Source organism: Tribolium madens, unplaced genomic scaffold, assembly GCF_015345945.1.
Source record: "Tribolium madens isolate multiple individuals breed KSU strain unplaced genomic scaffold, Tmad_KSU_1.1 Scaffold_97;HRSCAF=244;Tcas5.2_LG3a, whole genome shotgun sequence".
NCBI lineage: Eukaryota > Metazoa > Arthropoda > Insecta > Coleoptera > Tenebrionidae > Tribolium > Tribolium madens.
Window position 1 is genome coordinate 9,494,310 of NW_025401069.1, and position 67,579 is coordinate 9,561,888.

The window sequence follows — 67,579 nt, forward strand, 5'->3', positions numbered from 1 at the left end:
CAGTTTTTGCAAAAAATTGTCTTGAGTGCGAAAACTGAACTTGAATTGTTCTACCCAGAATGCACCTCTTCCGGCTGACCGTCAAATTTCCGGACTGTTGGAGATTAACCATCCTCTCCAATATCCCGAGGCCACTCAGGCCATAAGTGGTAACACATGGAGACTTTAATAAAAGGGACGTCCGTCAATTTATTACAAGCTTTAAATTTTTCGAGCGATAAAAAACGCTGTTTCAGCTTCGGTCCAAAACACCTAATGAAATATTTCACGCACGTGTTTTGAAATAGTCCTGTTTAAAACAAAGGATGCATTAGTGGTTTTGCATGATTTTTGCTCAAAAATACACATTCGAGAAACTATCCTTGGGCAATTTCAGCCAACCTTGGGCCGGGTTTCCTGTAACTTGCGTGTTTTTGGGGATGGTGGTAGCGTGTGACCGATTATATCAGAATTAAAGGCGTTATCGGATTTTCCGTAGAACATTTAGACACATAATTGCGACGGTTTCTTGAAAAAAAAAGTACACAAAAATAGATAAGACAATAAAAGAACGATTTTAGATTGGGCTTTGAAAATTTTGGACTTGCACAACACGCAACCATATTCCATATATTCCATTTATACCCAGATTCTTTATATTACTTTACCCTTGAACGAAAATATCGACGATCTGATCAATTTTTATCTAAAACTGGAATTAGTGTCAGTAGGCGACACTTGTGGAAACGTGTACTTGGCATTTGGGAGAGAGTTTAAAAACTTTAAGAGATTGATCATTCGGTTGTCATTCCCACAATCTGGAAACCTTAGTAAAGACATTAAACTTTTAGGACTTATTCAATTTATCGAAAAAAATTAACTTTTTAACACTGGAGGCTTGGAGTGTACCAAACGTAAAGAATCTTTCATTTATTTTTGTTTTACACATGGAGAAAATTAATTGTTCTTTGTGTTTTAAAAAGCTCAGAAAACTTGTATTTGCATTTCAATGACTAAACAGTTTCTATTTTCTAAGTCAACTGAAAATTACACCCTTTTTTATTTTTTTGATGAAATTAAAGTGTTAAGTGTCAGCTTTTTATTTTATTTATTTTTTTTTAATTTGTTTCTAAAAGAAACATACAGGAAAGAAAAAAGAATGGAATTAAGCGTTTTTTGCTTTGAAAAAATTATTTAGTGAAAAATAATGTGCTAAAACGATATTTTTATGAAAATGTAAAAAAAAATTTTGACTACTAGTTGTAAAAGATACCATTATTTACTTTGTCAAGAGGTTGTGAACTTGTTTTTCTCTCCTAGTAGTCAATAATTATTATCATTATGGACCAAAGGCTATATTGTATTAGAGGTGGGTAAATGCCAATGTTGAAGGGTTGTTACAAAATTAACTAAAATATATATTATTATTGAAAACTATTACCATCACAAGTACTAAGGGAAATATTTCGAGATGAAATTAATGCAAAATCAAGACTTAAACTTCCTCATTAAAAAACCATAATCCCAACTCTAATATTTCTGTCTATGTCAAAACTGTCAAAACAACAAATGGGTTTATTTCATGTTAAAATACTAGCAGTAGTAGAGCTACTTCTAACTCTTCCTTTTCTTTCTTTTCTTTAACAAATATATTATATAATAAAGTTAGAAAATTTCTTTAATTGCTACAGAAGTATAACCTCATTTACGATAAAAATAAAATAATACATCCAACTTAAGTTAATAATTCACAAAAATAATAGTTGTAAATTACAACATGTTACGTCTGAGGCAGCATGTTTATTAAATAAGGTTATATTTTTTACCGTTGTATTTCTGAGTAATAAATATGCCACAAGTGAAAAAAATATTATATAAAACTCGGTAGAGAAGATTTTTATAGCCTCGCATTTATTATTTCTTTTGACGCTGCGCATCTCGGGAAATAAACAGCTCGCCTCTTTTCTACATTGTGATATAATATCGTATTTTTGAATTATGAAGTTTTTTTTCAATGGTATTTTACTGTAATTTTTTGTCAAGAATTGAATTATATTTAGCTAAATGTGTTTTTCAGTAATAGTTTTTGTTGAAAAAGAATTATAGTAGTACCTATGTATATAAAATTCAAAAATTTACAAACATAAAAAATAAACAAAAAAATTATTTTTAAAGAACGATCACATTTCTATACTACTTTATTATTTATCAATAAGATTTAAAATAAATAAATAAATATATAGTTCAAAGAATTTAAATCTTTTGTTTGCCTTACAAATTAAGAGTGCCTCTGTATTGTTTGAAATATTTTATAGTGAATAGTGTACAAGTAACTTCACAGTAGTTGTAACCGTTTGTGTAATCCTCTTACACCTCCTGGTTCCTACCATGCTAAAATCCAACTTTCATCAATTCATTGCGGTAAAACAAAATCGATATCCTAATTATAAGCCCTCCAAACTCAGTATGGAGTGTACCTATTTTACATACACAACTAGAATTCAGATAGTTCATTGAGTAGCAATTCTATCCTCTCACACATGAAACCGAGACGCAACTTAATTGATGATACTAATTCAAGTGGAAACCGAAGTTGCGGTTCTCTTAAGCACACTCGTGTCAATTGCACACGAAATTAGCTTTGCTACTGACGCCAGACGCAAAGATAACTGCTAATTATTGCCAAAAACATTTCTATCTAATCCAGAGTGTGGCAAACAATCCGACGGTAAAAAGAAAGCACAGATGCGTTTCATGTGAATTTCCAACTTTTTGCCCGTCTCATTTTAAGAGAAAATCGGAAACGTTAACACACTTTTTTAACCAAAAGGCGAATTGTGTCAATAAGTTTAGTGTCTCACGGGACTTCGAAATCGATCAGCTGTTAGCAAAATTGGTTTTGGATGTTCAAGTTCATGGATATCTTAGGCGAAATAAGACGCACAAAATATTGGAAATCGTTTACGTAACATATTGTAGGGAATGAAGGTAAAACCATGTGGGGGAACATTTTTATTTCAAGTTGTAAAAAAATTTAGCTACACGGTTGATATAAAAGGAAACATTTCGGAAGGAATAAAGTGCTGGGGGATTGCTGGCAAATTGCTTGTAAGGTTGGCTCGAGTTTGATGCCCAAATCGTGTACACATATTGACACATGAAAGTGAAACTTTGATTTTGAAGCAACTTATAGTGTTTTGATTGGATTCTCATTGTAAAAACTCTGTAAAACTCACAAATGTTCAAGTATTTAAAGACCATGTTCACGTCTCGTAAAGCTTCGAATAAAGAATTATTGAGTCAGAACCTGATTTTAAATGGAACTTCGTAATTAGAAGCGAGCTCTTGAAACGAAAATATTATTTCTGAACCTCAAACAAAGCCCTTCTTAATATCCATCAACAATAAGTCTCCCGGCGGCATAATGGCAAAGTTTGCAACAAATAGTCTGGATTATTATCACCGTAATATAAGGCGGCGACCTTCTCTGGATCACTCAAGAGTTAGCAGCGTTTCTGAGAAAGTAAATCCACTGGTGAAAGGTCAAACGTCACCTGCATATTCATCCCAAACAGCGTTCGTTGTACCAGTAAATAAATCACTAAGCCCCGGCTGCATCCGAAGGCGCCCCCAAGTAATTGGGGTTGAGTTAATCCTCAATTTCGGGGGAATCAGCACGACAAAGCTGTCAGGATTAACTTTCTTAAGTTGAAATTGGGTCAGTACAAGATCTGCATAGAATTTGGCACATTTTCGACCAAACCCATCCAATATATGATTAGTTCAGTCTAGCACATAATGAACAAACTTTGGTATCTGACACGGTTAATAATAGAACAGATTAACTTTTTAACCCGATTTTGGATTGTAATTGGCTAGGAAAGGGTCGAATTGATGGTTGCGGCTGGAAAACTCGCCGTTATCGATGGACCGCCGAATCTTTTTTGACCGTGCATAAATTTTACTGCCGAAGGGAGAATGTTGGGAAAAATTTTGAAAGTTTGGGAGTAATTTGAATTTATCGATGTGTCGCTGTTTGACTTGGTCTTTCGGATGGTGGAGAGCAAAGCCTGGCTGGAGGGTGCGGTCTGTTTAATTTGTCTGAGAATGGAGTCGGGAGATGGGGATCATAAAGTTTCATTAATTTGGCACAGGATGAATAATGGAGTCATTATCTGGAAAAAATGACTGTCTTTGCGCGAGCTAAGCGCAGCTGAAACAGGTTTCAGACGGATTTCGATAACAAATGATAGCTAGTGTTATAAGTTCACCAATACCCTATTACTTGAGACGAGATAGTATAAAAGCCAAATTTCCAAACTAATTTATAAACTAATGACATCGCTCTATTCCCTCTCTTCGCATTTAATATCGCTTAAAACAAAAGTAAAATATTACATTCATTTTAACCAATTATTTTTTTTAAGATCTCAGTAGTTGTCGTGTTAAAGTCATGCAATTTTTTTAAACTTTAATTTGCGTTAGTCCAATCAATGTAGAGAATGAAGTTGAAAAGAGACTTTTTGACTTTAGCTTAAAATGTAACTAGACACATTTTTGTGTAAGTTCAAGAACGTGATGCTAAAATAAGAATAACTTAATTTGGCAGAGTTCTTGTAGTAAAGAGCTAAAACAATCGGAAAGTTTGTAAAAGCATTCAAAGACGTTTCATTTCAAATACAACATGAGATTCTTTGAATATTACAGACGGAGTAAGCGGCTCTTTAAGTAAATAACACCTGCTATTTATACACAAATATTTTCTTTCAAAACGTCTTCTTTTATCTTTTTTAAGACGTGAAAAAAGTTCATGTTTTGTTCGGGTCAATTTTAGTAATTCCACTGAAACATTTCGAAGCGAAATTGAAAAATCCAACATCGGATTTAGTGGATTTTATTTTAACATAAAAATATGAAATATGATATTATCTGTAATCCTGCAGGTATGTCATAAACTTATAAAATACTGACAGGAACAGAAATTGAATGTTGCAAACGAAAGTTCAGTTTTCTGATTCAATTCAGTAGTTGCAAATTAGTTTTAAATATTAAATTAGATAGCATAAAACTTTATTTGGGCTAAAATAATTACTTCTTTTAAAAATGTAATCTATAAAACAATTTTGATCTGTGCGTAAGCGATCGGTTATGGAGCCATTAAAGTTGTCTAAAAGTTTTTCTAAAATTTAATCAAGTTTTTCAAGTCACTCCAAGGTGTCGGAGTAGTGAATTGCTTAATTTTAATAAATTGTACAAAGTTGTACAAATTTTTTGTCGCGCAACTTTTTTTAAACACAATGAGAACTAAAGCTACAACCTACAACAAGTAGGTTTAATGTCATCATAAATATAAGAAATGGCCAATTTGGTAATTTTTATGTGGCCATCAGTGATTATTCCTTGATAAGGGAAAATTATTATTTTAAAGGAAAATTAATTATTTTTTAATATTTGTACAATAACTGGTTTTAATTAATTTTTAAATTTTTGCAATAAATTGATTTTTTTTAATTTTAATTGTTTTATATATTTAACAAATAGTTTAACATAGTCAATAAATTCTTAAAGAAATTTTTGAAGATTTAGTATGTATTATTGAACTAAGTAAAAGAGGTACAAATAGACATTATTAATATTTGCATTATTACTGTGCATTATTAGTACATATTTGTATTTTTGGCATAACTGGTTTTCCCGGCGCATCCACCAAATTTATACTAAACCTTGATAAATCTTAGACAAATATAAATTTTAATAAATTTTAACACCGTTACTTTTAATTATAAAAAAAAGGTTTAAAATTATTAGTAGTTACAATCTCAACAATAGACTAGGTATAAAATTAAGCTACTCGTATAGCATTAACTTTTATTAATGTTAAGTTTATTTCTACCACCAAGATTGCTTAAAAAACAGATCATTCACATTACAAGTATTTATTTTACTCAATTTTTATTTTTTTTTGTATTTGTTCTGTTTCAATTTTATTTGAATTTTTTACTGCTTTTAAACTTTATGCATTTATTTTGGCACCCACAATAATTTCATTTCATCTACTATAGTTGTTATGTATTACAACACTTATCTATGGCGAAAGACAAAACAAAACTGTCATCATTTCATTAGGTTTCACTTCATTTTTATTAAAATTAACATTAAAATATCTTTAGTTTGATCTCTTTCAGTAAATCGTTTTGAGTATAAGGTTAGATTATTGTATATTATGAACATTTTTCATGAACGTGGTTCACAAATATTAAAATAATAAATTGATTGCCTTGCTTGTAATTTACAGACAAGTAAAAACTAATGTAGGATTTTAATTATATTTTTATGCAAAATTGAAATTACTCTCTTTGAAACAAGTTTTGGATGTCGAAAACAAAGTGAAATGTATGAATTTGTAAAATAAGCTTTTATATAAACGAGAGACACATTTCAGCCATGAAATGTTTGATAAAACATTAAAAATATTTCAGCATTGTTGGTTTTGTTAGAGTACAGTAGTTGACGTTTACATACATTTAAATTTGATATTATAAGTAAATTGTAAAAAAGTTTGTAGGATCCAGATGATAACGTCTGCAGTATAAAATAAGATAATGGAAAAAGTTTTGATGGCGTATAAGCCAGTGGCAAGCTACATTATTAATAGAAACTCGGTGTAACGACTTTTTGGTAAAGAAAGGACAGTTTACAACTTATGGTGACGAAATTATTGTACTTTTTTATTGACAAAAGTTAAAATATATTTAATTACTTATTAGGTGAAAACATTTACTTATTAGGTGAAAACATAATCATTGCTTCAAGATATGTAAACTTAAATAAAATCTTTGTAATTATTTTTGAATCATATAATCAAATAAATGGTATCGAAGTGAGTATTTATTGGATTCACAAAAATTAAATGTCTAACTAAATATACGAATTAAAGACAGCTTGAAGCACATTTCTCTTTTGAACAATTAGTCTTTTGGTACTCGAGGACTTAACTTGTCTTTAATGACAAATTTTCTTTTAATTTTAGAGACCCAAATTTGATTTAACAATTTCAACAAGTTCAAACTTTTGTGAACAAAGCAAAGACACAAATTTTGATTTTCAGATTTGATTTCAAATCAATTATGTAATGTTTTTGTACACAGTAAGCGGTAGTACCTACATAAACTCGGATTTCTTTGTTAAAAGTAGATAGAAGAACCTTGCATAATTTATGTAAAAATAAGAATTAATTGACTGTTTACTTAAATACAATTTACAAGATGATAAATACCTTAAAGTCGTCTTCAATCATTTAAAAACAGCAATGTCGAACCTTCAAACATCACAGCTCCTGAAAATGTTGCAGATATTAGTCGTACATCTCATAATACAGGATAAGGTGTCCTTTTTTGAAAATAATTTAAACCTAAATGTCTTTTTGCTTAAAATACACACCTAGAAGCGCAAGATGAGCCTCGAGGCCGCGCAATATTCCGGAAGTTGAGTACCGCTACTGAACATGACAGCTTCGACCGAAAAGCTCACACTTTCAGATCTGACCGAGAACTGATGTTCCAGGCTTAGCTAAGCGTCGAGTCGATCGAGTCGGCCGTGAATAGTCGACGCAGGCGTCGGATTTACCATCGTTACGTCACCGACGGCTGAAACGTCACCGTCACCCTCCCGGAAAGGGGCCAGAGACAATGCCCAATATAAAGCTGCCGCACCGGAGCGAGGCTCGGACTCTGATATATTGGAGTTAGCACCGTTTCAAAATCAATGAGTGCCCTTTCAGCATAGAGATGCTCATAAACAAGAACTCCAGGACTCCAGGACGTCTGAAAAAGCATTATCGATAGATGAGCGATGGCGTCGGGGGTGCCCTTGATGGCGGGAGGGATTTTTCAACGGTAATGCGCCATAAAGTCGGAATCGCCGACATGGGATGTTGCAGAACGGTAACTTTAACACCCATAAAAGCGCAATTACGCTTTAATGAAAACTTGGCCACACTAATAATTTCGAGTTTTTAACTATATATTTCTAACAGTTAGAATAGTAGATTGGTGCGTTTTATTAAAACTCAAAAACAGCAGGGATCTAATTAAATATCTAAATGCGTTAGTTTTATTACAGTTTTATTGTTTTGTTTCAGAAACTTCAGTAACAATGAGTGCCAATAGGAGGAGTCTTCGAGGGAGTGGACAAGACAATTGGCTACAAAAATCAGGATTAAAGGGTTAGTCAGAAAAACCTTTTAAGGATTCTGTCCTGTTTTTAAGATACCTTTTTGAAAAAACTCAAAATATTAAGGATTCTGCCCTCTTTCTAAGGCATATAAAATTTGGTTTCGGCTAAAAGATTCAAACATCTTTCAAAAACTTTATTTTCTTATTGCATTAAATCGTCATTCGTTATTTAACTTTAATTATAAAGGTACGAATTTGCATGGGATCTAACGTAATCTGCAGATCGGCCAATGGTGAAATTGAATCTTTTTCATTAGTCGCAGAACCACCATCTTTGAGCGCCCAAATGTACTTATCCTCAGCTGCATATTCATCATACCACTGATTAGCACCCAACGTAGTTTCTCTAATTTCAGTTATTTCAAAAAGAGTAAATAGACCTTCTAGATTCACTGTTGCTGTAGTCGATAAAGTTGCGTCTTCATTATTTTCCAAAATATGTTCCAGTCTTAAAATATAGCTATTTTCCTTCCAGGGTTCGAAAGTCAAAATGTGGACATTGTCAGGAAGATTAGTTTTCAAACCTTCAAACTAAAATGATTAACCATTAATAAGTAATTACAAACATAAGTCGTAAATTATTAAGTTTTACATTAAAGTTGAGAGCACTTTGAACTTTATCTAAAGATAGACCGTCTGAAGAAGCATCACCAACAAGTACTAGAGGAGTAAGCAGTTTCTTCAAAGCCAATTCTCGTTCTTGGGCTGCTGTTGATTTACTTCCATCTACATTATTGTCAGTAGAACCTATAACCAAGTAAAGCTGACCACGCGCAACTACTCCTTGTCCAAATTCTTCGTCGTCGAGACTTTCGCCAACACCTTTGTTGTCGTCTGCCAGAAGTCGTCTATGAAGCTAATTTTAAATTTCAAAATTAATGTTATTTATTGTCATAAAAAGAAAATTTACCATAAGTTCAATGTCTCCGTTGTTTAAGCTCGAACCTCCTTGAGCTCGATCGTTAAGAACCGCCACTTCCAGTTTCTTGGTTTCGTCTCTAATTACAATTTTTGAAGTAACGGGATAGTAGTTACTGCCAATCGGTTCAAGGGTTGAGTCATATTCGTAATCATATCGTTTATTCAGCTGTCTTTTAATCAGTTCACGACCGTTAGAATCGGTAAAGAAGGATTCGTCATTGTTAAAGTCATTATTAACAGTAAATCTGCTAATAATTTCTCGTCCAATTCCAGATTCATTATCTCTGTTTACAAATAAGTTTAAATATTATCTTTATGGTAGGTACACTTACGTTTCTATTGGACCAACAAGCCAATCAAATTCAATATAATTATCATTTTCGCCTTTGTAAACTCTAATAATTTGGATAACCCAGTCGTTCACTTCTTGGCGGACTTCATCTACTAGAGATCCGATAGTTGAAGTAACACTGATTGAATTGCTTATAACTGTAGCTTCATTTTGTTTGGGGCGGAATATATAAGCTCCAGACGCTTGGTTTTCATCACCGTTGTTGTCTCCATTAAAACCGTGATAATAAAAGAATTGTTGAGTAATGTTTACAGTTTGTCCATTCATAGTAACAGATTTCAAAAGACCAGTTTTTTCATCAATTTCAAATCCAGTTGTCTAAAATTGTTAAATTCGATTCTTCAACATTTTTTAACTAAAATATTCTTACATCAGTTCCGAATTTAAGGTCAGGTGATTGTTTAACTGGAAGCGATTTTGAAGAAACTTTTTCTACGTAATACAGTTTGATTGCAAAACCAGGAATATCGTTTGCGGCAAAAACTAACTCTTTGGGACTTGGCGATCCAAAATTTGTATCTACGTAACTAAAGCTAGAGATACTGTCAACCAAATCAGCAGTTTCTTCTCCTGTTAATTAAATAAGTCAAACAAAGTACACAATCGTTGAACAATTACCATCTGGTCCTGTGATTTTGTAACTACCATCTGGTACAGGCACGCGCACGTAATGTGTAACTGGCCGTTCAAGAGGATTGTACACTGATACAACAAAACGATCAGATTTGGTAATTTCACAAATACTAACATTTGACAACAAGCAAGTTTCTAAGTTTAAGTTAATGTCAGAAGAAGCATCTTTTTTGAGAAGGTCACTAAAATGTTTTTTGATAGGTATAAAGTTTTGTTAACAATTATTTTACTTACGTTACTATAACGTTTAATGATGGTTCAGCTTTTTTAATACCTTTGTTTAAAAGTCTGGAATAGTCATTAGCTACAGCTTCTTTTGCGGTACCAGTAATGGCATCGTGATGTTGCAAAATGCCTACTGCTTGTTTTAGAAGTGTTAAATCATCATCATAGTCAGCGCCTTTGACTTTTGAGAATGATGCCAGTTGTTTGCCAGCCTAATGTTTAATTTATTTAATTTTTGAATTAGATTAAGTAATCTAACAAACCTGCAAAATGTTATTAGCTGTTCTTTCAAACCGTTTGGCATTAGGACGTGAAGTAAAGTAACCAGTCCAATAGCAATGTGAAGCAGAACCGTATGGGAAGAAATCGTCAGTCTTTAGAGTAAATTTGATATTTTTGCTAGTGGCCTCATCATTCACTGCTTTGATGTAGCAAGACGGAGTTGAGTAAATTATATTAATTTTGTCATTGCCTTTAAAACCACTAAAATTATAAACTAATGTTTTGCTATTTATATGTTGGAAATAAACGTACGCTATAAGTTTGTCCATGTTAACAAAATTTTTTTCTGCCGATTGATACTGGAAGTCTCCTCCCATGGGGATAAGAAGATTGCTAGTTTGATAAAATGCAGCCCATGATTCTACTTTTTTTTGGAAATCTTCAACTTTTTTTGGAACGTTGTAGTCGGGGCTTCTAGTATCATCATTAATGACTTCATCTCCACACTCAATGTCAAAGCAATAGCCGGCTGGAGAAAAATAAAAATCGGGAAAAATGTTTGTGAAAATATTGATATTCTCAGAGTTGGCACTGCCTCTCCAAATAACTTCCATATTCTTGTCGGAGATTCTTTGGTCGCGATCATTGTAATCAATTCTGGCAAGGAACACGCCGTCGTAGCCCAACTGTGCAAAAATGGAAGCTTGTTCCCGACTATGACCGAAAGGATCAATTTGCCAACCGATTCTTGGAATTCCGCATTTTCCAATTGTTTCATTAATTAATCTAAAAACATTTCGTGAAGGTATAACAAAATGAAAAAAATTTAGTGTACCGAAGACCGTAGGTGAATTGATCAATTGTCGATTGATAATTAACAGCTGCTTCATCATTCATGGACCAAGCCGCATTGATAATTTCAATTTGTCCGTTGTTGACCAAATTAACAAAATCTTCTCTTATGTTATCGGGTTGATGTTGCCACCACTTCCAGAAAAACGCTGTTTCCACCTGAACAAATCTGATTTGTTTATTAGTTTATATCAGTGATAAGAATTCGATTGTAATCAAATTGCAACGACCTTGAATCAAAATATTTACCTCCTATCCGGGTCCGCTTTGAGTGCCTCTACTGTTGATGAAATAATGTATTGTACTCCGGCCTTTTGTATGTCATTGTGACCTAAAAATATGACGAATTGATTTTCACAAGTTGACAATATCTTATCGAAGACATACTTCCGTAGTAGTATTGATCAACAGTTTTCAACCATCCAACGTCATCGTGTGAATGAGGGATGAGATGAACATTAATTTTGTTGGGATCTACGGCATGGCAGACCTAAAATAAATTGTTCGATTTTGATAGCTAATAGTGGCATGCAGACGTGCACTGAATTCGGATATTTGTTTATTTTATTAATGTGAGTGAATGACAGAACAATAAATGTAGTTGGATTCACTTACTTGGCAGCTTGACACCTCTTCACGTTTTATTGGGGATGAGTATCCCCCAATGAACAGCACCGTCAACGCGAGTAAATATTTGATCATTTTTTTTATTTAATAGAATCAAAACGGTAACTAAAAGTTTAATATTGTTGATGTTGCTTTTAAATATAATTGTCTCAAGTGTTTCAAGATAAAGATTTTTCATTATGATTAAGGAGTTGTGAATTGAACTAGCAACACGTCTATTTTTACCATACAAGCAAATGTTTTTTTTAAGAAAATATAAACAATTAATTAAAAATGAAGCGACAAGTAACAATTTTTTTTTAATAAGAGCATCATAGAACCTTTATAGTCAGGAACCACAAGTGATTACAGCTTTTTACATACAAATAAATATTTAGTACACAAGCCCTAGGTAGTGCACTATGTAGGGATATTGTGCATGTGGATAATTTAACTACTAATTAATTGATAATTTGTAAATTTGTAAATACAGCTTGTAAACAAATATTAAAGCTCATTAAAATCCACAAAAAAGTATTATTTTTCAAAAAATTCGTCGGTCAAAGCCATTCATGGTATGATAAAAAATAACGCTGATTGACAAATTGTGTGCTTGAAATTTGTTAAAACTCAACTTAATAAATTTTATTTTCATATTTGCATTAAAAATATGCGCAAATTTTGAAGGTACTCTGAATTGTAAAAATATTCTGGAATCATCGTTTAAGAATCGTCGTAAGTGCAACAGTAAGTTTTTATTAAATTAATGAATAAATAAGATCATGTGATTTTTGAGTAAATGCATTTATTCAAATTATTATTATTAACAATTATTTCTCAGTTTTTCTTTAGAGATTATCGTATCACAAAAAAAATTCTAAAACATCATGCACTTCTGTCACTTTATTTCGTTCCTCACTGTAATTTTTTATTTTTATTTTTATTGTATTTAAAGACTCAATCAAATAGTTTTTGGAACAATTAGTGCAAAAATTTGTTTCTAAATTGAGTCTTTGGTTGTGAAATTTAATCGGTATTTGTTTTGAGCTTTTATTGTGAATGAAAGTAAAATTTTTAGCAAGGTTGTTTTCATAATAAAAAACTTTTGATTAGAAACACGAAATGAACTCAACGAAAACGATATGGGGTTTTATTGTTTTAAATTTGATACTAGTTATTTCTAACACATTTTATAAATTTTTATTTTAGGGGTTATTTATACATATTTATCTTATTTTAGAAGCTTTTATAATAAATGTACGTATCTGCATTGGTTTCAATGTAATTTCAAGCTCTCCGGCTTTTAGTGGAACATATATACTTTTATTTATTGTAGATGTATTACTTTTAGTTTTCCACACGTATTTTGTTCTAGCGTCAAAGTCTTCCATCCATTCATTAGCCCCTAATGTTGTCTCTTTGATTTCGGAAATATCAAAAAAGGCAAATAAGTCCTAAAAAATGGTTTTCAAAATCTTACTAAAATTAATTAAAATGTAGTTTACCTCTAGATTTACGCTAACACTCTGTGATAAATTTGTATCTTCATTATTTTCCAAAATATGTTCTAATCTTAAAACAAAACTGTCCTCTTTCCAAGGCTCAAATGTCAAAATGTGGACGTTATCAGGAAGGACTTTTCTAAGTCCTTCAAACTATTGAAAAAAAAAATCTTAAATTAAAAAAAACAATTATTCAGTTCTATTAATCTTACAGAGAAATGTAGTACACTTTGTACTTTATCAAATGACAAATCGTCAGATGTTGCATCACCAACTAGTACCAACGGACTCAATAATTTTTTCAGAGCCAATTCACGTTCCTGTGCTGCTGTTGATTTGTTTTCTACATTTGAATCGGTTGAACCAATGACTAAATAAAGTTGTCCTCTTGCAACTACTCCTTGTCCAAATTCTTCGTCATCAAGCGGTTCCTCAACTCCTTTAGCGTCATCTTTTAAAAGCCTTCTGTGAAGCTGATTTTACATTTATAAAACATTAATCAAACAAAAAATTAAGTACCTACCATTAGTTCAATAGCTCCATTTTGTAAACTTGAACCTCCTTGAGCCCTATCGTTAAGTATCGCTACTTCTAATTTTTTCTTCTCGTCCCTAATTACAATTTTGGAAGTCACAGGGTAGTAGTTACTTGCAACAGGTTCAAGTGTTGGATCATATTCGTAGTCACTACGTTTATTTAACTGTCTTTTTATCATTTCGCGTCCGTTGGAGTCCGTAAAAAATGTTTCATCATTATCAAAATCTTTAACGGTGAATCTGCTTATAATTTCACGGCCAATTTTGTTATCTTTGTCTCTGCATAGAATAATCATACAACAAATTTAAATTGTTAGAAACTTACACTTCAATTGGACCAACAAGCCAGTCAAATTCAATGTATTTATCATTTACTCCTTTATAAACTCTGATAATTTGAGTAACCCAATCGTTGACTTTTTGATGGACTTCGTCGACCAGAATTCCCGTAGTTGAAGTAACAGAGACTGAGTCACTTACAACTGTAGCTTCATTTTCTTTAGGACGGAAAATATACGCTCCAGAAGCTCGGTTTTCATCACCGTTGTTGTCTCCATTAAAACCGTTATAATAGAAGAATTGTTGAGTAATTTCTACAGTTTGTCCATTCATAGTAACAGATTTCAAAAGACCAGTTTTTTCGTCAATTTCAAAACCGGTTGTCTAAAATTTTACAATAATAAGATTTGTTTTCTTTTTGTTGAAAACTCACATCAGTTCCAAATTTGAATTTGTGCGTTTGCTTTATCAGAATTGACTCTGAAGTGATTTTTTGAACATAATATAATTTCACGCCAAAACCAGGTACCTCAGTGGCAGCAAAAACTAATTCTTTTGTGCTTGGCACCCCGGTGTTCTCATCTATGTAATCGAAGCTAGAAATACTGTCAAACAAGTCGGAAGAAACTTCACCTATTGGCAACTGAAGTTAGATAAACAAAGTAAAAAATTTTGATATAGTTTACCATCGGGACCAGTTATTTTGAAATTACCATTTGGTACTGGTAATCGTACGTAATGTGTAACTGGACGTTCAAGAGGATTGTAAACAGTTACCACAAAGCGATCAGATTTGGTCGCTTCACAAATACTAACATTGGTTAACAAACAATGTTTTAGATTTAAATTGATGCCAGAGGAAGGGTCTTTTTTGAGCTGATTTCTAAAATATTTATAAGAGTACGATTGCAGATCATTGTAATTTTCCAACATACGTTATAATAACTCCTAATGAAGTTTCGGCATTTTGAATACCTTTAGCTATTAACCTAACGTAATCATTAGCAACAGCTTCTTTTGCTGTGCCAGTAATAGCGTCATGGTGTTGAATAATACCAAGTGCTTGTTTAAGAAGAGTTAAGTCTTCTTCATGATCATTACCATTAATTTTTGAAAATGAAGTCAATTGCTTACTGGCCTGATAAATAAAACTACAATTGTTCTAACTCTAAAGAACTGATTATTATTATACTAACTTGTAAAATATTGTTAGCTATTCTTTCAAGGCGTTTGGAGTTTGGACGTGACGTGAAATATCCAGTCCAGTAGCAATGAGAATCTGAACCGTATGGGAAAAAGTCATCTGTTTTTAGTGTAAACTCTAAATTTTTAGCAGTAGCCTCATCATTAACTGCTTTAATATAACACGACGGAGTGGAATATAATAAATTAATTTTTTCGTTGTTTTTAAAAGCTCTAGAAAATGAAAAAATAAAAATAAATTTTGTTTTTATGATATTAGCAAACATACGTAATAAGTTTATCCATATTGATAAAGTTTTTCTCGGCTGATTGATACTGGAAATCTCCCCCCATGGTAATTAGGATATGGTTTGTCTGGTAGTACTGGGCCGTCGATTCCATTTTCTTTTGAAAATCTTCAATCTTTTTGGGGATGTTATAATCAGGACTTCTGACGTCGTCGTTTAACACTTCATCGCCACATTCAATATCAAAGCAGTAACCAGACGGGGCGTGATAATGATCGACAAAGATACTTGTAAAAATGTCAGTGTTGTCCAAATTTGCACTCCCCTGCCAAATCACTTCCAGATTTTTATCGGATTTTCTCTGGTTGCGATCATTGTAATCAATTCGAGCAAAAAATACGCCGTCAAAGCCCAATTGAGCAAAAATCGAAGCTTGCTCTCGACTGTGGCCAAAGGGATCAATTTGCCAACCAATTCTAGGAGTCCCACATTTGCCCACAGTGTCATTAATTGTTCTTAAATATTAAATTTAATTATTTTACATCACAACACATAAATGAGACTACCTCAGACCATACGTGAATTGGTCGATTGTGGATTGATAATTTGTGGCCGCTTCATCATTCATAGACCACGCTGCGTTAATTATTTCAATTTGTCCGTTATTGACTAAATTAATAAAATCTTGTTTTATACTGTCAGTCTGCTGCTGCCACCATTTCCAGAAAAATGCCGTTTCGACTTGAACAAATCTAAATGAAACACGAGAAAATGTAATCTCTATAATTTTCAAAACCTACCTCCTATCCGGATCACTTTTAAGTGCTTCCACTGTTGAGGAAATGATATACCGAACTCCAGCCTTTTGAATATCAGATCGGCCTTAAAATATATTTTTTTTTTAATTCTAAAAAGTATCCAACTTACTTCCGTAAAAATATTGATCAACAGTTTTTTTCCAACCAACATCATCATGTGAATGTGGGATTAAGTGTACGTTGATTTTATTAGGATCTGTTTTATGGCAAACCTAAAATTTCACAATTTTTTACCAAAATATACTGAAAGATCAGCTTACCTGGCATGGGGGAACTTCCCCACGCTTGATGGGGGATGAAAATCCTCCCACAAAAAGTATAACCAAAAAATATTTAATCATCTTTGAACAACAATTTGTGTGTACAGGAGATTTAAAATAAGTTTGCTTGAAGTGTTTAGGTGATAACGGCGCTAAATTTTACAGATATAGATAGAATCAAATTTCAAACGATGTAATTTGATGATACTGTGAAGCACCTCTTTAGATATTTCAACAAGTAAATAAACTTGTATTGTTTATATTTGGTAGACTTATAACTCAAATATTTACCCTTGTCTCCGTAGTAACAAAATCAGTAACGTGTCAAGATTGATATCATTTTTAATTGATGTAAAATAAAATTTTTATCGACTTTACGTCTATCAAGATTTGCCCGAAGCCTTATAACTGTTTCCGAAGTATCGAAGCTCATGTGCATACTATGTTAAATTTTAATCTGATATACGAGTCTGCTTATCTAAACTTTCTTATTTCTCTTTCTTTAAATTTTCCAAAACAATTTCAACTTTTAGGCTTGTCTAAAATTCAGATTAATTTTCCGACCGACCTCCTAGCCGGAATGCTTCACCAGAAAACCGCCAGCGAGACAAATTTGCTTTGCACAGGCTGATATTTTTCTGCACTGTTAGTCAAGTTTATAACTCTAGATTAAACTTAAATTACTGGAAAAATCGAGACCATCGCATTATCAGGACTGAAAACCGGCACCCGAAAGTTGTGAAATCGCAAGAAAATATTGATTCATAATTTAGACGTTTGAAAGAGAGAACAAAATTTAACGGCAAAACCGCAGGTGCTCCACTTTTGAAGCAAAACAATCACGGAAATTCGTGTGCTTCAACTTTGCCAACTTTTGCTGTGTTGGTGAAATATTGGAGTGTAGTCGAAAGGGAGTTATAAATAAATTTATGGAAAGGGAAACGCGAGGAAATTAACAATTTATGGATCTATCCAGGAACTTATTTTGTGCCATTTGCGTAAATGCCGCGTTTGTTCGCGAATTGCTCGGCAGATACGTGCTTGTGTTACTTTGCTGTTCGATCAGAGGGAAGTCAAAAGACATGAGCACTACTTTAAAATAATTTAAAAGTTTTGAAAGATGTTATTTAATTTATGATTCTAGAAAATTAGGAATTACAGATCGTGGTAACCCTACTAGTAGCTATCTTTAGATACTAGTTTCATTATCTAATTTGATTTGTTTCATTTACTCTTCAACTTCTATAGTGTACCAACAGCAACTTCTAATTTTAGAATTCTTACAATTAATTATAAAATTTTTAATTGTGGTTTTGAACAATTTATGCAATTAGAATAGGTAGGTATTTCGAGTATAATAAAAATCGGTAAAAATATTTCCAGAAAGTACATTTATTATTAGACGACTTTTATGCCAGAATATTTAAACTTGCTTAGAAAAGCATATAAATAGTCGACATAAAGACAACTAGCATTGAGGTAGAGCTCAAAGCTTGACTATTGTTGCTATCGTCCTTGCCATCAGTGGTTCCGTTATCCTCACCGCCGTCATTATTTTTATCAGTTTTAAAAATAAAAGTTTTAATTTCCATTGGTTTAAGGGTAATTTTAAGATCTGTACTATCGTCAGTTAACTTTAAGGCCCTTGCAAAACGTTTAATGACACTACTGTCCCCAGTTTCGAGTTTTTGGTTAGCGCCTAAAGTTACTGGTATAAGCTCCGTAATATTAAATAAACTGAAAAGATCCTAAAATAAAATAAGTAAGTGTCATAAGAAGATTTTTGTGCATTTTTTTTTACAGTAAGATCAATGGTGACCTCTTTTGACATTTCAGTGTCTTCATTGTTTTCGAAAATATGTTCTAATCGTAAAATGTAACTGTTATTCCATGGCTCTAAAGTTAACATTTGGACATTATCCGGAAGTGATGTTTTAAGACCTTCAAACTGAAAAAAAATATCAAAACTGTAAAAGTGACAAATGATAAATGAAACACACTTTAAAATTAATTTCTTCTTTCAGTTGATCTAATGTAAGATTTTCAGCATTTCCGACCAAAACAAGAGGTGCAAGAAGTTTTTTGTGAGCTAAATCTCGTTCCAAAACGGCTCCTGAGCCTGAAATAATGTTTATTACATCTCTACATAGATTTTGGCGGTCTTTGCTTAGTCCTTACCATCAGTTTTTCCTAACGTTAAGTAGTGCTGTCCACGAACATAAAGACCTTTTCCGTACTGTTGTTCATTTAGTACTTCGTTAACACCAAAACTGTCGTCAGCTTTTTCTCTTCGGTGAATCATCAATTCAATTTCTCCATCTTTCAAACTACTTCCACCTTGGGCGCGATCATTTAAAACAGCGACTTCCAGTTTTTGAGTTTCGTCTTTGATCACAATTTTAGAAGTAATAGGGTAATAGTTGCTGGTAACAGGTTCTTCACTGGAGTCATAATCGTAATCGCTTCTTTTGTTTCTTTGTCTTTTGATTTGCTGACGTCCGTTGGCATCAGTGTAGAAGATCTCGTTGTTTTTAATAGAACTTGCCGTAAATTTTGTAAACACCTCCTTCCCTTTGTCACCACTGTGACCGAAATTATTAACAAAAGTAAAAAAAAGCAAAATTTGACTTACAGTTTAAGATCCCCTACAAGCCAGTCAAATTCAATATAACTATCGTCTTTTCCCTTATATACTCTTATAACTTGAGTGATTTCGTCGTTGTATACTTGTAAAATTTCATCAACAAGATCACCTTTTGCAAATTGTAGTTTTGGTAAGGCTGTTGCTACCTGTATAGCTTCTCCGTCTGGTCGAAAAATGTAAGCACCAGATGCTCTATTAACAGCACTGCTGGAACTACCACTATAGCCATTATAAAAGAAAAAGTCTTGCACAATATTTAGATGTTGTCCATTAATTGTTATTGTCGCTAATTTTCCTTTTGTATCGATCGTAAAACCGTTAGATTTCTACAATTTTACTTCAATTGTTGTTTGTATTTTAACTCCAGATAGTATAATATATACCTGGTCCCCGAATGCACGATCAGTTGTAACGTCTTCAAATTTATGGTATGATTTTGAGATTCCATCAATTTTCTCGACGTAGAACAATTTTATACCCAGTGGTGGCAAATCTGCAGCTTGGAACACCAACTCTTTTTTGGCCGGTGTAGCACCTTTAATAAAACCGAAATCGTGCATAGCATCGAACATGTCGTATTTAATTTCCTCGTCATCAGGTCCTGTTACTTTGTAATTATCTCCATCAACTGGAAGACGTACGTAATGTGATACAGTTTTCGAAAGTGGATTTTGAATAGCAACCAGAAAACGGTCATTTTGTGTGGTGTCACATATACTAACATTTGACAACAGACAAGTAGATAATTTAAGATCAACACTGACATTGTCGTTCTTTTTGAGAAGATCTCTAATAATATTACTAAGAGGTTTTTGAGCTTCTTTGATTGCTTCATCAAGCTGAAGACTATAATCATCAGTAACCGCTTGTTTCTCGGTACCAGTAATGGCGTCGTGATGTTGCATGACACCCATTGCCATTCTTAGTTTGAGAATATTCTTGTCGTCGTCATTCCCATTAATTCGAGAGAAAGTTGTGAGTTGTTTAGCGCTTTGAAGAATGTTGTTACCAATTCGTTCAAATCTTTTTGAAGCTGGTCGTGAAGTAAAGTAGCCGGTCCAAAAAGAGTGGGAATCGGATGCGTAGGGGAAGAAATCGTCTGACTTTACTTTCAATATAATATTATTCTTTTTAACTTCATCTTTAACTGCTTTTATGTAACAAGAAGGTGTTGAGTATATGACGTTGTACTTTTCATGGTTTTTAAAACCTCTGAAATAAAAAAATGTTTTTGTAAAAATCTAGTTATTATCGTATGTGTACTCACTCAATTAGTTTATCTATGCTTGCGAAATTAATTTCAGCCTTTTGAAAAGTGAAATCACCGCCCATAGGTAATAAAATATTTTTTGTTTGGTAATATTCTTTATATGTATCTAATCTCCCAGTGAATTCTTTAACCTTTAAATATACAATTCAGAATCACTTAAAAAGATAAAATGTTTTAACTCACTTTATCGTCAATGTTATCATCGGTAATATTAGTAGTATCATAGCAAGTAACATCAAAGCAGAATCCACTTTCACTAACGTAAAAATCTGGAAACATCGTAGTAAATATTTGGGCATCGTCAAAATTATCGTTCGTATTCCACATAAAATCTAAATTTTTTTCTTGTTTCCTTTTGTCTTTATCTCTGTAATCCAGACGGCCAATGACTAACCCTTCGAAACCCAACTGCTTCATGATTGAAGCATGTTCACGACTGTGACCGAAAGGATCAATTTGCCACCCAATTTTAGGTTTTCCACATTCCCCAACAGTATCGTCCAAAATCCTGAAACCCCAAGTAAACTGATCGATAATGGATTGATAATGAGCTGCTGCTTCATCATTCATAGACCAAGCTCCGTTAATCATTTCTAGTTGACCAGTATTAACTAAACTTATGACTTGTTTACGTATGTCGGTTGTTTGGTCGTTCCACCATCTCCAGAAGAATGCAGTTTCGACTTGAATAAATCTAAAATTTTCAAACACATATTATGTTTGAGAAGATGCATCGTTCTTGCTACCTTCGTTCAGAATTGGCTGACAAAGCCTGAATGGTTGAGTCTAGAATGTATTGAACTCCCGCATTTTCGTAACTATTAAATTCTTTTAGTGGGTGTCAATTATATTAGAGGTTTGAAACAAAATAAGGGTGCTTACGTCCAGTTCCGTGGTAGTACTCCTCGTACGTTTTTAACCAACCGACATCATCATGAGAGTGTGGAACCAGATGCACATTAATTTTTTCGTCGTCTATAGGCTTGCAAGTCTACAATTAAATGTCAAATAGTATTGTCAATCAAAAATTTTGATCATTTCTTACCGATTTACTAGCACATGTGCTTTCTGTTCCTGTAATAGGACTAGAAACTACAAAATACAGTTCTAGACCTAACAGAAGTAACACTAACATAATTTTGGGTTTGTTCAACAATCAAACTATACGTATTATGGATAAAAATTTTACGTCATATTTATATCGAGCAGAACATATCGAGATCCTTGATAAGATAAAAATCAAGTGTTTTTTACCTTTGTAAAAAAATAATAAAAAAAATCCATTTTTTGTGGAAAAATTTTTACTTTACCTATTAGTAGATATAACAAAAACTATTAATTATTAATAGTTAAATTATTATATTAATAATTATTAATTATTAAATTTGGATAATTTTGGTTTCATTCTAGAGTTGATTGTGGTTAAAATTTATATTGTCTTAGTGACATTTTTTAGATGAGAAACGAAATCGAAATTTTTTTCATAAATAAAATCCTACTTTATGCAATAAATGATAAACAATGATATGAATTTTTATTTCGCAGAATATTTCCTTATTTCCTGCGTTGTGTCAATATTAGATTTAAACTTTATATACAGAATGTTCCGCTTTTAACATTGCAAATTTAAACAGGTGACAGAATATTCAATTTTAAGATAAAAGTTTCTATAAACATGTATCGAAAAATGCTACGCGAGGAAGCTACACTCCCTCAAAGCGGTGCATCATTTAATGGATTTTTTTCAATATTTCAGAAACTATTGTAGATAAAATTACAAAATTTGGTACAAGTGATAACCTTTATACACCCAAACGAATTCAAAAATAAAATGTCAAAGTTTTTACTCAGGAGTATCCTAATTTTGGGGGGTTTAGGGTAAAAAGTACCCTAACTGTTTTGGTTGTTGGTTCTTGCCACTTTCAGTCACAAAATTCTAAATTTCATAGTTTTTGACAAAAAATAGGTCTCTTGCGTTTTTTCGATACAATTTACCGTTTTTGAGTAAATTGAGTTTACAGACCTTAAATAGGATAAAAATTAAAAATTAAATTCTCTTACCGTTTAAGACGCCCGTGTTAAAAAAATTTGGCAACTGATCTTTGAATTTGTTCAGGTGTTTAAAGGTTATCAGACCAACTTTTGTAGTTTTATATATTCTGCAATAGTGGAAAAACCCCATTAAAAACGCACCCCTTACTGACATAACATTTTTTAATACATATTAATAGGAAACTTTTGTCTTAAAATTTAATATTCTATCACTTGTTTAAATTTGTAACAATAAAAACGGAACATCCTTTATATTACTTTAGACTTTAGAATTTATCGCATTTTTTGCAGATCAATCATATCCTGTAAAAATTGACAAATTGGTTAGGTATCACTTTGATTTAAGTGGTACAATAAAGATAGGCTTATTCTTTCGGTACTAATACAACACAGAAAAACACCGAGTATAAGAAAAGTAATACGTATATTGAAAAGTTTTAAATAGAATTAGCATCGTTATTTTTTTGTTACTTTTACAATAAAAGTTCTAATTTGCATAGGACCCAATTCAATTTGTAAGAGATTATCTGGATCCAATTTAGCTAAAGGCCTGCGAACAATGCCGTTCCAAATTAGTTTTTCTTCATTATTGTAGTCATCCAACAATTGATTCCCACCCAGAGTCGTTTCAACAATGTCACTGATATTGAAAGTGGCAAAGAGTCCCTTCAAATTAGTTGTCAGCTACCTATAAAAGAGCTTGAACTAATTTACCTCTAAATCAATTGTAACAGCTTGTGACAATTTAGCATCTTCGTCCTTCTCTAAAAAGTGTTCCAGGCGTAATAAGTAAGTATCGTCTCTCCAAGGTTCAAAAGTTAAAATGTGTACATTATTGGGTAATGATTTTGTAAGACCTTCCAACTTGTAAAAATAGTATTATAATTATTATTCTTAATATAGTTGTTACTTGAATCTACCTACCTGAAAATGCAATAAATTCTGTACTTTTTCTAAAGAATCAAATTTCTCGTCAGTGACATCCGCTACGAGTATCCAAGGCGATAGTAGTTTTTTCTGTGCCAAATCTCGTTCAAAAGCTGGTGTAGAAGTCCCTTAAAAATAAATATAATTCAGAAGAAATTTGTCTATAACTTTAGCTACCTACCATTTTCAACAGTAAATTCTGTAGACCCGAATGTAAGAAAATGTTGACCTCGAACATAAATCCCTATACCGTATTGTCGCTCATTTAAAACTTCTTCCACTCCGAAAGAATCATCTCGCGAACAACTTCTGTGAATCATTAATTCAATACTTCCTTCGGTCAAACTGGAGCCACCTTGGGCTCTATCATTTAACACAGCTACCTCCAAGCATCTATTTTCATCTTTGATAACAATTTTGGAAGTTACAGGGTAGTAGTTACTAGCAACCGGTTCTTCCTCGGAATCATACTCATAATCGTTCCTGGTATTCAGTTCCCGTCTAATTTGCTCACGACCATTGGAGTCAGTATAAAATACACCAGCATTGGTAAAATTATCAACCGTAAATCTCGTAATTACTTCTTTGCCTTTTTGATCGACCCTAAAAGTTAAAATTTTAATTTGTTAAATCAAAAACTTAACCAAACAAACCTTTGCAGATGTCCAACAAGCCAATCAAATTCAATGTAAGCATCTTCTTCTCCTTTATAAACTCGAATAATTTGAGTTAGTTCGTAGTTATAGATTTGAATAAACTGATCGACAAGATTTCCTTTAGCACTTTTAAAAGTGATTGCTTGTGTGGTGAAAGGTATTGCTTCGGTTTGAGTTGGTCTAAAAATATACGCTCCAGATGCTCGATTTTCACTACCACCGTTGCTACCCTTGAAACCAGTATAGTAGAAAAAATCTTGCGTTATATCTAGTTTATTGCCCCTAATTGTTATTGATGTAATTTTACCAGTTTCATTATCAACATTAAAACCGTTTGTCTGAAATCAAATACTTTTAATAATTTTCTTTCATTTGGAAATATAGACTAATTAACCTCAGTTCCAAAATAAGTATCATCTGAATTAATTTCTTTAAAAGACTTATAACTAGTTGAAGATGTATTAAGTTTTTCGACATAATAAAGTTTAAGACCTAGAGGAGGTAAGTCTCTAGCCGCAAAAACTAATTCTTTTGAACTTGGTTTTGTGTCTTCATCCACGTAATCAAAGCTGTGAATTGTATCAAAAATATCATATATTTCTTCCCCGTCTGGACCTACGATTTTATAACTGTCACCATCAACAGGAAGTCGTAAATAATGAGTAACAATTCTAGAAAGAGGATTTTGGACAACAACTAAAAATTTATCTTGTTGTGACTCTTGACAAATGCTCATGTTGGCTAAAAGGCAAGTTGTCAGATTTAAATTAACTTCTTCGGAATTCTTCTTCAAAAGATTGCTAAATGTTTCATTTCAATTTAAGTTTGCTATAGTATTGTTAACTCACCCAACAATAATCCCAGCAGGTGATTCAACCTCCCTTAATGCTTTAGTAAGAATTCGAGTATAGTCGTCAGCTACCGCTTGTTTTTCAGTCCCTGTAATAGCATCATGGTGTTGCATCACCCCTATAGCTGCCCTCAGAGCATCAAGACTATTGTCAAAATTTTGTCCATTTACCTTCGAAAAGGCGGCGAGTTGTTTGGCACTTTGGAGGATATTGTTTGCCTGTCTTTCATATCTTTTGGAAGTCGGCCTTGACGTAAAATATCCAGTCCAAAATGAATGATTATCAGAAGCGTATGGGAAGAAGTCATCTGTTTTTTCAGTCAGTTCTTTTGAGTTTTTGGTAAGCTCCTTGTTTACGGCTTCGATGTAACAGGACGGAGTTGAATAAAAAACATTGTATTTTCTGTGATTTTTAAATCCTCTAGAAAATTGTTTTGTAAAGTTGAGTACTCATTGAGTATAATCAATTACTTGATAAGTTTATCTAAGTTTGAAAAGTTAATTTCTGCTGCTTGATAATGAAAATCTCCACCCATTGGGATAAGGAGATTTGATGTTGAGTAATAGCCGACATAAGTATCCATTTTTTGAGCAAACTGTTCAACTTTTTCTTGTAAGTTATATTCTGGGCTTTCTTCGTCGTCGATTATAGTTCTATCGGAACAAATTATATCGAAGCAAAAGCCTGATTCTGAGACGTAGAGATCGGGAAACATTGTAGTAAATATTTCTGAGTTTTCTGCAATACTTGAAATTGATAAGAAATCAGAAAAAACGTTTTGACAATCCAGAATTACCTAAATTGGCACTTGAATGCCACAGTAAATCCAAATTTCCGTTCTCTCTTCTTTTCTCTTTATCTCTGTAATCAATTCGTCCAACAACCAAACCTTGAAAACCAAGTTGAGCGAGTAGCGAGGCATGTTCTCTGCTATGTCCGAACGGATCAATCTGCCAGCCGAATTTTGGCCTTGCACATTCACCTAGAGTATCGTTCAAAATCCTTGAGACAAACAAATAAACAAAGTTAAATTATGCAAATTTACCGGAAGCCCCAAGTGTACTGATCTATGGTTGAGTGATAATGAGACGCCGCCTCATCATTCATGGACCAAGCCCCATTAATAATCTCCAATTGTCCATTATTAACCAAATCAACCACGTCCTGCTTGACCCGGCCGTTTTGTTTTTGCCACCATTTCCAGAAGAAAGCAGTCTCGACTTGTATAAATCTCCAAAGGTAAATCTTAAATTAGGAAACAAATATTTTCTTGTTACCTTCGCTCCGGATGGCTTTTCAGGGCCTCCACGGCCGACGCAATTATATACTGCACACCTGCGTCTTGCTGAGTGTTGGCAACTACCAATTAAACAATTACTCGACCGTTGGGGCTCGAAATTTAATTACAATACCTCCAGATCCGTAATAGTATTGGTCCACTGTCTTGAGCCAGCCGACATCGTCGTGCGAATGCGGCACTAAGTGGATGTTTATTTTTCCTTCTTCGGTATCATGACAAGACTGCAATCAAATATTAACGTTGGTCTTTGTTATGTTCAAGACTTACGTTACAAGTGGCTTTTGCTCCTCGCTTCACAGGAACGGAAGCAGTTAAGAGGTTTAAGGAGAGGAGTATAATTAGTGTACGGTGATCCATCGTTCGAACTGATGTAATTTAGTCTACATGTTTGCTTTGCTTTATATGTTGGCAAGATTGTCGTTATGGAAATTAACTAAAAGCCACTTAAATTTTAGATGCTATCGATGCTTCTTTTAGCGGATTTTACCGAGAATTAATCGGATTTGTAAATGACTGGTCCAGCAATGAATCTGAGCCAGGAAAAGGCCCAGGAATATCACCGAACAAAGAGAACAAGTCAAATTTGTTTATTAGATTCGTATATATGTCATGGATAACAGTTTTGAACGGATGAAATTTATTTTTATCATTATAGTTCACAGATAGCAGTATTGCATAAGGAAATAATAGTTTGTGAACTTGTGGTAATCGTCCTAGAAGTTATCACTATCATCTCAATTAAAACCAAATAAATATTTTCCATCTTGTTGCGTTGCTAAAAATTTGCAAATCTTTTAAATTTATATGAGTAAAAGCTTATAAATTTAAATAAAATTTTGTTTTAATATCTCATTTTGACCTTCAATTGACATAATGGTAGAATTGTTATCATTAGTTTCATACCTAAAAACTGTGTTTTTCAACATGATATCAAAAGTAAAATGTAGGTAACCAAAAGAATGCGAAAAATTTTAATGTGATTTAGAAAATTACGCTTTTAATTTAATAATAATTTAAAATAGTTGACAAGTTGACAGAAAATGAACAATAATTTTATGTAGAAATAAAATATGGCATAAAATACCTTCACTCCATAATATTTTTGTTATTAAAATATAAAAAAACAAATTAAACTTAGTTCTTAAAAAATCATATAGTAATTAATTCGTTTATTTACAACAACAGACAACAGAGGTTTATGCAGTATTCAAATTTCTAAACTTGTTTTAATTTTTTCATTTAATTTCGTAAGAATAGCATTATTTATTTAGCATTACTTTTTAACGTCACACAAAAGTTACAAAATTTGAAGATACTCGTATAATTAGAAAACAAAAAAATAATACATTAAACCTTGAATGATCAATAAAATGAATAGATACAATAGCTTCTTTTGAAACAGGAAGTGCAGTAACAAAAGCTTGGTTCTAGTATAATAGATGTTCCATATTCACCCACTTCAGATGTCTTTTTTCATTTTATGATGAAATGGAATAAAATAATGAACAACAATGTATTTTGTACACTAAATTTATTACACATAAAGTTATCAATAAAATTAGTAAAATATTATTTTGTATCGACTTTTATAATAAAAGTTCTTATTTGCATGGGATTTAGTTCGATTTTCAGAGGATCACTTGGATTTAATTTCGTCCAAGGGGTTGGTAAATTGTCATTCCATATTAATTTCTCTTCTTTTTCGTAGTCATCCAACCACTGATTAGCCCCTAGCGTTGTCTCGCCAATTTCAGAAATAGAAAACGCCCAGAAAAGATTCTGAAATATTTTTAATTAATAAATTATATCAATTAAAACAGTTATTATTCGTAAATACTTCTATATCAACAACAACTCTTTGTGACAAAACAGCATCTTCATCTTTTTCCAAAGTGTGCTCCAACCTTAAAATATATGTATTGTCTTGCCATGGCTCCAAAGTCAATATTTTAACATTTTCGGGAAGTAACTTAGTAAGGCCTTCAAACTAAAAAATTAATAAAATAATTACAAATTTAAGAAAAAAATAATTGCTACCTTAAAATTGACTAATTCTTGTGTTTTTTCCAACGAATTCATTTCTTCACTTGAGGCATTAGCAACTAGAACCCAAGGTGCGAGCAATTTCTGGTGTGCCAAATCACGTTCATAAGCAGCCGTTGATTTACCTAAAAATTCGCTAAAATACATTATTCCAAATTTGTTGACAATTGTACCACTTTCAACATTGTTTTCTGCAGAACCAAAGACCAGATAATGTTGCCCTCTTGCATACAATCCGCGACCATATTCAACTTCTCTTAACGCTTCACCAACGCCAAACCCATCGTCGTGAACCAGTTTTCGATGTACCATCAATTCAATAACACCATCTTTCAAACTAGTACCACCCTGAGCTCTGTCATTCAAAACTGCAACCTCCAAATCATTCTCCAAGTCTTTGATGACAATTTTTGATGTAACTGGATAATAATTACTAGACACTGGTTCATCGTTGAAGTCATATTCATAATCGCTTCTTTTATTTAATTCTCTCTTGATTTGTTCTCTTCCGTTTGAATCAGTAAAAAATATTCCACTATTGGTAAAATTTTGTACCTCAAAACGCGTGATAACTTCTTTTCCAGTTCCACCTCTAGTCTTAGAAATTAAAATTTACCAATTTGGGATTTTAAGACTTACGTTTGCAGGTCACCTACTAACCAGTCAAATTCAATGTAACCTTCACCGCCTTTATAAACACGAATAATTTGTGTAATTTCTGAATTGTAAGTTTGTAAAACTTCATCCACAAGCTTTCCTTTAGCGGCTTTAACACCGATTTTGTTTGATTTAATATGTTTAGGTTGTATTTCTTCTGGTCGGAAAATATAAGCACCAGAAGCTCTGTATCCACGAACACCGGCACCAGAATAATAAAAAAATTCTTGAGTAATATTCAAAGTTAGTCCTCGTATTGTAACAGAAGAAAGCATTCCGGAGGTGTGATCAATTGTAAAAGCATCATACTAATAACGTAATTAATAGTTGTTCCAAATATTCAATTTAATAATATGTAATTACCTCGGACCCATACGTGTCGTCTTTGATATCGTCAAAACCACGTAATTGAGTAAATTCTCCTTCCAATTTTTCAACATAATATAATTTTAGTCCTAGTGGAGGTAGTTTTCTAGCTGCAAAAACAAGTTCTTTGGAACTTGGCTTTGTTTTTTCAGAGATATATTCAAAAGAAGAAATGCTTTCAAAAATGTCATATTCTTCTTCACCGTCAGGTCCAGTAATTTTATAATTAGTACCATCAACGGGCAATCGTACATAGTGATTTACAACCCGTGATAAGGGATTATAAACCGTTACTACAAACTTGTCTTTTTTTGAAGTTTCACAAATACTCACATTTGCCAACAAACAAGTCGATAATTTTAAATCAACTTCACTAGCAGGATTCTTCTTAAGAAGGTCTCTGAAAAACTGCTTTTTTACGTTTAATTTTTTTTAAACAGTTTTAACAAACCCAATGATCATTCCGACGGGTGCTTCAGCGTCTCTTATAGCACTAGTAAGCAATCTAGCGTAATCTTTAGCAACCGCTTCTTTTTCAGTACCAGTTATAGCATCATGATGTTGCATTATGCCCATAACATCACGTAAATTATCAATTGAGTCTGACTTATCCTTTCCTTTAATTCTAGAGAAAGCGGTTAATTGTTTGGTTGCTTGAAGAATATTATTTCCGACTCTTTCAAATCTCTTTGAAGTAGGTCTTGATGTGAAATATCCCGTCCAAAAAGCGTGTTTTTCCGATGCGTATGGAAAAAAATCATCAGTTTTCTTTTGCAATGTAATACCTTTTCTTTTAACTTCTTCATTGACAGCTGCTATGTAACAAGAAGGAGTTGAATAAAAGACGTTGTACCTCTCGTGGCCCTGAAACCCTCTAAAAAGTTGTCTCTCTTATCAGAAAGTTATAAAATGACTCGCGATCAATACTTGATAAGTTTATCTATATTTGAAAAATTGATTTCTGCTGCTTGATAATTAAAATCACCGCCCATGGGTAGTAGAATATTTTTTGTTTTGTAGTATTCTTTAAACTGATCCATTTTAGAGGCAAACCCGTCAACCTTAAAAACTCAAGGGTTATTATTTATTATTAAAACTCACTAATCGCTCGTTTTACTTTTTCTTTCAAATTAAATTCTAGGCTTTTTTCATTATCGTTAATTGATTCATCATTGCAGAGTATATCAAAACAGTAACCTCTAATACTGACGTAAAAATCGGGAAACATTGTTGTAAAAATCTCAGAGTTATTCAAATTAACACTGCTTTGCCACACAAAGTCTAAATTTTTCTCCTCTTTCCTTTTATTTTTATCCCTGTAGTCTAATCGTCCGATAACTAAACCTTGGAAGCCCAACTGGGTTAAAATTGAGGCATGCTCTCTACTATGCCCAAACGGGTCGATCTGCCAACCCACTTTTGGACGGGCACATTTGCCTAAATTGTCATTCAAAAACCTAAAACCCCAAGTAAACTGATCGATGATTGATTGATAATTCGAAGCTGCTTCGTCGTTCATCGACCAAGCTCCGTTGACTATTTCCAATTGGCCATTGTTGACCAATTCGATCACTTCTTGCCTTAGAGCTTCTTCTTGGTTTTGCCACCATTTCCAGAAGAAAGCGGACTCGACTTGAATGTAACGACGGTGAGGATGGCCTTTTAAAGCTTGAAGTGACGAACTGATAATATACTGCACTCCAGCGTATTGAATATTTTTTTTGGCTACCAGAAAATTACTAAATAAAGAAAATTACTAAAAAAATATTGGAATACTTACAGCCGTAATAGTATTGTTCGACGGTTTTAAGCCACCCTACGTCATCGTGCGAATGTGGAACCAAGTGAATATTAATTTTCTCATAATTTATAGAATGACAAGCCTTGCAAAATTATTAAAGTAAAAATATATCGTAAAGAACACGCTGAGCAAGGAAACTCACTTGACAAGTTGCAGTAATTGCATCAGAAAGTGTTTTGGATGGTTTACATAGCACCAAAGAGAGATTCAAAAACAGGCCAATTTTTAAAAAAATAGCAAACATTATTAACACAGCATTTGACAAAGATTTATATTTTTTGAGTGCGGATGTGATCCCTATCGGATCAATTTATCATTTTATCTTTATTTTTCCTTATCTATTATCATCTGTTTATTAAAAGTTAATACTAAAAAATTATCTTTTGACCAGATCAATTAAAAATACCAAGTGAATAAAAAGCATGGAACCAAACGTGTTTGCTTGTTTTATGAAAAATAAAATTTTTCCAAAAATTTGTTTGTTTTTCAGCAATTATTTATTTTTTGGCAACCTACTATAAAACCTTTTTTACCAAGGCAATGATCTAAGGATTACAACTATTTACATTTTATTTAATTTTCTTCTTTACTTTTTTTCACTTAATGTAATGATGTGAGAAAAACAATTGTACCTACCTAATTTTTTTTAAATTAATAGTTTTAATTTTAACTTAAGCAATTTTAATGACTGATAAATACCTATAAGTAACTCTTGATAAACACTAAGTACACCCATGCCATTTCAATCGCCTCCGTAATATTAAACATTTTTACATAGGCAGCCAATTAAACGAGCTTCCATGACATATTCAAGTATGTTATTTGATGTTTGATGTAGGTAATAGGTATCTACCTACATTAATTAAATGTAGGTAGAAAAAAATAGAAATAAAAATAGTTTTAATTAAAGTTTACATTAATAATAACATGAGTAAATCAGTTTTTACAAACTTGTTGTACACAGTCTCAGTACTCATTTATCAAATTATCACATAATAAATAATTGGGATGGTTATTACTAATTCTTAAAATAAGAAAAATATGTTTACTTCGCAATTTGTAAAAATATTATCCAATCGATAATAATTTTCTTAGTATAAATGTATTTTATTATTTATGTTATGATAATACTTAACACATTTTCTATTCTATAAGTGATTGATAAATTAATGATAACTAGTATTAAATATGGAAATACCACTTCTTTTGGAAGTCGAGCTCAGAGAGATATTTCCAACATTGTGTGAAATTTGAATTTAAAAGAGAACTCGTTAAAAACCTGACCCATAAAAAGACAGCGGGGATGAATGAGTTTCAAATCGTTAATGACTCGCACTTCAGTGGCATTCAAAAGAAAATCAGAAAATTGCGTGGCCACCGCATGAAATTTTTTAAGCCATCGAGCAGCAAACAATAAGTAGAAACATTTCTTGAAAAAGCCGTTGACCTTGTTCCTGACTTTTATTAGTAATTTTTTGGAAATTGTGCAAATATCTGCCAACATCCTTGAAGTTTGGTCTTCTTTGTGACTCAACCGCGTTCACTTATCTTCACTGCGCTGCAGGATAAATTCTGATTGCAGGTCACCAACGTTACTAAATGTGGAAATTATCACATAATTTTTATATTATATCATTTTCTGGTCACTAAATTACGATAAAATTTAGATTATTAAAATTTATCATTTATTTAAAAAATAAAATTTAATTGCATTTTTCCTGGTATGGCAAAATGTGAAATACCGAAACATTTTCTTTATGTGACTAAAATTGTGAGATAATGGAAAACCAATTTCTCAAAGCTTTTCAAATAAGTTTCTCAGGTGCGCTGCTTCCGTTAATGTGATAATAAAATCAAAAATTAGTAGAATTGTTGAGTTTATAATATAGGAAATGTCGTCGTGTCCCAAACAAAACAATTTCTATATCAATTCTCAAATAAGAAATTTCCAAGAGTTTATCGAGATAACATTTGTTTATTATAAATACAGAGCATTAATGCAAACGATAGATGTTCTTAACAAATCACAGCAAATGAGACCATTCTCGTTTAGAGGATCGTTCGGAAATGATACACAGATTCTATTAGCCTGTTATCACTCTGTCTTCCTGCTGAATTGTCAGATTACACGTTCTCAGTGTCATTAGTGGTTTTGTGCAACTTTTGACACATTAGTGCTGGCTAAAAATGAACAATTTTAAGGTAAGTTTATATACATTATTTTATTTTGAGTGAATTTAGTTTTTTGTTTTTCAAAATACACATTTCGAAAACTATATTAGTATATTTGATTAAATAAAACGGAGAATATTCTTTGGTAAACAGTATCAACAGATAAAAGAGTCAAAGGTGATGATGAGTGATGACTAGTTTTTACAAAAAAATCATTTTATGGTCATTGCTTTCGCTTCAGTCTTTGACCACTACAAAGTGATTTGAACAATTTGCATCATTTCTCAGTTTTTTTTTACTTGCCTACGTCAAGGATAAGAAAATTGTTCAAAACAAGATACGTTTTATAAACAACTTAGAATAGGAAGCAGAACTGGACATCTCATAATCCCATAATGTTCCAAATTCTCACACATTATTTTTTGCCAAATATGTGTAAAATAAATACGTAGTGGTGTCGCAATATATCTCCGAATATATTTTTTAAAGGTTAATTCCTTCTAAATTCGAACAAATGGCAGTAACAGAAAGAACTTTTTCACAAAGACTGTAACAACTTTATAAGACTATTTTTTACATAGTAACTAAAAGCAATGAATTGTTTATTTTAACGCAGTACAAATTTCTTTCTTTCCTTATCACAGAACACTGCTATTTATTTATTTAATTCCGTTTTCCTGTTTCTGTAGAGCTTACGTTTGTTTGGAAATGTTGCAAAATTTTGAAAAAGAAGATTAATTAAATTAATTTAAATCATTTAAATAAACTACAAATTATTTTAAACAATATTAACTAAAATTTTCAGTTGGAAACACTCTCGCGAACATGTTGTATTTATTTACTTACCTGCATTTTCAAAATAAACATAAATATTTAGATTTAGATATAAATAGAAAAATAAGAGAAGATTACAAGTTTAGAAAAGGCAAGATTTTTTTCTCTGCAGTTACGAGAATTCTAATAGAGGATATTTAAATTGGATTTATACAAGACAATTTACATAAATTAGGTAATAAAATAAAAATATAAGTATTCTAAATTTTTAATCTTAAGCAAACAAAATAAAATTCGCATAAGACTCATTCCTATTTTAATTAAATTAAATTGCAACAGCACCATCTAGAACAGACTTATCAAAGATTATTGACCCGATTTTTGTAAGTTTACTTAAATACATACATATGTTATCAAGTTCAAATAAAATTCGAATCTTTTCAAAAATGATCTCACGTTAGAGACTAATTGCATAACATCAAATATTTAATATCAAATAAACAAAATACAGGTGACAAAAAATTATTCGACAAGTGAAGAAATACAATTAAAAATAAACTTCTAAATTCAAGTCAAGAAACAAGTGTTTCTTTTAAAAAAATCACACAATTCTGCTTCTTTACTAGAACAAAAAACTCTGTACATCTGAGTTTGACAAACAAAAACTTTCGAATTTAGTTGAAAAGCAATGTTTACAGCTTAATATTTTAATATGTATATACATGCTGTTTTAGAACTCACGCCCTAGAGAAAAATACCAAGTAAAATAAGATACCAAGAACATGGAAGAAAATGTTTAAAAAATTTTGTCAAAAAATTTTTACATTTATTTTTTTTACATTTGACCTTTTTTATGTCTATTTGATGCATAGATTTAATGTTATCGATGATCAGGACACATCTTCTTTGTTTCTTCTTCTACAAGAAAATTTATTTTTCCAACAGAAACAAATAAGGTCAATTGCAAAATTTTTATAGACAGAATTTTTTTAACATTATGTCTCTGTTCCTGATGGTATCTTATCTTACTTGGCATTTTTCTCTGAAGCGCGAGTTCCGAGACACTCTGTATAGTGTAACTTTTTTCAGTTTCCTTGTTTGACCCTGCTGCTGGTCTTGGCCGTTCCCCACACCAATTCCGTATACCTCCGAATGAGCACCTATGACCTTATGAAATGCTCGTATGGTGAGCGAGGCTCTCTAACTGCGACCTGTGTAAACGCCACCTCCAGCTACTTCAAGAACACCCCTTACAGATTTGACCACCTGGACGAGACCCTTCGCTGTGTAAACTGCTCATTGCAGACTCTAGAAACCGGAAGTTTCGATATTTCCGGTAACCAAATCAAAAACCTCGATTTGTCCAATAGTCTCATCGAGATCGTCAGACAGAAAGCCTTTGTTGGCTTGATTTTCCTGCAGCGTTTGATCCTTGCCAACAACGCTATTAAGTCGATCTATCCGGGAACGTTCACCGGAGTGAAGAAAATCACCTACGTGGACTTGGAGAATAACTCAATCAGTATTTTATCCGACGACGGTTTCCTCGAACTGATCAATTTAGAGGAGCTAAATCTGCGACACAACGAAATTAAAAGTATCGCAACGTCGGCCTTCAACGGTTTGGTGCATTTGCAAGAGCTGGATTTGAGCTACAATGCCATCAGTGATGTCAATGGTGTTTTCAATAATCTGTCGAGTTTGAGACTTCTGGATCTCAGCTATAATAAAATTTCCGTGTTGACGGGGAAGGAGTTTGATAATTTGACGTCTCTGTTGGAGATTCGATTCAAGTTTAATCACATAACGACAATTCCGGCGTCGGAATTCTACTCGATGAGTCGATTAAGACGTTTAGATTTATCGTTTAACGCCATCAGTGGAATAATGGCTGGTTCTTTCAAGGGTCTGCATGCTTTGGAAATCTTAGATCTCAGCAACAACGTCATCACGGAAGTGCCCCAGAAGACGCTGCAAAGTTTGCATAATCTCCAATACTTGAACTTCTCCGACAACAGGTTATCTATATTCCAGACGGGTCTATATTCAGGCTTGCCTCAGCTCCGAGTATTAAATTTCTCTCACAACGTTATCGAGGATATTGAGATTACCGGAGTGTTCTCCTTGGACAGCCTGGACACGCTGGACTTCTCCTTCAACAATATCTCCAATGTAGATTACGTCAGGCTAATATCCAGACTACCTAAAATCGCATATTTAAATCTGGAAGACAACTTTTTACCCTGCGGATTAGAAAAAGAAATGGAGGATTATTTCGCCGAAGATAATTTCAAGTTTATTTTGTACAGAAATGAGGCTAATGTAATTAAGTGCGTACAGACGGACGCGCTACCAAAGAACAAACATACTTACCACAAAGACAGTTTGATTAGAGCAGCTGAAATGGGGGGCGGAAGTAGCGCAAATGCTTGGATTTTTGTATTGATTGGGATCACCCTCGTCTTAGTTTGCGTTCTTTATTATCTACAACTTCGTACTTACCAAGAAATGAGGTCTCTATCAGTTAAGCGGACTACGTCCGAAGTCCATTTGATTTCTTCAGATCTTGAATCTAGAGATAACGATTATTTGAAAGAGTAACCACTTGCATGTACATAAAATTTTAGGATTATTGTGAGATTTAATGCTAAGCCACTACTTTACTACTGTATATTTTATACAAAAATATTAAATGTAAACGTATTTTTAATAAAGTTTATTGCCCAACTAAAAGTCTAGAATAATACGTTTGTTTGTCACTACACAGATGGTTGGAAATAAATTGATTTCTTCCTTACGTTTTGTGTATTAGATTTTTTTGTCCATTTTAGAATTTTTAGTCTTTACGAATTGTCTTCTTCAACTGTCTGGAAGTGACTTATAGTAGGGCAATCAGGCCCGTAGCTATAAATTTTTAGGTAGGGCGTCCAAAATTTTTAGAACAGTTCTGCAGTTTTGTATATATATGTATATACAGACAACCAAAAGTAACGCACAAAATTCATATCTTTGTTAGTGGTCGTTTTTTTTAAAAATCCTCGAACAGGTCGATTATATTATTTTAAATGCTATATTTTGACATTATAGTGACATTTATGACGTCATTCATTTTCAAATTGTGACGTCATTTTTTATTTTTTTTAATGTTAACTAACATTTTTGTTTAATGTTTTAAAAGTAGCACACATCTTTATCTTTCTGGTAATAAAAAAAAATTAAAAAATGAAACTAAAACTTTAAAAATATAAATTAAAAAAAATAAAAAAACATTGACAATTTAACACAAAAGGCTTTATCTTTTTATTCTTGCTTATTTTATAAGGCGCAATTGTTTTTTGTATATTTTTTTTATAATTAGCATGAAAACATTTATGTAATATGAAACCCAACCATAAAACAATAAAAACAATCACCCCTTATAAAATGAAGCAAGAAAGTTTCTAAAAAGTTTTATAACTTTTTTAAGTTTTTTTATTTTGTTTTCTTCTTTTTTGCATTTTTTAAGGCTTGCCAGAAAGATAACGTTTTGTACTATCTTAAACAGTAATAAAAAATGTGGGGTGACATTTAAAAAAAAAAGAAAAATAACGCCATTATCCGAAAACGAATGACGTCATAAATATCACTATAGTGTCAAAATGCAGCATTTAAAAAAATAAAATCGACCTGTTCGAGAATTTTTTTGAAAAATGGCTCATAACAAAGATATGAATTGTGTGCGTTACTTATGGTTCAGTCTGTATTATAATTTTATGCGTTATTATTTTTAAAGAAAGTTGTTAAAAAACACAAAGTTTTAAAGTACTTGCCCCCCCCACTGCCCACTAGCTACGGGCCTGAGGACAATAGAACTCATTGATTTTATTTTATTGTTAAGTAGTTAATTTTTTCTCATTGTCGTGTGCTATAAATTGTTAGTAAACTTCTTTCTTTCCTGAGAATGTCCACGTATTACCATTACTAACATGTCGTGTAAGACATTTCTCGGGAACGACCCTAATTAGAGAAAATCCCATTCCAAACGAACCAACTCCCAACAGCTCCCATTCTCATAATCCGGCGCCATCAGCGTGCACTTCCCTGCAAACTAAACGAAAATTCAGCAGTTTGTCCATCCGAATGGCATTCCTGTAACGCCTCTCCTGCAATATTTCCTTTTTCAATTACCAATCCGAATGCAGTTTCGCTTATCCAATCCTGGACGTGACTCGCAATATTGTCAGCTGGATAACTAGGAAATTGGTGCCGTGCCTCGGATAATAGCATCACAACAGAGTAATTAATGGCTAGTACAGTGGAACATGTCGCACGTAGAGTCATTTATCTTTGCCCATCTGGTACACGGGCCACCGACACTATTACTCACGCACGCACGTCCCGCTCTTGGATGTAACTTCATCTCTTTTAGAATTAATCCAAAACAAGAGGTGAGAGGGGAGCGCCAATTAGTAGACTGATGTTGATGTGGACATTAGTGTGGTTTTAGTTTTCAAAATTTGAGAATTTTAACATGGTTTTATCTTTTTATCGAACGAAAAGTTTCCGGATTTAGCAATAAAAACAGAGGAAATAGGAAACAAAACTAAATTTATTAAGGCCCGAGTGGGGTGGTTTTTATTAGGGCATTGTATAAAGTTTTGGAGAAGAGTTGTAAACTTAGAAAACATCTTCATTTGGAACTAGACCAAAATAATAAATCGGACGAATTGAGTTATGTTCTCTATTTATTATTCAAACTTCACTTATATTATACACAGTCATCATAATCAAAAATTATTATTAAGTTTGTACATTTACAAATCTACATTTATTTTTTTCGGTTCTATTAATATACAAAGTTAAGGTAAAAATGGGTGATAAGTTTACTAGAATTTTATGATCATTGGGCGAAATCTTTAAAATGATCATGAAACAATCAGTTTATTTGTTAAAAAACCAATAATAATAAATAAAAATTCAACACTTTTTATAGGTATAATTTTTTTACTCCATTTACGCAAAATTGTTTTATTTCTCAATACCAACAGCACTGAACTTATAAAACCAACACATTCGCCTACAAAATACTCAACTTTGCGACGATATTCCAACTTTCAAGTCTTCCAACGTACGAAACATTCAAAGAAAAAAACACGTATGTTCACTTTAACAGATGCAATGCAAAAGACAGCAATTTTTTCCTACCCACTCTTCAATCCCTGAAGATGTTAACAAATTGCGCGGCATAATTCCAAACGTTTCGAGTGATTTTTTATTTCTTCTGCTTCTTGTAAACCGACTGTCAATTTCAAGAGACGTGCGAAACGGCTGACCGCGTCGGACTTTTTAATGAATTTCTCAACATTAGCAAACTTTTTCGATTTTACAAAATGAGTTAATTAAGTTGGGAAGTTTTCGTTGAAAAATGCTTATCAACTCAAAGAACGTCATTAGTGCGATATATTTCGCTATGACTTTCAAACTAAAGCTCCCTAAAGTAAAATCAAGCAGCGAAAAGCTCAATCGGGACCGAAGTAGGACTCCAGGCCGGAGTGAAATTGGGACTCGGCAACCTTGGCCCATTTTGACGCCAACACAGACCCAGCACCAGGTGGCGCTCACACCTCTATTGATCCGGCGCTCCGGAGCTGCTCCAGCCCTTGATCGTAATTCCTTGCGTATTTTCATTCATGGGATAAGTTGGGATAAATCCAACTATTAGCTGGAAGAGTCCATATCAGAAAATTCAACCAGCAAAAAACAAGGAAAAGTTTGTGACAAGAGTTGTTAAGCACCAGAAAACGTAAAAGAATTTTTACTTAAAGTGAGCCTTGGTTCAACATTTCAAAAATATGATTTATATCGATACTTATACTCTATTTTCTTCAGAAAGTAACACTATATACCTATTTGCAAATTACGACTACAGAATAAATATTGATACATTTTTTTTCCAATTCTTCGTAATTTAGTTACCGTTAGGGGCGATAGAATCCCGAATCATATAGTTCTGTATCATTTGACGTTCAGAAAATAATGATAAGTAGATTAAGCGCAAGTTTGAGAAGATAAATTGATAATTTATTCCCGGATTATTGGAAAAAGTTTCTCTACAACTTTGTCAGGAACTGATTCTCTAATTTGGAAATTGAGAAATCAAATCAGGAAAACTTTTCTCTTATTTGCTGAAGTATCAAAACACTAAGATACTGTTTTGGTACCTTATCTCGGCCAACTGCCCTTTCCACAAACCTTCGATAAGCCCTTATCGGACATTGGCTTACCAAGAGCCCCTTTCTGCAAACAAAACTCCAATTAATCCTAAACTGAATCATTGGAACAACCGCAGCAATTAAGAGCGTAACCGCACGGATTCGGTGTGAATCACTCCATTACATGAATCTGCAATAATTGAATGATGTAAATGTCGGGATCGGTTGCAGGATAACACATCGATGTGACCGCACCATAATTGGGTCAGGCAAGCGTTTAATTAAAAGCACATGCATGAGAGAAGCTTCATCCTTTTTGGATCAAGCATCGAAATGTCTTTTAATACCGGAGCGTGATTACAGTAACGACTTTCAGATTCGTGCAGAAATAACACATTCAATGGACTGTAATTGGCTAGCATTACCACTAGAAGCAATCAGGATTGACCCATTTTTGATGGCGAGATATTATCGAGGTAATTATCGATCAGCGGCCTTGATTTTAATGATGGGATGCGCTATGCAATAAAAAGAAGTGAAAAAGTGACTGCGAAGTGCAGACTAATGGATGAGGTAGTAAACAAGAAATTAGAATGCTGGGTCTTTGCGATACAACAGCTCTAATTTACCAGTGTCTATTAGCCACCGCTCGAAGTGGCTTTTTAAATATAGTAATTTAAAGCAAATCCTTTCTCGGCGAGTTTACAACCAAAGAAATGGAAAAGAAAATATGCTTTCTTGATATTTCTCGCAATAAAATAAATAAAATATTATGCACCATAAAAAAATTATATAATTTTAAATTGTTGAAAATTTTATGCAGGGTAAATACCTACTTTTTATTTTTAAAACAATACCTACTTATTACAAAAAACGCAACTTTTTATTTGAGGTATAAAAATATTGATTTTAATGGAATATGAGCTTGCTTACGTAAGTATATAAGTGCCTTATACATTGAAAGTTCTTAAATTTCTTAATAATACATGCTTTTTTAAATTTTATCTTTACTTCTGAACGAATTCTATTTAAATCTCTTCTGCATACGCGTATTTGCTGCTAATTTTATGTTTGCGGTTTTGAGACAGCTCAAGAAAGAATCCCTTGTCATTCCTTCTTTCGTCTTTTTTCAAATAAAACCCTCACTTTTCGGTCACGTTTCTTACAAGGAACGGAAGAGTCTGCATTCTGAATTAATTAACGAGCCAAAAAGACAGACCTGTTTGCAATTTCTACGAAACCATTTTCTTTCAATTTTACACTTTTTTCGCATAAATGTCACAGAGGTCATAGACTTTCCCCGAAATACTTTTTACAAGTGCCACGCTAAATTAGCAACATTTGGTTCATCTAAAAACTGCTCACAACTTATCTCAAATTAAGGAAACGATTCAACTCGGCTTTATTAATAAAGATTAAAACTTCTCGTGCAAGTCTGCAACGTGTGCACCTAATCTCTGCATTCGACTAAACCGAATTTACTGCATAAAGTAATCCTGCAAGTTTGTTATATTTCCATAAACTGCAATAAATTTGGCTACACCCTGTGTACTATTGCGTCATAAATTCTTCTCTCGAGCCATAAATAAAACTTACTCGTGTTTCGTAATATACGAACACGCTATCATTTCTAGCCGAAAGTAATACACTTTTTTCTAAATTGTGTTTTTTGACAATAACAAGTTAGGCCTTATTAAATTTGTTCCAAGAGTTATACAATTTCAGCAACTCAATTTCTCGCCTTGTCACTCGACATTAGTCCGTCGATGGACCAAAAAGCTATCAATTTTCGGCCTCGTTAGATCGACAGCGATATTTCAATATCTCGTTAAGAGTATCTTCTGGGAAAAATTCGGATTCATCAATTAGAGCTTGACACTGTGTGTGGGCCCAGTCCAAACGAGAAGCTCCAGGCTTTGGTAACCGACAGTAATTGCCATTAATTTCTGATATAAAGCAAATTTTGTAAAGTATTGCAAAAGCTGGCCCTAGATAATCAAAGTAAAATATAAATTTTGTGCAAAAGCTTGAATATCCCACCCCTCCATGTGCTCCCTTCTCCCTCCACAACTTCTTAGCCGCCTCCAGCGTCAGCATCTCCATTCATCGTAATGCACCGATGCAGTTTTATCACGTGATCCACGCGGTGGTACCGGCGAAAGAACTCACGTGTTGAGGCCCCAAAGCGCGTTGCAGTACGCACAATGCAGTTGTGTCTTACGCTGGTGTTTGTCTTGATTACCGCGAGTGAGGCACGCCACTTTTACCCTTACTCGACATACCCTCCATATCATCCGGTCGCGACGACCGCTCGACCTCATCATCAAAGAAACATCAATGATGTGACGGTGGTCGACGAAAAGACGGGGATCCGCTACAACCCCTACAGCAAGCACCATCCGGGGTGAGTCGCTATCGGGGGATAATTGGGTTTTTGAGGAGTTAGGAGGTCGCTCCAATTTGCTTACATGAATTAGATTTTATTTACGTATGGCTCCGGGAGTCATAAATTTCGAATGGAAATGGGGAGCATTGTCGAAATTGGATTTTTTGCGATTTGGCGGTTTTAAGGAATTAGGAACGAAGGAGAAAAGAGAGCTATTCTAAATAGCTCAAGTATTTGAATAAAAATTTGATATCCAGAAATAAATCCCACTTTAGGTCTTTAACCAGAAAATGTTAATCACCAGTAACACCCCAAAACGAAAAACCCTGCCATAAATAAATTCTGTTGGCAAGAATTCAGCACATTCCTTGCCTCGCCTCCAGCAACATTCCCTTGTTCCTTCCACCAATTAGAGCAATCAACGTTGCGACACTTTCACCTCGTCGAAGGAGCTTTTATTTGCATTTTACATCTGTTATTCCGAGTTGCTAACGAGCTTTCCCACGAAATTCTCAACGACATCTTTTCGCTTCTCTTACTAAATCAACTTTTTCCTTCCATTTAGCTGCCTTAAGCCAACCGCATTTATATTACCTTACTTCCCACGTGAATGCTAGTTTTCTGCAATAACAAAACTCATTTTTACCGGCTTTATATGTATGACTTTGACGTGTATGCGGTTCTTTATGAAGTTTTTTTGCGCGTGCTACGGGAATAAGTAATCGCATACACCCGCACATCGGGAATAATAAATATCAGGTGACAGCAATGATATATTGTTAATTGGGCTTGTTTGTGTTTTCTGCAATTATAGGGAGATTAGCGAGGGAAAAGGTTTAAAGTTTAGAGATAATTTTAATAACTTTCCTAAAGCGAATTACCGCAAAGCTTCACAATAAATAGTGACGAAAACGTCGAAATTTCGTTTCCTAATGTGTTTATTATTTTTATAAATTTGTTTAACTTTAAATATTGATTGGAAGTAAATGTTTGTTCGTGGTGGGTCTCATTTAATTTGCATTAATCATCATAGCGCACTCATAATAAAACTTATCTGGTTTTCGGTCGGAATTTGAGAATTTGTGCCCTCATTTGGTTTTCCTAGCTCATTAATCGATAATTTTAATTCAACTAACAACTTGAAAAGTAAATGTGTCTAAGAATCAAAATAAATAGTATTTTTTTCTGGTTAATTTTACAGACACAGTTGGTAGCACTTAATCCAGATCTATAAAAGTTTAACACCAACAATAAACATTGTCAAAATATTTACTTTCTTCTAGTAGTCTGATTTTATTTCTTTATTTCTAGTTTAATACAGGGTGCACCAGAACTCGCGCCTCAGAGAAAAATGCCATGTAAGGTAAGATACCAGGAACCTGGAAAAAATGTTGAAAAAATTATATCTATAAAAATTTCAAAGTTATGAAAGTTTAAATTTTGCACTTTGACATTATTTATTTCTGTTGGAAAAATAATTTTCCAAGTTACAAGATCATCAGTATCATTAAATAGACATAAAAAATGTCAAATGTCAAAAAAATTAATATCAAAATTTTTTGGCAGATAGAATTTTTTAAACATTTTTTGGTATCTTATCTTACTTGAAATTTTTCTCTGGGGCGCGAGTTTTGGCGCAGCCTGTATACGGCCTGTCCCAAAACTCACAAATCAACCAAATTTTATTTTATCCCATGCGAGTCAAAAAATAAAGGAAAATATTCTGAAATAGTGACAAAAGGTAAATAAAAGTAATAAAAAAATGTGTGTAACAACGATAATTAAGACATTTTTCGATAAAATGTTCAACCACTTGTCCATCTTGACCTGTCTAAAAAAAATTAGATATTTTTAGGACTGCAATACCTGAAGAACATTAACAATTTTGAACAAAAACGTATAATTTTATCTGGCTTTACAGTAACTTGTTTGTAAAGTACGATTATTGTTTTGTAACGTCAAATTATTATAATTAAAATATGAGTTTTTTACAATGAAAAACTGAAGAAAAACAAACAAACAACGAAAAACAAAAAAACAAAGAAACGTGCTTTTGTATTATTTTTGTTTATTACTCTTATGTGCGTTTAAAGTGATGATTAAATATAGAAATTATGGAGTCGAGTCCATTTTTATTTCTGACCAATAACTCCATCTTATGTGAAGACATAGGTATATCTATAAATTTTACGACAGTATGTAGAGTATATTTAATAAGAATATGGCTAATAAATTCTTATAAAAAATATCTTTTTTTAGCTGCCAACCTTGAGAAACATCATTTTCACACAAATTCAAAGATGTTTTATTTACTTTGAGTCTAATCGAGCGTCGAATTTTTTCATTTGCCAAAAATTGATTAATCGAACGTCAAACATCGAAGCATAAACTAACTCAATTTTGTTTTGATTTATTATATGCAACAGACTGATGCGCCAATCATTATGATTAATTTCTATTGCTACCTTTTTTGTTCCATTAGTTCCCAAACAATAACTTTAGCATCTTCATCCGCCATCTGATCCCAACAAGTAGTTAACAAAAAAAAAGACAACTTTTACGTCGTAACTTCAATATTTATGAAGGTATTGTAATGAAGTTGGTCGATTACGTACAAAGACGTCATAAAAATGTACAGGTGGCGTTGTTCATCCGCCATTTTTCCAAATAAGCGCTAACGAAATGTGGCCATGGTGCTCGTAACCGGATTTTATTAGTGGAATAAAAGCTTCTTAAGCTTGATGAAACTGGTCTTAAATGCAAGCGATAAAAAAATTATAGTGGCTGTAAAATAGACAGAGAAACGGAGATGAGCAAGATGTGGTAGCGGAAAAATAAACAACAAGCATTCTGTTTATGGACATATTGAATAATGCAATTATGCGCGATTGTCGTGCAAGGGTGGCGCGGGACGCCGTGTAAAAGTGACAGTGATGACTGGCATCGTGAGCTTGGGTGCTGGTTAACATGCGACCCACAAGCACGCCACTGGAAAAGAATTCGAAAATAAATATCAAATTGTCTTATTCTTAGTACAGACATATTCTCTTTTCCCCTTATCTTGAAAAAAACTGTAGTGCAGTGCTAAGGGTAGATAAGAAAAGTCAACAGTCCGGATGATAAAAAACTTACTGTATTTTCTCTCATATTAACAGCATTGGAATAATAATTTACATTTCGGAAGTTATAATTTCACCACATTGTTCTTACGTCAAAAAAAAAAAAATAAAATCAAAGAAATACGAAAAAAGACTTTTGCTTATTGTAAAAAAATTGTAGGTGCTGTTTTTATTGTGGTAGGTTCGTGTATCTTGTGTTTGAAAATTATGGATAGTGGGATTATGCCAGATTTTCTTAAAATATTTGTTTTTAAGTAAATAAAAAATTCTAACATTTTCTTTTGGTAGTTTTTTTTTTTCAATTAGTTTTGAGACATGCTTTTTGTTGTTGGTTCTAAATAAAAAATGATTATTTTGGTATTTTTATGAACTTGTGAAGAAAATTTTTATTAATCCCACCCGGTTTAAAATTACGATTGAACTCATGTCTGTGCACTTTCAAGTTTATTTTAGTGGCACTGTTTATTATTCACTCTTAATATTTAAAACAAACACGACGATATTTGCAGTTTGTGTTCGTAACGGCCCTATGAAAACTTGTATTTGAAGAAACACAGGATGTTTCAAATCGTTTACTTGTTTGTGTTATGCCGATGGAGGTAAGTGGCAAGCTTTTTTACTGTTGTTTTGGGATACAGAAGCAATTTTTTAATCGCCGACACTTATTTGTTGTAAAAAAAACTCTGAAACACAACCACAATTTCCAAATAGAAGCCCAACTTTCCATCTGCTCGATCGGTTTTTCGTCTACTGCATTTTTAATTTGTCGATGATTATTTGATTCGTACTCTGGTCCAGTCGACTCAATCCTCGCAGACCCCCATATAAAATCCAGCTTTATTGTCCGATTTTATCTTTATAGTTTAAATGCCTCCTTATATTACCTTCAATTATCGTTTAACTACACTTTAATTAATTTGAATCGACCGTTTTATGGTTTCGCATGATTCGCCATTAACTCCTCTAGACGCAAAAATGCGTGTCGCTACACTTATTCCAGCCAACAAAACTACCACAGTAAACTCATATTAGCATGTTTTGTTTTGACCACCGTTTTTGCGGCCTTCACCCGTCCGTTCTTCAGAATATCGGTCCAGTTGATTATGCTAATTCAATGTTACAAGTTAAATGGCGCGATTGCTTTAATTTAACTCGTGTAAAAGGCAATAAAATTGCTGGTTGCAACTAAAAATCGTAATATAGTGAAGACCATTTTGTTGAGACCGGATTTCAAGCACTTTAAATGTATACAGCCGAGTGCCCAAGAGTCCCAATAAATTTGTCTTCTTCCAATTGAAAGTCACTGAGTTGGACTCGGTTTCGTTATCTAAAAAATCTCACTTCCCATGAAATAGTATAACTGCATCTAAAGTGCAATATTGTTTGCTATTTGTTCCACATTGCCCATAATATCTCTTGAAACATGCAAGAGATAGTGCCAGTATTGCACGTATACGCTTGACTTGTTTCTTGCACATATCTCCAGGAAAGTGCTAGAATTTATTCACCAGTAAACGAGATATCTTTATTGTTAATGCCACAAGAGGGAAATTATCCCATACTTAAACGCTCATTATCTTATTATTGTCAAAGTTTCAGCTTTCGGGTGTACCTAAAATACTTGAAGTTGAAACCTTACACCTTGTCTAAATATCTGACGATTTGATACCATCTTCAAGAATGTTAAAAAAGGTGGTTTTCACAAAACACTTTTTACTTTTTAAAGTAAGTAATAAAACACAAGTTTTTGTACGATTCAATAACAGTTACAATTGATATTTTGTATAAAATTTTCTTTTGGTTTTGTCAGTTTCGTAAAACTGTCACACAGAGTCCGAGACGAAACACTTGTTTTTTCAATGATAATATAAGAACCGCAAATAAAAGTCGCAAATGTCAACTTTGCGGTAACTTTTCGGCAACTTCAAGTCCCAGGAGGAAACATTTCAGACACCGGAAGTCGTTGCCAATATTAACCAAACAATTTTTCTCCAATTTATGGCGAAAAACAAATCCCTAATATGTTTTTTCCTTGCAATTCAATGTTTGCAATGACCTCCCGGCCTGGGAATTCTCAATTCTCTCCACCCATTAAAATTTTTCTCGCATTATTCCTGACCACCGCAACATTACGCGAGAATGTGATTTATTTTCGTACGCAAGGACAAGAATAACGCGAGATGTGGTCACGTAGTTCGTAGTTACTGCTAGACGACATGTCTCGCAATAACGATCGAATCAACAAACCTTTACATCCTTGGCCGACAGCCAGAAAGACACATTTCGTTTCAGCAACGTTCGGAATAACTAATTTTTCCGTATGGCTGAAAACTACTCGCTGAAATTTAATAACGGAGAAGCGTTAAAGCAAACTTATCTGACAGTTGCTTTGTTGATTGAAATTTATAGCACGAGGATTTAAATTGTAAATTCTACTGCACTTGTCAGTTCAAAGGAGGTGTAACCAAGAATTATCGCGGTACTAACTTGAGGATTATGCACAGTAATTACGTGAGATGGTAAATGCACTTCCGGCGTTTGGTTCCGAAACAGGAAGAAACTTAAGATTACTTTAAAATGAGCCTAAGTACACAGCGCCTCAGAATAAAATTAAGGAACAAACAAACTTCAAGAAAGCTAATGAGATTTAAAGATAATTGTGATCATTACGAAGTAAATAATTATGTAACTACTAAAGACATAAAAGAATGAATGGTGTAAATGAATAATAAATCACTTTCTCGCGGAACGAAAAGCAAATACAAGTTTGCAATACATATAATCAATGTTTTTTTCGTTGCACTCATTAAGAAACAATAAATGACTGGAAGGTAATATGCATTTGTAAAATTACGTTACAAAATGTTTCCTTCTTCTTTTAAAGAAAATCCGGGAGAGAACATGCATATTACAGTTTCGGCGATTCTCTGTTTTTATCAAGTCCGTCTCTGGATTCAATTGTGCGAATGGTAAATTACGACTGTTATAATCGTTGCTACATTCGCCCTGAATAATTTACAGCCACCGATATCGAATTTATAGACATTCTACCCTTTCAACTTGATATTTCCATTAAAATTCCAAACGACTGCGAAATTACCCAGAACATTCTATTTTAAAATTTAATTAAATCCCGTATTAAAACACGAAAAATCCCTGAAGCGTGGGAAGACCGTTTCGACAAATCTCGACGTTACATCTCTGATACATAAATAAATGTCAAGAAACAGCGGCCATACGTCCGTTTTTTTAAATTCCGCAACACCGCACCTTATTGTCGGCTATAACTTCAATTGCCCGTTTTAGATACAAGATGTAGTAATTTTCAAAACGGGAAACTCTCAGGATAAACCGCTCTAGAAGAAATCGTTTCTCTTCTCTGATTGAATTAAGTCTTGTTTTTTTCGGTGAAAATTATTGCAAGGAAGCGAGCGGCACAACGATCAATTCTTCTCGAGTAATTATCAATAAATTATAATGATGGATAGTTTGTGACGAGTCATGTTTGTGACAGTAGGAAACGTTCCGTATATTCTCTCAACACATAAATCGTTTTGTCACCTTTTGAACTGCACTTCTCATCCGATATTAGCAATCAATGTTTATTGTTTAAGATTTTTTTGCCACACGTAAACAATTAACTGACAATAAAGAGTTCAACAACTCGATTAACAATTTTACGATTTTTATTTAGAGTGACAATGCTCGTAAACAAAGTCGGGAATGCGGAAAAATAAAGAAATGAGCAAAACGGTGGAGACTTCTGATCCAATAATTTTAGAAAAAGGCTTTGTTTGAAGCTGCTCTTTGTCTCTGCATCTTAAGGTCAAACCCAAATGCTTTGATCTGAATACAACACACAACAAAATAAAAAATACAAAAAACAAAAATGCAATATCAATAAAATTTTTGTTGAAATCGTTGAAATAAAATTCACAGAATTGCAAAAAAAAATATTTTTCAAAAAAACACTTTTCAATACCAAGCCTTCTTTCTTATTTTTAATCTTATTTTCATCATTTTAAAAACCCTTCAATATGAACCAAATTAATATTTCTTTTGATTAAATAGTCACCATTTTTTTTCAGGTAACAATTACTGTATTTTCTTCCTTCTTATTAAGAAATTAACTTCTAGTTTCTATACCTATATAACTACCTAGAACATGAAAATTTCCCACTTAATCAAAAAAAATTAAAAATCCAAAAAGCAAAACCACTATAGATAAACAAACAAAAAATTGATATAAAATACTCAAAATGATCAAAATCGCCTCCTACTAACATTTTTTAGGAACACTCATCGTTATTTACTTTGGTCATTTACCTTTGCTTCTTGACTTTTCTTTATTGTACCACTACAGTCATTTACATTTTTATAAGCAGAAAAAAATATCTATGCTAACACAATGTATAGTGTTATTAAAGAAAATAAAGTTAACAGTGAGAAAGTGGAAGTAATAAAAATGTTAATTTAGTTCATAATGATGTGTTTTATTATGATATAGAATCAAAGGTTTTCTGTCAGTCACAGGTAGCTTATAGTTTTCAAACAAACATGGGAGTTTAGAAACAATGAACACAAAATAAAGTAAGGAGGCAAAGCTTAAATCGACTTAGAAGTTATGAATTAAAATTTGCAGTTAATAAAATGAGAATTACAACTTTCCATAGCTTCTTGTTGAGTTTTCATTAAGTTGAATTATAGCATTCCGTGTACTTAAATCAATTTAATGCGAAGAAGAAAAATGTATTTCATTGCAGAGCCCTACTTAAAGAAAGTGCTGAAAGCTCTTTGCAGCTTACTCGCGCCCATTTTTATACGAAAATAAATCACATTCTGGATTTTATAGCATTTTCGTTGTTGTTTGCACACTAGTGGTCGCTGAGCCGTTCGATTTCTGTATATCTTTATTTATTACCACCGCAAGGTATGGGTGTTCAAACAAATCCGCCGAGCTTTCACCGAGCTTTTTTCTCACGCAATACTCGTAAAGAAATCCGCTTAGAAAAAAACGGGAAAATTATTTGTTACGGCTTGAAACCTAACTTGATTTCATCATTTAGAACTCTAGCCGATAATTAAAAGCAAATACACAGTGTTGTTCCAAGTTCTATTACATACAAGTGCTTGTCCATTTGTAAATAAACTTGTAACAGTAAATTGGATACACTTAGAATTATGGCAAAATTTCAAATCCGGCTCTGTCGTAATTGGTTGTATTGATCGTACATTTCCAAGTCTGTGTAATTTCTTAGACCGCCATATGTTCGCAACATCTAACTTAGAAGTTATAGAGACATTTATGAGGTATTTCACACCGTTAAGTGCACATTATCGAATCTAAAGCGCGTGCCTACGTATTATCAGTAAAAGCACAGTCAAAGACGGATGAATGATTATTGCAGCTTTGACCATTGTTGGAGCGTCCGACTGCTAATGAAACAACATAGTAACTTCAAGTTAGCACATTAGTCACACCTCGAATTATTAACTTCCGTCTTTGAGAAAACTGGTAATCTGTTCTGTTTGCTTAGGCAAGGTGGTTTTATCTGAGCAATGTTACAATTTTGACGTCTGGCTGTATTTACAATTGGCAAACTGTGTAATGTGGGTGCCAAGGTTCGATAACCAGTGTCAAGATCGCAAGAATATAAATAGTAGCTGTCAAGGATCTAGTTGAAATTAACCAATTTCTATAAGTGAAGTTCAGAGGCGGCGTTCGAGGGGTTAATGGCAAAAGATTAAACTGGCAGTGGCCTCTGATTGAAAAATTAACTCAATTAAACTGACCACTGCGTTTATTTTTATATTTTTAAACCAGCTATCGAAATAATTTATTTAATGTTGCCGTTTTAATTATTTTGTTTCGACAGGAAATTTTACACTGCTATAATTCAACAAGTTGCTTTTATCGGGAGACGGCTGTACATGTTCATTTGGACCCCTTCGAGGCGACCAATGGGGGCCGTCGAAGGCAAGCAATTTGAATTTGCTCGTGATAAATTTCAGGAGATATAAAAATGTCTCCGCTGAAAGCAGCCAATAAGACAGCCATAAAACTGATTTTTATGAGACGTTTTAATCGTTCTTGCATATTAAAAACGCACAAAAGGTCGAACTGAATTGATTAATTTATTGGTGGTAAAAATTTAGTTTAAAATCCAATAACCTTTGAGGAGCAAATCGATTCCCATCAGTATTATACACCAGAGATGCAATTTTGCGATAAACCTCTCGGTTTAAAAAGACGGGCAAATTTGCTCTAAATATTGAAAGTGCTCAGAGTAACAGAGTCAACAGACACTATTGGGAGAAGAATATCCAAAAAACACTAAATAGCAAGACGTTTTTTGAACCGGCGACAATTTATCATTGTCTATCTCTGTAATTTAGTTTGCATGTAAATGTCGGCGGTATTTATGTTAATTTTTCAAAAATTGTTTAAAGTCCGGAGACTTAAAAGTGAAAATATTGCACTGAAACAACTTATCTCACCATGTTCCAAGAAATATTCTTGATATTCGACTTTTTGCAGAAATATTTTATACTTATCTTTAACTTTATTTGTTTTCCTTTGGGTCAACAGAAAGTGTTTGTTTTACTTTAATCAACAATAAATTGAGCGAAATAAAAAAATGTTTGAATAATTGAATAGAATTCTTAATGAGGATCAGCAAATAGAATAATTCGTGAAGCGGGAGTCGTGTGATATTAAACAAAAAAGGATATTTCAATCCGTCAGTAAACGTCAGATTTCACACAAACTGTCATGACTTGACAGTCATGACCATTAGGTCATTTTCGATAATTATCTCAATTATGTTGATTAGTACTGCATAAATTGATTCAAAATTCAACCGTAAATTTCCAGTTAACCCTCTGTTTTGGTCCCACGTCTAAATTATTATGTCCAGGTATGTATATTTTTATTTAAACCTGAAGACTCTTTGGGCCATTGTCGTAGTAATTTACTCAATCGTAAACACATTTTTTAAACACAAAATGGGATAACTGACGTCTTTTATCTGTGATACAGAAATGATATGTGTCTGGGATCGCTACATGGTCAAAACGAAACGGTTTATTTTTAGTAAGAAAATCTTTTTCATTGAGACATTATCCTATTAAAATCCTTCTTTTTGCGTAATTGTCTCTAATAGTTGCTTTATAGAGTTCAACACCTTATAATGGCCTTAACATTTTGGTAGAGTTAAGTCAATTTAGTAAATTAACGAAATTGGCTGTTTAAAACAATAGCCTAATTTCCTCAGCTCTACTGTGCTTTTTTTCTCCTATCGGCCTATTACCCATAATGGAATTAGTTCGTAGACGAACCCTTCATTTTAATTGCACGTCTCGCCTTATCTCTGCCAATCTTCGAGCCAGCAAACAGGTTAGTAAACGACTTAACCAAAGCAAAGAACCAACTCATTATCATATTCAAATGATGGATGATATGGCACTCGACTTTAAATTTTCAAGACGTCTCACCTAAATTATTACCTGGAACAAAACCATCTTCCCCACAGGCTGAATATTTTAACATAGGTATTCGGCCGTTCTTTCTCCTTTCTTTATTTATCCAATTGACGTTTATGAGACAATATAAGCGTTTGACAGTAATTCCGATTAATTAAGCGCAACTCGGGAGCTGCATTAGTACACGATTTTTTCTGGACCCGTGGGTTGGACCACCTGTGCACCTGTCAGATGAACTGGATGAGGGCTCGAGTTTTCGGTTCGTGATACTCTTTAAATTGCGGGAGGTTCCCACACACATTGTTCGCGAACAAAAGATCGTTAATGCCAAACCAGACGTTGTAATTAAACTTAATACCAAAATGACTTTATCAATTTTACCATTCTCTACTTATGGCACACAATGATGAATTGAAACTAAATACGAAAAGAAAAATACAATCATTTTGGAATCCCCGAGAGATTAATTCTGTCGTTGACAAAAACAACAATCCGAACGCGAACTGTCCGATTTAATTATCCACACGCTTACTGAAGATTAGCTTCCATTTATTATTTCATTATTAACATTTATTTTGATAAGCAGGTAGCGGCTCATTAATTAATATTCCTTGTCATTTAGTTGAAGTGACTCACCGGTCACGGACTACATTCTTCAGTTAAAAATAGACAACAATTTGTACTCCCGTTTCATAAATAAACTCGGGCTTGTGTTGCAATTAACTCGAAATGTCAGAAGAATGAAGTTGTGCATTATATGTAAAGTCGCCTGTCATCGTTCCATCCGAGATGTCTTCATTAATTTAATTAGATGCTTATTCTTCAACGGTTCATCTTTTTGTTTCCTGCATTCAATGCACAATCAAAGGCAACGTCATGGGCGCATATAAGGCTTTTTTGTCATTTAATGAAAATGAATTCTTTGTTTTCAATTTCTAACAGGCGAAAGTTCCTTCCACACAAGTATTGTGGAATTAAATTGGCCCTTAAACGACAGAAACACTTTTAAAATTTTAAAATTTGATTTTTTTTATTTGTGAAAATATATTGTTTTTAAAATTTAACACATTTCACTTTTTAAGTTGTTTTAATAAAATTTTTAACTTTAGTAATTAGGTTGGTACACAGTTGCTATTGCAACTTAAATTTATTTTTATTAATTTATACAGGGTGATTCTTAAATAGACCGACAAAATTTTATCACAGCTTTCTAATGATAAATGGAGACAAACTGTACCCTTTTTACGTTTATACCTTTTAGGGGCAAAACCCCCTTGATCCGTGCCACTTACGGCGTTTATGAATTGTTGCAATGATCAAGTACATTTTCATCACGTTAATACCATGGTTTCCACTACCTGTGCTAACACATCAGTGGCGTACGCTTTACTTCGAAAATAATTTTAATAAATTTTATGTGGAGAACGTTTAAACAAAGAATTTTTTAAATATTTTTTCCAGCATGTTCTCATTTGATACTACTAAGGATAAAATTTTGTCGGTCTATTTAAGAATCACCCTGTTTACTTAGTTAAAACAAAAATTTTTCTCATAAATTTTTTGGTGATATTTGAAAGGCTGTAATTCATCTAAAAATTGTCATATCTAGATTAAAAAAAAAAAACATTTTGAAGCATTAAGTTTCTAGTTTTGAGATCTTTTGCTATTTTTTTTGTTTGTTACAGTTATCACACAACACATTACTACAAACATTAGTCTCCTCATTAATATTAGTGAAAAAATTTCTACTTTTTACTCTTTTGTTTAAATCAATGTTGAAGGTAAAAAGAATTCCAAAAAATTATAAAAGAATCTTATAATAAGACATTTATTCCAGTATTTGACACTACCCTTAATACTCTCTGTGTAGTCATTGAGATATCGATGATCAAAGACAAAAGGATCCTTTTTCATTTAAAGTCAGATATCTCAGCGACAAATTGACATAAAGAGAATATGAAAAAAGCATATTAAAGGTGAATAAACATGTTATCTGGCCTATACATTGACCTAACTAAAAAAACCTACGTCCGTGCTCTAAAAACAACAAATTTTAGATTTTTTTTCTCGTGCTATTTATTACCTACTTAGGATTTCGTGATTACCGTGGCACATAATTTTTATTACCAAAAGATCTCAAAACTAGAACTAGCTTCAAAATAGTTTTTCTTTTAATACGAGCATTTTTAAATAAATAACAGCCTTTCAAAAATCAACAAAAAATTTAGGTAAAATTTTTGCTCCTTCAATTTTTTGGAGTAGTGAATATTAAAAAACAAGTGTCTCAAATACTCTCATTGTATTATAAATGCACGAGTATTACAATCAGAGGTTGTAACACGTGTTTTCTATACTATTTTTTTCTATTGAGTACTTTTTAAATTATTAAACTGCAACATTTTCTCACTTAAAAACAACAATCTGGGACCAGTGATGACCAAAGTATTGCACAAAATGTCGTCAAAAAAACAGTGTCACAAAATTGCATTTTATGCAACTGTTTTCAGTTACACAAAATGCCCATTGTGACAGTGACATAAAAAAATATATTTTATAGAGAAAATATAAAAAATTTGAAAGCTCGAATTCCATTGTTTGATTTTAACTAATTATCATTTGTCAAATAAAGGACTATTTTATGTGCGCAACTATCTTAACATTTTTATTACATACTATCTTTATTTTGTTTATAGTTTTCACTCCTTCAATTTATTTAGAAAATGTCCAGAATTTTTTTTATTTTCATCTTTGATATGTAGGTACAGAGTTCTCTAATTGAGTTTTTAAAAACGAAAGTTACTAGTATAAGTATTATGCAAATAGCTTTTTTTCACAAAGACGAAACTTCCAAAACAAGCGGAATGCAAGTTTTGTAATCAACTGTGTGAATAATAGGCTTTAGAAAAATAAAACGCTTTTACGACTCTTTTAGGACTATTCAATATTTTTGATTGGATTTTTGATATTGAAGAAGTTGACGTTTCAGTTTAATTAATAAAAATGATATATTGCGTCCAACTTGATTTAAAAAGCTTGACTTACCATACCGAATCACATAAGTGGTTAATGGGAATACATTGATTTTAAAAACATCCCGTATAGATAATTTTTGATCACATAATATTGTTTATTACATGAATTAAAACAATATTATGTCAGGCTCTGGAATTTAGTCAATCGTTTCGTCTACTTCGTGATGGGAAGAATTAAATTTTAGTAGACAAATCTTGTCTAGTCTAGACTTATAAAAACTTACAAATTCACTTTTACGATCGCATATCAACATCAATGAGTTCCCTCAGAAGCAATAGAATTTGACCATGTGGTTTATTCCTTCCGACACTAAACACATCTTTCCTTATTTCCAGGAGACATGTATGCGCAAATCAAAGAAACGTCAGTTACCCCATCCGCACAAAACGCGTGTTCGCCAAACCCACCTACAAGAAATACATGGTACGCTGTGGCACCCAATGGTGCGAAGGTGTTAGGTAGGCTTTTTTTCGCTTCGAGGATAGAAATTCAAGGGTGCAACTCCATCCATTTTCAGGTTAGTGTACGAAAAATACCACAGAGAAGTTGTCACAGACGCCAACCACACTCTAGTAGACTACACCTGCTGCCCAGGATGGACACAGGTCAATTACAAGAGTCACGGCTGTAATAAACGTAAGTGCTCGATGTTACGGCCAATTTCTTTCGCAAGGACGAAAGATTCGCTTTAAATTTATCGATCGGTTGCGAGCGGTTAACTCATGGAAAATTTAACGGATGTTTGTGAAGACAAATGGCATTTTTTGATTGGGGAGCGGTTTTTCAGACCGTCATTAGGTATCACTTGGAGGTGCTCGAGAACGACAATTCAACAGGGTTTGAGAAGTGAATCTTCAAACTGAAAGCGGCCGGAGTTTGTAAAGACGGTGACCTGAAACGGGGAGAAAAAATTATAAAAAAACCCGTAAAGTTAAGATTTTAGCCGCTTAAAAAATGCTCTGATTATACGAACATTAGAAAAAAGTTCAGGACGTAAAGAATAAATAAATACAATTACATTTCGAAAAAATAAATAATTTATATCGGCAAGTCTCGTCGCCAAAACTCTATATCAAATTTTGTAGATATTTTATATTCAAGTTGTGAGAAATTCTCGCCGTGTTCAGAAGAATACGAACGCCAGAAAATTTAAAAAGGTTTAAAAAACCGAATGTAGAGATGAACATAAGATAGAGTTTTTGATAAAACTCTAGTTTGATATTTATACAACTATTTCCGAAATTTTTGTAGTATATCCTCAAAATCAAAGATACCAAATGGTTGAGTTAAAAGTTGTTCAAACAAAAATAGGTTTGGTCTCTTTATGTGAAATTTATTAAATTTTGCGTCCTCAGAACAGAGACTTTGATGTCATCCTTTTCGTTGGTAAACCTGGACTATGTTTATCCCGTTTATTACCAATTAACTACTTTAACTCTTGCAAAATTCTAAAAATACTCATTTATTGCAACCACGCACAATTAAACGTTATAGACCCTACTCTATTTCATTATACATCAAATAACAAAGGCCTGACGAAGCTCCAAGTATCATCAACCTCGCTGACTGTAATTTATGCAACGTTGTGCATCCCTCTGTGATAAAAACCTAACCCTCAGGTAATCCAAGCTGAAGTTCCAATTTAAAATTCAACACCTCCTCGTAAGACTTTGTCTTTTTCTGCATTTAAAAGCCTTAGGGTAAGTCGTCTACGTTGCAGCATACACCGTGATTTATAAACACGAATCCTTGCTGATGTGACTGTAATATATGCGATCAACCCGAGATTTACATCGGAATAATCTTTATGGACGTGTTAATGTTGATTGTCGTTAAACCGAGTTTTGACAAGGTGCAATTTGGGGACGAGTTTTAGTGTTGTTGCTGCCGATGATGTGGTCGGATAAACAATTTCGAAAGTGTTGTTATACTCAAACATGGCGGTTTTTCCTCTTTAATTATTATATTAGCAATGATACAACATTGCTCAAGTTAATTAAACCGGTGAATCGAGATTAAACAAATTCGACACGATTTTTGGAACATCCGCACGTGCAGAAATGTAATTTAGTAGCTGTCAATTAAACGTGGCGGATTATTGATTGTCGAAATAAAATTTTCGTGAAAAGGGGCCGACGAGGTTTTAATTTGCTGTAAATTATAGGCGATTTTAACGCTCCAATTAACGGATTTTTAATCCCTCGGTGCGATCGCCGTTTATTTTTTTATCGACAACCTCATCAAAAAAAGAGTAAACAATGACAGTTTGTCGGATTTGTTAATCAGATCAGAACAGATTTTTTGTATTTGTTTGTCTATTTCTTATGAATTAGTCATTAATTTGATGAAAATGAACTTTTTTGAAATTGAAATAAAATAAATGCATACTACACTAAAAAATTATATATTGCTAATGTTGTGAGGTAATGGTAGTACCTACATATCGTTTCTTGATTCCTGCTATATTTTTTTTTAATTTTAATTTCAAACTTAAAATTTCAAGTCCAAAGCAGAATTCATATTTGAAAAAAGAAATTTTAAATTGAATTATTGTTGAATGCTAGATTCCATGTTTCAAAGTCAAAAGTTAACTCATAGGTATGTATACAGAGTGTTTCACACAACTTTACGAGGCTTGCGCCTAATGTATGCATCCAAATATACAAAAGTCACATTTAATTATTTAATTTTTGAAAACCCATAACAGTAAATGTCAAACTAATCACTGTTTCATTAATAGTCATAAACTGCAATTATCATTTGTTCTATCAAGAAACGGCATGAATATGATTCTAGTTTATCTATCTTAATCACTAACTAACTAAAAACCTTTTAATTTTTGAAAGGATCAACAAATTACAGATTATCCAATTTTTCAAAATTTTGTAATCGAGTTTGTATCGGAATATGGCGCAGGCCTCGTAAAATTATGTAAAACACCCTGTATATGTACGATCAAATTGTAGAACTTCTTGTTTTTACTACTTTCAGTAGAATATGAACTTTTGTTTTTATGTCAAAAACAAAAAACAATAATAATCGAGTTGTGAGCAAAATTTCTTAAATGCTTGGCAATAGCAATAACTAATGCCTAAAATTAATTATGTTAAAATGTTTGTATAGTTTGTTGTTGCTGATACATTATAATAAAAATCCACTAAATATGTATATCTACTTATAGATACACCTGTTTTTTTTACTAAGTGTTTTATGCAAAGTAAGACAAAGTAAAAATATAAATAAAATAAAAATGTTTTTGAAAATAATTGTTTTTCTATTTTATAAAGATTGTCAAGGGAGACAATTAAAAACCTTATTATACTTTGTAAAAACCTACGTTATTTCGTAACAGCGTTGAAAATTGCCGAAGTAGATATAAATTTTAACAGACACGAGATGCGGAACGTTATTGATTTTATAAAACATAAACACAAAGATGAAGTCCGCAATGTTATAATATAACAACCGACACTGCTCATAAACTAATGCTGTGCCAACAAAATAAAAAATTAAAATGACAAAATTATTAAATTTACTTTGATGAGTGAAAAACTACAATACACCGTTGCGGATATTTTTTATTATTTATTTCCCTCATTATCCCGTCCTGCTAGTCTTCTTGAAACACAATTACAACGCAGCGACAGGTTCTTTTTCCCAAGCAAGCAGCAACTTTTATATCCAATTACGGAAGTTCTGCAACTTGTCCAGTACCAGAGGGATTCTTTTTCACTCATCTATATATGGATCTAGTCTTGAGCTCTCCACTAATGACGCTTGAACCATTATTTTTGCATTCTTTCGCCTGGATTTGCAAAGATTAAAGCTTATCTTTGGTACCTACCATTTTTGTAAATTATATTTCCTTGACACAGTCAACGTTTTAATGCAACATCGGCATTACCACTTTGTTTGTCCACATTGCGCGATAAAATATTTGTGTATCATATTAATAAAAAAGCGGCTTTATTTTAGCTTAAATGATGGCATTTTTTTTATTTGAAATCAATTAAACAAAGCGGAAAATTGTACTGTAAAGATTTTGTGTTTATTTTATTTTTATTGCAGCTGTGTGCTCTCAGCCTTGTATCAACGGAGGCAAATGTGTGAGACCCAACGTCTGCATGTGTCCCCCGGGATACGACGGCACGTATTGTGAAACTAAAACCACCGTGTATACCCCTGGTATGTATCGCACAAAGCAGCAATTTTTCGATGGACGCTGATCGATTTTAGACGGGTGTAGTTGTCCCAATGGTTATGGTCCCGTTCAAACTATCTGTCTTTGTCAGTCTCTGGGCCCGTCCTTTTGTCCCCAGCATTGTCCACCTTGGTGTCCCCAAATATGTCCCAATTTGTGTCCTCTTCACGTAGTGTGTCCCCAATCTCAGTGCACTTGTGCTCGAATTTGTCCTAAACAACGTCCTTCCAAACACAACGGGTTGCAAGACGATGACAGACGTAAGGCTTTCGATCACGTCCTCAAAGCCTTTTTTAGCCCTCAGTTTCGTAATTGTTGTAATTTTTTCAGCCATGTGTCCTGTGTGTCTAAATGGAGGAACCTGTAGGCCTCCGATTTGTATTTGTCCTCCGGGATTCACCGGAATTCGTTGTGAAAATGCGCAGATTCAAAGTAAGTACAACGTGTAAAATCTTCAACCTTTAGATTTAGAAGAAATTTAGTAGAAATTTGTTAGAATTGTGAAAAAGTGAGGCGAAGTGGATATTAATAAATATTCCAGAAGAGAAAATTTGCATGTCATATTAATATTAATTATATTTTTTTCTGATTATTATTTTGTTATTCGCTCTACAAAGTTTACTTATTTTCCTTTTTTATTAAATAAAAAATAAATAATGCCCTGTTAATTGATGAGTATTACCGGCAAATGGCAGTACGAAAGGAAGTTATGTATTTAATACAAAACTGGTAGAAAAACAGTCTATCAACCACTTATTTGCTTTTTATTTTCTTAAACAGAATTTTATGCAGAGAAAATGTTTTGTTCTGAATTCAACAAGAAACTAAGCGATGAATAATTCATGCCTGGAACTCTGTTTCTTTATTATCCATCTTTTTGATGGGATTCTGTTTGTTTTAGCGGACTGCAGTCTGCCGTGCAAGAACGGCGGCACTTGCAAGACCAAGTCCGTGTGCATCTGCCCACCAGGCTTCACTGGTAAGCTCTGTGACAAAGACGTGGATGAGTGCAAGCAGAAGCCTTGCGACCAAATATGTTACAACACACCCGGGAGCTACCGATGCGAATGCAAAGAGTCCTTCGTATTGCAAAGAGACGGTCAGACTTGTCGTAAAGAGAGTGAGTATTTACATATTTCATGATATGGAAATGGGTAGAGCCGAATCCAACAAGAGTTAACTACGTCGCGTTTCAGACGACGACGATACGGCGCTCGAGGCCAAAGATTTGGATGCACAGCAAAGATTGGATAAGATGGATAAACGTCTGCAGACGCTGGAAAAGGTAAAGTCTTATATTTCAGGTTCTTGCATATTACACGGGCGGTCAGTGTAATTTTAAAACGATTTAAACCAATTTGAGCGAAGCGAAAAATTAATATCTGTAATTTATTATGAAGAGGACGACCGGGTGGTGTAATTAATTTCATGGTGATTTCAGATGATGAAAGAAAAAAGTAACAATGAAGTTACGAAGCAGGATCTTAAAAGTATTTATGGAAATATTGATAGAATATCTAGCGATATCGGTAGTATAGCATGCAAACTGCGACGATTGGTACACGATAAATTTTTCTTAAATTCCCCTGATGTACAACAGCAAAAATTAATTTTAGGAAAGTTATAATCAAGATATTGAACATCTAAAAAGTAGCATCGATGTTGAAAATCAAGGAATTTCGCCTTCTAGTAACTCTAAGCATTTTCCTCCTCCATCTGAGGAAGAAAGCTGTGACTGTGAAAAACCACAAGAACATCCTCCAGGGTGTAAATGTGTTCACTTTAGGACTTTATAAAATCGGTGTATACATCTATGTAAAAATCTAAACTTATATTTATATGTAAAAACATAAATAAACATTTAAAAATGTACTTTTATTTTTAATAAACCAACTATACTTAACAATTAGTGTTTCCCTTTTTTCACTTTCTTTGCTTTCTTGGACTTATTCTTAGCAATTTTCCTCGGGTGTAACCATACGGGGTATGCACCATGTTCATCTCTCAAAGTCTTAGGGTTAAAAACGCGTTTCTTTGTGTCAGTTTTCATTTGTTCATCGTTTTCTCCTTTGTTTTTCATGGATTTAGCATCTACGACGTTGACTACTTCCGAAATTTCAGTCTTATTTACATCCTTATTATCAGACTGACTATCATCGATCCCCAGAGTCTTCTTTAAACGCTCCAGTTCCTTTTTACCATAACGTTCTCGTTTGATTGCACGACACTTTCGCTTCCACTTACTACGAATACTTTTAGCCATTTTCTAAAATTAATACCAGATTGCTTGTGTGAAATTCTTTTGGCATTTACTTACCTTTCAAAAACAACTTTAAACTAATATAAACACAAGAAAAAAATCGTAATGTGTGCACACTTTGAGGTTAAGTTCATAAAAGACCCATATGACATTTTTAGGAACTTTGGTTTTGTCACTTAAAATTAAATTTATTTTTTAATTTACGATTTAAGTATATAATTAATTGATTAGTCTAAGGGGAGCACCATTTATTTGTATGATACGTGTTTTATAATTTAATTGTTTTAAGTTAACTTGTGTAAATAAATAATAAAAATTATATTTAAAAATTTCAGTTGTTATGTTGGTGAAAATGTTGGATAAAACGTTGCCGATTGGTTGGTTTAAAAAGAAGTTTTTGACAGACATCAGTGACTGTTATTTTATTTCGTGTTTGGTGTTTTTGAAAAGTGCGAAAAATGAGTCGTCTAACGAAAATTTGTGAAGGCTTTGGTAAGCTCTTTCGACCTTAGTAGCTTTTATGTATTTTGAAATTGTAGCAAAAGATGAAAACGGGAAAACTCACACATTACCCATGCAATTGCTTCCGACTCAAAACGTTGCAAGTACTTCGTCAACAAAAAAAGGCGAAGAAAAAATCACCACAATTAAAAGAAAATTCTTCCCTATTGAGAGATTGCAATTGGATATCATCGATTTTGAAAAATCTCCGAAAAAGCGTAAAATAGAAAGACCAGTTTGCAAACAACTATTTAAAGCACCTAAAAATTCGACAGAAAGAAGGTTTTCTTATAAAAGTCGACAGTCTCTCACCAAAAAGGCAAATTCCTCTAAAAGGATGTCGACACTACGGGTTCCAAAGGTAAGAATAACGTACTGTATAACAGATAGCAGAAATGTTGTTTTAGAGCAACAAAGACAATATTAATGATGGGTCACCTTTAATTAATGCCGACGAAGCTGAAAAACTGTTATCTCGGAACAAAAAGTTTATTTCGCCAAACCCAAAAACTGTCTTTCCACTTTCAACAAAAAGTAATAAAATTGAATCTCATACTGAAAAAAAACTGTCTACCCCTTCCCAGGCTTTGTCAAATTTTTCATCGCCAATTCGTGATGATTCAACAGATTGTGAAGACAGAGAATTTTCGTTTTTAGAAAAGCAATTAGCTTCAACCAAAAAATCTTTTAAAAATAGTAGCTATAATACGTCGCCAATGACTTCAGTGTGTTCCTTATTAGAAAGTACAAAAATAACTAATTCTGTTCAAAAAACGAATTCAATCGAGGATAAGATAAAGGCTTTATTAAAAGAAGATGAAGAGGCATTCCAGCAGTATGTTCTGGGACGTCAAACTAGGATAAATCGCATAATGGAAATGATGCATGACCTTCGGGAAGATAAGGAAAATAAAATTAGAAGGTCTGGTAGAATAGCAGCAAAACATTCTGTAAAAAAGTTTGTTACTTCACCTGCTGTGCTAAAAGATGTGGATTTACGAAAATCAACGCTGAACAAAAATTTATCAAAGAACATAGAATGCAACAGTCCCACAAGAAGAGCGCTTGATTTGTACAGCAGCATGAGAAGTGAATGCATTGTTTTATGTACCCCAAAATTGGAGAGAAGAGATGACGAAATGCCGCCAAGTGTTACGAGATCAAGAAGTTTGTCAAGGAAAATACAAAAGCAATGTCTACTATTACAAGATACTCCTAAACCGTCTTAAGTTATTTTTGTTATTGTAACAACTTTAAAGTGTACATGTATTAATTGAATGTGTTAATTTTACCAATATTACAATTAATATTTTAACTTTGTTTTATTTTAAAAAAAGGGCCAAGCTTAGACTTATGATAAAAAATAATTATTGAGTGAAAAAAAAAATTCTTTAGAACTATGGTGCGAATGACGACAGGGTGCAATCTCGGTCGGTTTGGTCTTTTAAAGTTTTTCAAATGTTAGAATACATCTCATGTGGGAAATTTTTGTATTGTTAGTGTTTTCACTTTTCATATGTTGGTAGTGACGCTAGTGGGAAGCCGCCATATTTGTTGTTTGTGGTCGAGTGAGCGGTGTTTTTAGGTTCAAAAAAATTGTACATTCTCTGTAAAAATCGTAAAATGCCTCCGAGATTAAAACATATTGAAGTGGAAAACTTCAAGTCATACAAAGGGCATCGAATAATCGGACCTTTAAAACCTTTCAATGCTGTAATCGGTCCCAATGGCTCAGGTAAGGTGCCGTTACATTTTGCATTCAAATATACAAATCTTATAAATTCTTAGGCAAATCCAATTTTATGGACGCAATTAGCTTTGTTATGGGTGAAAAGACCCAAAGTTTGCGTGTTAAGAGATTGAGTGACCTTATTCATGGAGCTGCTATTAGCAAACCCATATCAAGGAGGTATTGACTTTTCTTTTGTGCCACTGTAACTTGATTGCAAATTGGACTTGTCTTTTTTAGTGCCTCAGTTGCAGCTGTTTTCGTTCTGGATGAGGAAAGTGGCAAAGAAATCTGCTTTCAGCGCTCTGTGCAAGGTTCTTCATCTGAATACAGAATCAATGGAACTGTAAGTGTTTTCTAGCTGTAGACTGGTGCTTCACAGATCAGTATTACGTAAGTTGCTGTAATACTGCTTAGGCAAGCACGTACATTATTGTTCTACCTGATATTTTGATGCTACCCTATTTGTAGATACATTCAAACATCTTTTTAAACAGTAAATAATTTTGTTTTTTAGGTCGTATCAAATAATGAATATCTAACTGAATTAGAAAAATTACGCATTAATGTAAAAGGAAAGAATTTTTTGGTCTTCCAAGGGGCAGTAGAATCTGTTGCAATGAAGAATCCTAAAGAAATGACCGCACTTTTTGAAGAAATTAGCGGGTATTTTTTACTTACGCTTTTGCTTTTTGTTCTTAATTTCAAACAATTTTAGTTCTGGTGCCTTAAAAGAGGAATATGATCGTCTTAAACAACAAATGCAGAAAGCACAAGAGGAAATTAATTTTGCTTATCAGAAAAAGAAAGGGATAAATGCTGAACGCAAAGAAGCAAGACTTGAGAAAGAAGAGGCCGATAAATATGCTCGACTTAAAGATGATTTGGTGCGTAGGAAATTTTAGGAGTAGTTTTCAATAAAAACATTTTTCATCTATTAGTAAAATGTACAATTCTTATTAATTTGTAACCACAGAATGACAAACTCGTGGAACACCAACTTTTCCGTTTATACCACAACGAGCGTGAAATGAAAAATTTGGAAAATGATTTAAAACACAAACAAAGAGAAGTGGAAAAAATTGAAAAGAAAAAAGAAAAAGCGGAGGAGGTTTTAAAAGAAAAGAAAAAAGAACAAGGCAAATTTAACCGTGAATTAGCAAAAATTGAACAAGATATTCGCGAAGTTGTAAGTTCAAAAACGTTATTGTTTAATATTCATTATTCGCACCTTTATAATTCATTTCAGGAAGTTGAAATTTCCAAGAAGCGGCCCCAGTTTATTAAAGCGAAAGAGCGTGTGTCTCACATGCAGAAAAAATTGGACGGGGCCATAAAGACTTTGGAACAAGCGAGAAAAGCCCATGAAGCCCATATGAATGATATTAAAAAGTTAGAAGACGAATTAGCGGAAGTTGAAAGAGCTAAAGAAGAATATGAAAGTCAGATTGCAGGAGAGTCACAAAGTCAAGGCAGAGATGTGCATCTTGAAGATGAACAGGTAAAAGATTTGTGAGAGATAATAAATAGTGTTGAGATTTTCTCCTTTTGTATCTAGGTTAGGGAATATCATAGATTGAAAGAAGAAGCCGCTAAGAGGTCGGCAAGATACATGCAAGAGTTGGATTCTGTCAACAGAGAACAGAAATCAGATCAAGACAGACTTGACAACGTTTCAAGAATGAGGACTGATGCGGAAAACAAACATAGGCAGAAATGTCACGAGAAAGAGGAAATGGAGAAAAGAATTGAGAAATTAGCTGAACATATCCGGTAATAATTAATTTTCCTAAATTTTCGATTTTTGATTTTTATTATTACGGTTTAAAGGTTGAGTGAGCAGGCTTTGCAAGACCAGAAACAACTGCGTTCTGATTTGCAATCAGATGTTGGGTCATCAAAAGACCGCGTCCATGAAATTCAGAAACAACTAGACGATGTTTTAGAACAATTGGGAGATGCAAGAACTGACAAACATGAAGATGCAAGAAGGAAGAAAAAACAAGAAATTGTTGAGCGCTTCAAAAGCAACTATCCTGGAGTGGTATGTCTTGCTAATGGGTTTTAAAATTTGAAAAACACGTTTTTTAGTATGATCGCATGATTAACATGTGCCAACCCATCCATAAAAGATATAACGTCGCCATTACTAAAGTTTTGGGTAAATTTATGGAAGCCATAGTTGTTGACAGCGAACATACTGCTAGACAATGCATTAAATACCTCAAGGAACAAATGTTAGACCCTGAAACGTTTCTTCCTCTCGATTACTTGCAAACGAAACCTGTCAAAGAAAGATTGAGGAATATTACAGA

The 67,579-nt window shown here is 33.1% G+C and overlaps 11 protein-coding genes across 17 annotated transcripts in view; 4 read left to right on the forward strand and 7 right to left on the reverse strand.

Annotated features, from left to right (window-relative positions):
* The window catches only part of LOC123014888 (G-protein coupled receptor 52), a 23,569-nt gene extending 16,052 nt beyond the window's left edge, over positions 1-7,517 (reverse strand). For both annotated transcript variants that reach the window (XR_006413349.1, XM_044414185.1), the window contains exons 1-2: positions 7,420-7,517; positions 7,256-7,315 (exon numbers count right to left, since the gene is read on the reverse strand). The gene's annotated coding sequence lies outside the window, so the exon portion shown is untranslated. The remainder of the gene's footprint in view (positions 1-7,255; positions 7,316-7,419) is intronic.
* Positions 7,518-8,340: 823 nt separating this feature from the next.
* On the reverse strand, positions 8,341-12,177 carry LOC123014411 (lysosomal alpha-mannosidase-like). 2 transcript variants are annotated; one of them, XM_044413511.1, is made up of 13 exons: positions 12,034-12,177; positions 11,806-11,908; positions 11,668-11,749; positions 11,402-11,587; positions 10,879-11,352; positions 10,608-10,827; positions 10,354-10,556; positions 10,105-10,301; positions 9,857-10,056; positions 9,467-9,804; positions 9,124-9,418; positions 8,806-9,069; positions 8,341-8,744 (listed from the first exon to the last, which is right to left on the reverse strand). In XM_044413511.1, the coding sequence occupies exons 1-13, from the start codon at positions 12,118-12,120 to the stop codon at positions 8,379-8,381; spliced, it is 3,015 nt and encodes a 1,004-aa protein (XP_044269446.1). In that variant the 5' UTR covers positions 12,121-12,177; the 3' UTR covers positions 8,341-8,378. The 2 variants fall into 2 exon arrangements, with proteins under 2 accessions (XP_044269446.1, XP_044269447.1); XM_044413512.1 differs by lacking the exons at positions 11,806-11,908; positions 12,034-12,177 and having other exon boundaries at positions 11,402-11,577; positions 11,668-11,721.
* Positions 12,178-13,201: 1,024 nt separating this feature from the next.
* Positions 13,202-16,943, reverse strand: LOC123014569 (lysosomal alpha-mannosidase-like). The gene is made up of 14 exons (XM_044413745.1): positions 16,850-16,943; positions 16,699-16,801; positions 16,572-16,653; positions 16,338-16,523; positions 15,813-16,286; positions 15,538-15,757; positions 15,277-15,479; positions 15,028-15,224; positions 14,775-14,974; positions 14,388-14,725; positions 14,050-14,341; positions 13,739-13,999; positions 13,530-13,679; positions 13,202-13,478 (listed from the first exon to the last, which is right to left on the reverse strand). The coding sequence occupies exons 1-14, from the start codon at positions 16,928-16,930 to the stop codon at positions 13,251-13,253; spliced, it is 3,015 nt and encodes a 1,004-aa protein (XP_044269680.1). The 5' UTR covers positions 16,931-16,943; the 3' UTR covers positions 13,202-13,250.
* A 1,278-nt stretch (positions 16,944-18,221) lies between these two features.
* Positions 18,222-21,974, reverse strand: LOC123014385 (lysosomal alpha-mannosidase-like). Of its 2 annotated transcripts, XM_044413465.1 has the most exons (11): positions 21,809-21,974; positions 21,646-21,754; positions 21,510-21,591; positions 20,947-21,457; positions 20,761-20,894; positions 19,877-20,705; positions 19,482-19,819; positions 19,028-19,431; positions 18,850-18,968; positions 18,651-18,797; positions 18,222-18,597 (listed from the first exon to the last, which is right to left on the reverse strand). In XM_044413465.1, the coding sequence occupies exons 1-11, from the start codon at positions 21,896-21,898 to the stop codon at positions 18,283-18,285; spliced, it is 3,078 nt and encodes a 1,025-aa protein (XP_044269400.1). In that variant the 5' UTR covers positions 21,899-21,974; the 3' UTR covers positions 18,222-18,282. The 2 variants fall into 2 exon arrangements, with proteins under 2 accessions (XP_044269400.1, XP_044269402.1); XM_044413467.1 differs by lacking the exon at positions 21,809-21,974 and having other exon boundaries at positions 21,510-21,581; positions 21,646-21,719.
* A 1,248-nt stretch (positions 21,975-23,222) lies between these two features.
* Positions 23,223-27,042, reverse strand: LOC123014280 (lysosomal alpha-mannosidase-like). Its single transcript, XM_044413311.1, has 13 exons — positions 26,817-27,042; positions 26,662-26,770; positions 26,527-26,608; positions 26,295-26,480; positions 26,046-26,251; positions 25,720-25,987; positions 25,247-25,669; positions 24,793-25,198; positions 24,396-24,736; positions 23,924-24,345; positions 23,740-23,870; positions 23,530-23,679; positions 23,223-23,481 (listed from the first exon to the last, which is right to left on the reverse strand). The coding sequence occupies exons 1-13, from the start codon at positions 26,904-26,906 to the stop codon at positions 23,272-23,274; spliced, it is 3,024 nt and encodes a 1,007-aa protein (XP_044269246.1). The 5' UTR covers positions 26,907-27,042; the 3' UTR covers positions 23,223-23,271.
* A 1,027-nt stretch (positions 27,043-28,069) lies between these two features.
* Positions 28,070-31,682, reverse strand: LOC123014493 (lysosomal alpha-mannosidase-like). Of its 2 annotated transcripts, none has more exons than XM_044413639.1 (11): positions 31,559-31,682; positions 31,396-31,498; positions 30,733-31,340; positions 30,543-30,676; positions 30,067-30,489; positions 29,613-30,015; positions 29,232-29,557; positions 28,769-29,184; positions 28,587-28,717; positions 28,387-28,536; positions 28,070-28,328 (listed from the first exon to the last, which is right to left on the reverse strand). In XM_044413639.1, the coding sequence occupies exons 1-11, from the start codon at positions 31,658-31,660 to the stop codon at positions 28,119-28,121; spliced, it is 3,006 nt and encodes a 1,001-aa protein (XP_044269574.1). In that variant the 5' UTR covers positions 31,661-31,682; the 3' UTR covers positions 28,070-28,118. The 2 variants fall into 2 exon arrangements, with proteins under 2 accessions (XP_044269574.1, XP_044269573.1); XM_044413638.1 differs by having other exon boundaries at positions 28,766-29,184.
* Positions 31,683-33,434: 1,752 nt separating this feature from the next.
* On the forward strand, positions 33,435-37,159 carry LOC123014775 (leucine-rich repeat-containing protein 15-like). The gene is made up of 2 exons (XM_044414044.1): positions 33,435-33,618; positions 35,452-37,159. The coding sequence occupies exons 1-2, from the start codon at positions 33,604-33,606 to the stop codon at positions 36,961-36,963; spliced, it is 1,527 nt and encodes a 508-aa protein (XP_044269979.1). The 5' UTR covers positions 33,435-33,603; the 3' UTR covers positions 36,964-37,159.
* A 5,510-nt stretch (positions 37,160-42,669) lies between these two features.
* Positions 42,670-62,680, forward strand: LOC123014710 (protein jagged-1b-like). Of its 3 annotated transcripts, none has more exons than XM_044413955.1 (10): positions 42,670-42,957; positions 56,909-57,031; positions 57,091-57,209; positions 60,642-60,758; positions 60,810-61,034; positions 61,105-61,206; positions 61,676-61,894; positions 61,971-62,059; positions 62,216-62,332; positions 62,391-62,680. In XM_044413955.1, exons 1-10 carry the CDS (start codon positions 42,758-42,760, stop codon positions 62,568-62,570), a joined length of 1,491 nt encoding a protein of 496 aa, XP_044269890.1. In that variant the 5' UTR covers positions 42,670-42,757; the 3' UTR covers positions 62,571-62,680. The 3 variants fall into 3 exon arrangements, with proteins under 3 accessions (XP_044269890.1, XP_044269892.1, XP_044269891.1); XM_044413956.1 differs by lacking the exon at positions 42,670-42,957 and adding an exon at positions 52,817-52,975; XM_044413957.1 differs by lacking the exon at positions 60,810-61,034.
* Positions 62,629-63,244, reverse strand: LOC123014712 (protein LLP homolog). Its single transcript, XM_044413959.1, has 2 exons — positions 63,092-63,244; positions 62,629-63,040 (listed from the first exon to the last, which is right to left on the reverse strand). Exon 2 carries the CDS (start codon positions 63,035-63,037, stop codon positions 62,681-62,683), a length of 357 nt encoding a protein of 118 aa, XP_044269894.1. The 5' UTR covers positions 63,038-63,040; positions 63,092-63,244; the 3' UTR covers positions 62,629-62,680.
* Positions 63,245-63,375: 131 nt separating this feature from the next.
* Positions 63,376-64,850, forward strand: LOC123014711. The gene is made up of 3 exons (XM_044413958.1): positions 63,376-63,526; positions 63,574-63,896; positions 63,943-64,850. Exons 1-3 carry the CDS (start codon positions 63,493-63,495, stop codon positions 64,762-64,764), a joined length of 1,179 nt encoding a protein of 392 aa, XP_044269893.1. The 5' UTR covers positions 63,376-63,492; the 3' UTR covers positions 64,765-64,850.
* Positions 64,851-65,068: 218 nt separating this feature from the next.
* Positions 65,069-67,579, forward strand: part of LOC123014077 (structural maintenance of chromosomes protein 1A) — a 4,700-nt gene continuing 2,189 nt past the window's right edge. The window contains exons 1-10 of the mRNA XM_044412951.1: positions 65,069-65,270; positions 65,324-65,444; positions 65,505-65,610; positions 65,782-65,930; positions 65,983-66,151; positions 66,241-66,453; positions 66,514-66,765; positions 66,823-67,037; positions 67,095-67,308; positions 67,356-67,579. The exon at positions 67,356-67,579 is cut by the window's right edge and continues 151 nt beyond it. Coding sequence (XP_044268886.1) covers positions 65,159-65,270; positions 65,324-65,444; positions 65,505-65,610; positions 65,782-65,930; positions 65,983-66,151; positions 66,241-66,453; positions 66,514-66,765; positions 66,823-67,037; positions 67,095-67,308; positions 67,356-67,579 — 1,775 coding nt within the window. The 5' untranslated portion in view covers positions 65,069-65,158. The remainder of the gene's footprint in view (positions 65,271-65,323; positions 65,445-65,504; positions 65,611-65,781; positions 65,931-65,982; positions 66,152-66,240; positions 66,454-66,513; positions 66,766-66,822; positions 67,038-67,094; positions 67,309-67,355) is intronic.

Coding starts and splice junctions, on each gene's coding strand:
- LOC123014411 (XM_044413511.1), bottom strand. CDS start 12,120: ATGATCAAATATTTACTCGCGTTGACGGTGCTGTTCATTGGGGGATAC. Junction 11,909..12,033: donor AAGAGGTGTCAAGCTGCCAA/GTAAGTGAATCC, acceptor AATTTATTTTAG/GTCTGCCATGCCGTAGATCC. Junction 10,302..10,353: donor TCATTAAACGTTATAGTAAC/GTAAGTAAAATA, acceptor AAAACATTTTAG/TGACCTTCTCAAAAAAGATG.
- LOC123014569 (XM_044413745.1), bottom strand. CDS start 16,930: ATGATTAAATATTTTTTGGTTATACTTTTTGTGGGAGGATTTTCATCC. Junction 15,480..15,537: donor TAGCTAACAATATTTTACAA/GTTAGTATAATA, acceptor TTTATTTATCAG/GCCAGTAAGCAATTGACTTC. Junction 15,225..15,276: donor TCATTAGGAGTTATTATAAC/GTATGTTGGAAA, acceptor TAAATATTTTAG/AAATCAGCTCAAAAAAGACC.
- LOC123014385 (XM_044413465.1), bottom strand. CDS start 21,898: ATGTTAGTGTTACTTCTGTTAGGTCTAGAACTGTATTTTGTAGTTTCT. Junction 21,458..21,509: donor TCAGCCAATTCTGAACGAAG/GTAGCAAGAACG, acceptor TGAAAATTTTAG/ATTTATTCAAGTCGAAACTG. Junction 20,706..20,760: donor AGCATAGATAAACTAATTGA/GTGAGTACACAT, acceptor TTTTTATTTCAG/AGGTTTTAAAAACCATGAAA.
- LOC123014280 (XM_044413311.1), bottom strand. CDS start 26,906: ATGGATCACCGTACACTAATTATACTCCTCTCCTTAAACCTCTTAACT. Junction 26,481..26,526: donor AAAAGCCATCCGGAGCGAAG/GTAACAAGAAAA, acceptor TTACCTTTGGAG/ATTTATACAAGTCGAGACTG. Junction 26,252..26,294: donor CAGTACACTTGGGGCTTCCG/GTAAATTTGCAT, acceptor GTTTGTCTCAAG/GATTTTGAACGATACTCTAG.
- LOC123014493 (XM_044413638.1), bottom strand. CDS start 31,660: ATGTTTGCTATTTTTTTAAAAATTGGCCTGTTTTTGAATCTCTCTTTG. Junction 30,016..30,066: donor CCCGTCGGAATGATCATTGG/GTTTGTTAAAAC, acceptor GCAGTTTTTCAG/AGACCTTCTTAAGAAGAATC. Junction 28,329..28,386: donor GAGTTGTTGTTGATATAGAA/GTATTTACGAAT, acceptor AAAATATTTCAG/AATCTTTTCTGGGCGTTTTC.
- LOC123014710 (XM_044413955.1), top strand. CDS start 42,758: ATGCAGTTGTGTCTTACGCTGGTGTTTGTCTTGATTACCGCGAGTGAG. Junction 57,032..57,090: donor CAATGGTGCGAAGGTGTTAG/GTAGGCTTTTTT, acceptor ATCCATTTTCAG/GTTAGTGTACGAAAAATACC. Junction 57,210..60,641: donor GAGTCACGGCTGTAATAAAC/GTAAGTGCTCGA, acceptor TTTTTATTGCAG/CTGTGTGCTCTCAGCCTTGT.
- LOC123014712 (XM_044413959.1), bottom strand. CDS start 63,037: ATGGCTAAAAGTATTCGTAGTAAGTGGAAGCGAAAGTGTCGTGCAATC.
- LOC123014711 (XM_044413958.1), top strand. CDS start 63,493: ATGAGTCGTCTAACGAAAATTTGTGAAGGCTTTG. Junction 63,527..63,573: donor GAAAATTTGTGAAGGCTTTG/GTAAGCTCTTTC, acceptor TTGAAATTGTAG/CAAAAGATGAAAACGGGAAA. Junction 63,897..63,942: donor CGACACTACGGGTTCCAAAG/GTAAGAATAACG, acceptor ATGTTGTTTTAG/AGCAACAAAGACAATATTAA.